The sequence below is a fragment of the Antechinus flavipes genome, chromosome 6 (assembly GCF_016432865.1).
Source record: "Antechinus flavipes isolate AdamAnt ecotype Samford, QLD, Australia chromosome 6, AdamAnt_v2, whole genome shotgun sequence".
Lineage (NCBI taxonomy): Eukaryota > Metazoa > Chordata > Mammalia > Dasyuromorphia > Dasyuridae > Antechinus > Antechinus flavipes.
This window is the reverse complement of record NC_067403.1, coordinates 245,980,230-246,052,318: the sequence shown is the minus strand read 5'-3', so window position 1 is coordinate 246,052,318 and position 72,089 is coordinate 245,980,230. Positions and strand designations below refer to the sequence as shown.

Below are 72,089 nucleotides of genomic sequence, written 5' to 3'. Positions count from 1 at the left end.
CTTAAAATAAATGTGATTCTGAAGTGTAACAGGTAGAAATCTGTATTCTATATCTGGATAAGAGGTGGGAGGACAACCTTAGCCTCCTCTCAAGAGAAGATCCTTCTGACTCAGTTTCTCAGTTGTGTCTCCTTGAATAAGAACCAACATTATTATTCCTGAGTCTATATATAATATGGAGCTGTTATAATTGATTATCAAGTTTAGTTAAGGATGCCTTACCCTGTAATGTATATGCTCCAAGGATGAGGCCTGAAGATCCAGATTTGATGGTATTATAATCATACCCCTGTATTTTCCTCCTATAGCAAATTTCTATAATCAGAGCAAATGGTCAATAGAAGCCATGAACACAATTCAATTATATTTAATTATATTAAAATTAATATAAAACTGAAATATTGACTTATGGTCCATGCATTAACCCTGGAATATATATATAGTGCCATGTGAAGACATCTGGTATTAGTGCAATGCTAGCTTAATTCTGATGCTAATACAATCCTAGCTTAATCCTGGCATTAATGTAGCTCTACCTTAAATAGTATATAAACTCTGGCTCTCAGATCAATAAATGGAGTCCGACATATACCACCTGGCTCATGCATCTTCATTTCATATCCATACTCATTCTATTCACTGCAGCTGGCCTCTTACAGGACACCAAAATATCTTGTGGAAGAGTATTAAGCATTAACATGCCATGGTGAAAAGTCACCTGACCTTGAAATCAGGAGACCTGAATTCCAACTTTTCCTCTGCCACTTCCTATCTATGTCAGTGAACTGTTGTTTTCAGTATCTTTATCCTATTAAAAATTATTGAAGATCTCTCCAAAGTGTTTTTGTTTATCTGGATTATATTTATAGACATTTACCATATTGGAAATAAAAACTATTTTTGAATTTGTAGACCTTCTAAAAGGGTTTCAAAGATCCCCAGGATTCTCTAGACCATACTTTGAGAACCACTGAATGTGATACTGTACAAGTCACTTCACCTTCTAAACCTTATTTTTCTTGCATTAAAAGGGAGGATAATAATGCTTACAGCAAACTTTCTTTCTCAGGTCACAGTAAGGAAAGATGAATGGATAGAAGTATCATAAATATCAGGATCTCTAGGGCTAATAAGGAAGAAAGGAACTAATGAAAAGAAAACAATTCTACTGATAACTGTTTTTCCCACAGAGAAGCATTTTAATTGTATCTTCTGGGTGTCTGAAAAATCCCCAGAGATCATGATATACTAGAACAAATTTTCCTATAAATAATTCCACATCTTTGTATTCCTTTGTTATATTTGGTTGGTCCTGGAATATCCCTTTCTGCAGGTAGGACAGTCAATGAGCATGGGCTTTTGAAATCCCTAGAATAAAGTTGTCACTTTGTTTTTCCATTTTCCCAAGTAGAAATGAGTGAGGTAATGGTGAGTAAATGCTGACTTGATGGAAATGGAAGTTGAAAATAAAGCTGTTCAGATACAATAATGGTGCTGCTGCTGCTATCTACCACAGAGGATATTAATTAATTTTGTGTAATATTTTAAATACAAGTACTTTACATGTATTATTCTATTTTATCCTTCCAACAACCTGTTAAGGTACATTCTTTCATTATCCTAATTTTGAAGACAAAGAAATCAAGGCTATATTGCTGAAAGGACAGATTTAGGTAACACAGAAAGTACATTTCGGAGTCCAAACCCGAGTGCAAGAATTTGTTTCTTGTGTGCCCCTTTACTATGCTGTCTGCCTTCTAGAGACTTGTATCTCATTTGAAAGATGAGGAATCTGGGACTTTGATACTCACAGACTAAATGAAATAACATTTCAGCTCAGGTCTTCTTGACTCCAAGTCTATTATTCTTTCTCTTAATGACAATAACTAGCATTTACATAGGACTTTAATTTTGTCTTCACAACAACCCTGGGAGATATGTTATTATTATCTTATCTTTTTGTTGTTGTTATTAAATTGTTTCAGTCATGACTGACTCTGCATGATCCCATTTGGCATTTTCTTTGCAAAGAAGTTGGCTATTTTCTTTTCCAGTTCATTTTACAGATGAAGAAACTGAGGCAAACTGGACTACATGACTTACCCGGGGTCACATAGCTAGAAAGTATCTGAGGCCAAATTTGAACTCACAAAGATAAGTTTTCCTGACTTTAGTCCCAACACTTTATCCACCGAGCCAGCTCGCTTTCCAGTAAAGTGACTTGCTCAAGGTTCCATAGGTAGCAGGCTATGAACCTGAAGCTGGATTTAAACTCAAATCTTCTTGCTCTCAAGTTAATACTCTATACTACATGTTTAGAGGTAAAAAGGAAATGAAAACACAAAACACAAAATGCTGGTTAGTTCAATTAAATTAAGCTTAATTCTATTAAAACAAAAACAACTATCATTATCTAAGGGATAGTCATAAATACCAAGAATTATCCCCCAAAAGAAATTTTTATAGATAGATAAATAGATATTGCATACACATGCATACATGCATATGTATATTGCACAATTTTTTGTTTCTGGTACCTTACAATCTACTGTGGAAGGTACAGCTTATTCACTATTTAACAAATAAAAGGCAAAATGTTATGGAGATAAGAGAAAAGCCCTAAGAAAATCTAAGAAAAGAAAATGATCATCTGTTGTTGGGTGGATTAGGAAGACTTCACAGGGGAGATGCCAGTTCACCTGAGCTCTCACAGAAGATAAATTATGTGAAAGGTAGAACAATAAGGAAGGAAATTATCCACATAGAGGATGTTTTGCATCACATCAAAGTGGTGGAAGATGACATGTTATATGTGTGGATAGCTAATATATAGTTTTGCTAATATTTATGATTTTATGTAGTAAGGGGAAATCTGTAAAGTAAAGCTAGAAAGATGAAGTATGGCCAGTTGAGAAAAAAATAAATAGAAAAGTGAGCAGGCTATATTTCATCATCTAAGCAGTATAAAGCTCCTCAAGTGTTTTGAGAAAGGGAGTGAGGTAAGAGTCAGAAGACTTGGATTTAAAATTGAAGTATGTAACTTGTGAAATTTGTAGCAAATCATTTATTTCTCTGAGCCTTTGTTCTCTCATCTATAAGATCAAGGTGTTTGACTAGATGACTTCTAAGGTCCTAGTTAGCTCTAAATCTAGGATCATTTGAAAGAATTAATTTTTTCAGAAGACATTAAAGCTGGGAAGATATTTATTTCACAACATCCCAGTGAATTAGGTATTATAACTTATTCAATTCCCAGTTTAGAGATGAGAAAAACAAGACTCTGTGAGGTGAGATGACCATTCTTGGTGTGCCAATGGTTTACTATTTGAAGAATGATTAAATGTATGACTCCTGACTTTAAATCCAATATTCATTCTACTATGCCACCTGGTCTCTTCAGAGGAAGGATGGTAGCTTTGAAATCTAGATGAAGGATGGTGAGGAGAGAGGAATGGTTGAAGTGATGGAAGTCCTATTAATAGTCTATGTGAGAGAAGGTGATTTGAAGAATTGCGGCCAAGTAAATAGAGAAGCAAACAAAATCCACAGATGCTGAGCAGATTAGATGGAGAACTTTTGCCAGAAAACTGTTTTTAAAAGTTTAGCAGTGAGTGGATAAGAGAGTTAATATCGTACCTGAATGGAACAAAAGGTAAGGGACAAGTGTTTTGAAGCTTGAGAAACATGTTTACAAAGAAATAAGAACACCAGGGGACAAGGAGAGAATGTAGATGTACAAATGGAGAGGGATGACTAAAAGAAAAGGTACTTGAGGGGTTGAAAGAGAATAGGATTGAAGGCAAAAGCACATGGTTTATCCTTTGGAAACAGTAAAAGGCATTCATCCTTCTATTGCCAAAAGCAAGGCAAAGAAATGATTGTTGCTAAGTTTTCAATCATGAAGTTAAAAGATTCAATTTATGTTGTATAGCCTCAAAATTCTCAGTGTCATTTGCACTTGTGTATTAGTGTCTTTAAATCTTGCATGTATATAATATTTTTAAAAAATTAGCTATTCAAATGTAGATATTTGCTGTCTTTTACAAATAGAAGCATAATTATAATGTTAAAATCAGAATTCATGCAAAAGGATATATACATGAAAATATATCATATATATAATAACATATGGTTAAAATTATACCTTTAAAATGGAATCATTATTAGTAGAACTTATAAGTTATTTAGAATAATAGAATTATAGATTTGGAAGATATTTTAAACATGTTTTCACTTTCCTTAAATCGCTTTCTAGACTATGGCTAAAAATAGATATTTTAATGTGAACATATTGCTTTTGCACCCTCATTCCTGCCTAGTAGAATACAAGCCCTTTAAAGGCAGTGGTGATTTTGTTTTTGTCTTTTTGTCCTGGGTGGCTAGCACTGTGTCTGGAACATAGTAGGTGCGAAATGTGTGTGTGTGTGTGTGTGTGTGTGTGTGTGTGTGTGTGTGTGTGTTTGTGTGTGATTTTAAAGAATCCCACATTTCCATATTAAAAGGAGGAAACCAAGAAGATCATTGTTCTTCTTAGAGCCTCGGAATTATAAATTCATTTTTATTAAGATCAGAAGACTCCAGATCTTCTGAATCAGTCTGCTGGAGGATATCTATATGCATGTGTGTATAGGGTGTTGGAGTGGGCATTGTGGGTAGATGATAATAGCTTTCATTTATATTAAAGCAAAGGATTATGTAAAATGGGAATCCGGCTTAGACTCAATTTAGTCCAGATGGTGCATATTTTGGTAAATGATTTCTTTCTACTAGGATCAAGTACTGGGCATAATCTCAGGGCTAACATAATACCTTTAGGTTCAGGGAAACTATAATGAATCCTGGTTGCTGAAATAAATGCCTTTAAGTTCTAAATCCTTTGATTCCATGATCTTTTTTTTTTTCCCTGATAGATTTCTTTGCATTTCATGAAGTGGACACGAAAATGAAGACGATTTTCAGGCAGAATAGCACTGAAGCTACTGAATTTATTCTTCTGGGACTAGTCAGTCGGCCAGAACTACAGCCAGTCCTTTTTGTGGTATTTCTGGTGATCTATCTGATCACCTTGACAGGGAACTTTGGAATGATCATACTAATTAGACTCACACCCCGACTTCAAACTCCTATGTATTTTTTCCTTACCCACTTGGCTCTTGTTGATCTTTTTTATTCTACTAATGTCTCTCCTCAGATGTTAATTAACTTCTTGTCAGAGAAAAAAACTATTTCCTATATTGGTTGTTTAACCCAGTGTTTCATTTTTGTCACCCTGCTCCTTACCGAGTATTACATGCTTGGTGCAATGGCTTATGATCGTTACATAGCCATATGCAAACCTTTGCATTACAGCACAAAGATGTCGAAGCCTGTTTGTATCTGCCTAGTCACTTTCCCTTACTTGTGGGGTTCTATGGTGGGTACAATGCAGGTCATTTTAACATCTCGCCTGTCTTTCTGTGGCCCTAATACCATCAATCACTTTTACTGTGCTGACCCACCCCTCTTAATGTTGACTTGCTCTGATACCTACATAAAACAAACTGCACTGTTCGTATCTGCAGGATTAAATCTCACAGGCTCTTTGCTCATTATCCTTACCTCCTACATCTTTATTTTTGCCACTATCCTGCGCATGCGTTCCACTGAGGGGCAGCGCAAGGCTTTTTCCACTTGCGGCTCCCACTTGATGGCTGTCACTATGTTCTATGGGTCCCTTTTCTGTATGTACTTAAGGCCAGCCACTGAGAGTTCTGTGGAACAAGGGAAAATTGTTGCTGTTTTCTGTATCTTTGTAAGTCCTATGTTAAACCCATTTATTTACAGCCTAAGAAACAAGGATGTGAAGGAGGCTTTGAGAAAGATGGCCAACAGAAATATTGGCAAAATGGGAAATCAATGAAATTAAAACCATTTCTCAATAAAAAAAATAGCCAAAAAGTTTATTATAATTCTTCTTAATGATTTATTGTGGTAACAGTAGCCATTGCTATCATTATTATTATTAACCCTTGTCTGGAAATCAGGCCTAATTCTGATCATGACAAACCATCTGACCTTAAGCAAGTCATTTTTTCTCTCTGGGCCCCAGTTTGCTTATCTGTAAAATGAACCAATAAGATTGAATAAGAACCAATAAGATTGAATAATATCACAATTTCCTCTAAGCTTTTTTCCCCTGCAAACTACATGAAATGTGTTTTTGTCTTTATAAATTAAGTGGTTACCACATATTTTGTGCTTAAATGCTCTTTGAATGAATGAAGAATGATTGAATGGACAAAGGAAGAAAGGAAGGAAAGAAGGAAGGAAGAGAAGGAAGGAAGGAAGGAAGGAAAAAAAAAGAAGGAAGGATGGATTGAATGGAATATTAGTTGTACTAATCACCTCACAAGTGTTTTTTGTACTTTAAAGCACAGAGCCACAATTTATGTATCCATGTGAATTATCACCATCACAAAAATGTCTGTCTTTGTAGACCCCACAGTACATTCATATTCACAGTACACATATTCATTCATATTATCTGTGCTTTTAGAGAAAGTCAGACATTATATTGAAAAGATTTCCTTGTCATTTGTATATAAATGTGATGTTACCAAATGACTATTAGTAGGCAATTTTAATTATTATTCCAATTCTAATCCATCATTAATATCACTCTATCTTCATGTTTTAACTTATATTTCTTCCTATGCCTTATTTCAGCTTCTTGCTTTTTCTTTCATAAAAAAAATATATATATTCACATGACTTTAATGTCAGATTTAGAGGTAGAGTCTAGTCAATGAAACCCATGAGTTAATGCACTCACTTTTGCAACTCCTACTCTAGGGATCTGCTGTCCTGATTGATGAGTGCTTGAAGATAATTACATATACTCATATATTACTGGCTGGCTCTAATTAGATTTGACATTTCCCATGAGTTAGGTTCTAGTCAATTATCCTGTTGGTATCTCTTTTTTCTGTTTATGTCTCTTATAACAATAATCAAAACTGACCTCAACCTCAGCTTAGAACAGATAAATAAAGTTTATCTCTGTCTTGTTGAGAATAAAACATAATGAAACAGAAAACAAAACTATGTCCCATGTTTTCTGGCTGTAGCCTCACAAAACTACTACCTATCCAGCAGATAGGTGAGATAAATAGGTGGAGATCAGAGAAAATGAGCATTCCAATTCACTGGTTATTCATTAGTACCTCAAAGGTTAGAAAATTCCTTCCCCTTATGGTTTTATTTCTGTTCTACATAATCACTGTGATGAAGGAATAAATCTCCCCCAACATCCTCTTCTTTTCACATCATTCTCAATCTTTTTTACTTCCCATATCATCTCTGCCTATCTCTTCTATAGTATCCTTTGAAATTTCAGTAATGTAATGAACCAAATTGCCTTCATTATGGACTTTTTATTTTCATACTCCATCCATCTATCTGTATTCACAAAGACTAGATTTCCTTTAGATGATACTTCATTCTTGGTTATCATCTCAGACCTGGGTATATCTTTTCTTAAAATCTATCCTCACATCACGATCCCTAGGAGGAGCCAGGAACTTCTTGCTCCACATTGTTACTTCCAGACTCATCCATTACCACTCTCACCCAATTGTCCCTTCTTCTTTGAACATCACTCTATTAATAACTTTTCATTCCTTTACAATCTCATCAGTACTTGATCTCAAACGTAATTTTTGTTTTTGGCATTTAGATATTTTTACTCTGTGGCATCTTCTTAAAATTTCAATCTATTGATATTCCACATCCTTCCACATACCCTATAATCTACTTATATTTGGTTACAGCTCATTGCTTGCTATTCAAATTCTATCTGTATTCTTTGCATGGGCTGCTCACCATACTCAGAACGTGCTCTCTCCTGATGTCCAACTTCAGCATCTGACTTTTTTTAAGACTTATCAAATAGTACTTCCTCCTGGAAGCTTTATTGTTTCCCTTCCACTGCAAACACTACCTTTTTTATAACTACTATTCAGCTAATCTTTATGTTCATATATATATATTATACAATATTCATATGGATATATTATATAATAGAATGAAATATTATAATATAGTTTTATATTATATATACATATAAATACATTAATTCATTTTGCAAACATACATACACAAACAGGTGTGTTTCTGTGTGTGTGTATGTGTGTGTGTGTGAGTGTGTGTGTATATATGCATTTTTCTGGATTTTTGGGTACCCTCATGTTTACCAAAAAATTTGGTAAATATAAAATGCTTAATGAATGCTTGTTGAGCAATTATTTAACTAATTGATTTCTCAAGGAGTTCAGTACCTAATTCATTTTCCTCCTCTCCTTTCCAACTTCTATTTTTACATTAGGGAACTTCAACATTGTTATTGATGTTCAATGAAATATATTAACCTCTAAGTTTTTTAGTGTTCTTATATCCCACTCTACTTCAATTCAGCCATGCCCAGGGAATAGTTACATCATGTAACACAACATAATCTCCTATCATTTTATCTCTCTAATGCTTCATCCCTCTTAAACATATTCTATGTTTTCTTTCTCAATCTTCAATCCCATTATCCATCATTACCTTGAGTAATTTGATTTCAATTTCTTTCAATTCCCAATATAACTGTCATATGTAATCAATACAACAATATACTATTTTCTGTTTTCATATAACAGGATAACCACTGCAACCATTTATATAATGCCAATTATGTTCTAGACACCATGTTAAATGTCTTACAAATATTATTTTATTCTCACAAAAACCATGGAAGTTAGTTTTTATCATTATTCCTAATTTTTAGAACCTCTGTTGCATCATCCAAGAAAAATTGACTCATTTATGGGCCACTGGTTAATAGCTAAACAAACAAACAAACAAACTACCATCAGAGTTTCTATTCATTAGGAAAATCAATGTTGTTTCCTCTTGTGAATATTAAGAACTAAGCAATCTCCCTGACATATCTTCATGGAGGAGAGGCTAATTGAGCCCCAGGGATTCAGTCACAAAGTTATTAGGGTGTCAAAAACATAAATCAGTTGCACTGTGTTTCTGTCTTCTTGGAGAGTTCTCTCTTCTTTCACAGGTAGGTTTGGAAATTTTGTGGGCTCTGAAATTCAGAGTAAATCACATACAGTTCTGTTTTCAGATTTCATTTGCTTTAGTTTCATATAAGAATTATAGAATATAAAGTGAGGAGGAAAATCTTGGTGATGTGGATGTATATAAAAAAAATTAATCAGTGTGTAATGGGAAGTGTCCTAGAAGAAGACTTGCATTTCAATTTCCATCAGTCCTATATTAGCTGTGTGTCTTTAGGATAGTTATTAAATGTATGAAATTTCATTTGCAAAGTACTGATTCTAATACTCTTGTTATTAATGATAGTCAAAAGTTATGGAGAAACCACTATAATAAGATTAAAGTGCTATAAACATGTGAATTACTATCCTATATTATTATTTTTTTTTACAAAATTCCATTTCAACCTAGAATAAAGGGGGTGAAAGGTTTGACTCTTAGCAGAAGAGCATTTTCAATATTTTTGTCACGAATTAGATATAGGATGCTTGATAATTCATTTCATAACTGTGGAAATTTGTCTTGTATGTAAAATGAGGTAGTTGAAATGAAGGCTAAGGTAAGCAACTTCAATTCAAAAAGCATTTACTGAAATATGACAATTTTCAGACTCTGTAGTAAAACAGAAATTGAACAATCCCAACTCTTAAGGAACATATATATTCTACTAGAAGACATCTTTCTGTCTGTCTGTCTATCTATCTATCTATATCTATTTATCTATTTATACATATATACAAAATATAGAGAAAGGTGAAACAAAGCAAATTTGTGGACACCAGGAGCAATTAGAACTAAGATCAGGAAAGATCCGTAGCAGGAATCTTTATTTTGAAGGCAGAAGTGATCAGGGAGACAAATCCAAGTGTGGAGATAATAAAAGTCAGGAAAGTGGCACTTAAGATAACAACAAATAATCTAACACTCAGTTATTATGTGCCAGGTACTATCTTAAACACTGGGGAAACAAACAAACAAAAAAAGACAGTTCTTCCCCTCAAGAAGTTCTCAAGCAGTTCTAATGGGGGATACAACCTGCAAACAACTATGAATGACAGATAAAAATAAATTGAAGGTAAACAGAGGGAAAGCATTAGCTTTAATTTCTAGGGCCTTTAGAATTGAAAATTTCCTTTAGATATAGATATAGATATATTCCTTCATATATAGAAGAAATGAAGACAGTGGTCATTCCAAACACAAAGCACAGGATGTAAAAATATGGGGAATCAAGATGCTGTGTCTTGGTCTAAGAAGAAGAAAACCAGTGCAGTTGCATTGCAAATTGTGTGGATAGATAGGGAGAAGAAGACTGGAAAGGTAAGAGAGGAATTGGTTATGAAGGGATTTGAATGCCAAAGAGAGGATTTTATATTTAGTTTTAGAGATAAAGGAAATTACTGAAATTTACTGAATGGGTTAGGAAGAGTGACAAAGCTGACCTGAATTTAAGAAGATGCATTTGACAGGTGAGTGGAAAATAAACTCTAGTGGGGAGAGACTTGAGACAACAAGATCAACCAGAGACCTATTGAACTAACCCATTGATGTGACAATGAAGATCTCCATCGGGGTGGCAGTGTCAGAATAGAAAAGAGAGCAAACATGAAAGATGTTACAGAGTTTAAATCAAGGGCAGTTGGCAACAGGTGACATGTAAGCTATAAGCCTAACTGACCTGCAGTATGGTGATATCCTCAATAGCATTAGGGAAGTTTGGTACATCAGAGTGTTTCAGAGGAAAGATAATAAGGTAAGTTTTAGACAAGTTGGGTTTAATATGATCAATCTGAAATGTCCAATACTCAGTTTGGAAATGCAGGAGTAACAGAAGAGAGGTTAGGAGTGGTTAAGTAGATTTGACAACAATTAGCATAAGGAATAACAATAGAATCCATGGGAATTTTATGATGTTACCAAATCAAATATAATTTGGAGAATAGAGACCAGGATAAAAGCCTTCAGAATACCCATAATGGCAAATATGGACCTGGACAAAATATAGCGATAATTAGAGAAGAAGGAGAACTGTGAAAGTGTAATGGCAAAGAATTCTCAAGAAAAATTCACAGAGAAGTTAAGGGAAATGAGGACAGAAAAAAGGTCTTTGGATTTACCAATTGAGTAATGATTGGCAACTATAGAGAGAACAAGTTTGGTTGAACTATATGCTTGGAAATCAGAATGTAGGGAGTGAAGAAGAGAGTGAAAAGAAAAGAAGTTGAAGAGAGAAGTGATATGAGATGAAAAACCTATGGCATATTGGTATAAATTAATTTTCAATAATTTATAGATAAAAGAATTTTCCTAACAAATACACATAAGTACACTTCTGAATACAGGAAATGCTTGCTTTTCCAATTCTCTATGGGCCATATCTAAGAAAGTACAGAGGAAGAACAAAGTATAGAGGTGATATGAATGGAAAATATGATATCTAATGCCAAAAGTTCATATTTATCTTCCCTTTTTATCTTCTTAGGCATCGAACAAAATGTCAGAGATAAATTATACCATGGTGACCGAATTCATTCTCCTGGGACTGACTGATCACCCAGAGTTGCAGCCTATTCTCTTTGTAATATTTTTAATTGTCTACCTTCTCATTGTATGTGGGAATGTGGGCATGATTTCATTGATCAGGACTGATCCCAAACTTCAAACTCCCATGTACTTTTTCCTCAGTCACTTGTCATTTGTGGATCTTTGCTATTCCACCAATGTCACACCTCAGATGTTGGTCAATTTTCTATCACAAAGAAAAACCATTTCCTATGTTGGTTGTCTCATACAGTTTCATTTTTTCATTGCCTTGGTGATAACAGATTATTATATGCTCACAGTTATGGCCTATGACCGTTATGTGGCTATCTGTAATCCACTGCTCTATAGTAGCAAAATGTCCAAGAACATCTGCATCTCCCTGGTCACAGCAACTTATATCTATGGCTTTGTCAATGGCCTGATACAAACCATCCTGATGCTCCGTCTATCCTTCTGTGGCCCCAATGAGATTAACCACTTTTACTGCGCTGACCCACCCCTTATGGTCCTCTCCTGCTCAGATACCTATATCAAAGAAAATGCCATGTTTATAGTTGCTGGTTTCAATCTCACCTGCTCTCTGGCAATCATTCTTATCTCTTACATGTTTATCTTCACAGCTATCCTACGCATCCGATCTACTGAGGGCCAGCGTAAAGCTTTCTCTACCTGTGGTTCTCATATGACAGCTGTCACTATCTTTTATGGGACTCTTTTTTGCATGCATCTAAGACCTCCCTCAGAAACATCTGTAGAACAAGGGAAAATTGTAGCAGTTTTCTATGTTTTTGTGAGTCCTATGTTAAATCCCTTGATTTATAGCCTGAGAAACAAAGATGTTAAGAATGCTCTGAAGAGAATAATCAAAAGTAAATTACAGACTAAATAATTCCCTGTTTCAATCACACCTGCGCTTCTCTTCACTGTTATACAGCTGTCTCTCAAAAAAAGGTTTATTTTTTAATTTAATCAGACCAAGTATTATTGAATGAGATTTTTTTGGTGTATATTCAAGAAGACAAAATGTAACAAGGACCTCTCAGGACCTCATCAACTTTGTTTTGTTAAGCAGAACTTCTTTTTCTGTCTCTGTTTTTGTCTCTCTCTGAGTCTTTCTATTTATTTGTGTGTGTCTCATGAGAACTTTTCTGACCAAAGCACACATTTCATCTTCAATTTTATTTTTTATATAAATTTACATATATCAACATTATTTAACCTCATTTTAACCCTGTGAACATTTTATAAATCTCTGCAATTTTATCATTAGCAGACTAAAGTTTTAGGAATTTTAGAGACTTGCACATAGTCATATAGCTTATAAAAGTCTGAAGCAGCATGTCTACTCAAATCTTCCCAATTCCTGGTCAATACCTTATCCTGTATACCACTAGAAAAAAAAAGACCTCTAATTGTATTGGCTTAAAGAACTCTTAATGAGGAAATTGTCATTGCAAATGATCATCAGGACATTTACCAATTAGTGTGGTAGAGAATTCCTTGGCATCAGTGAGATGTTAAGGGATGTATTTGTGAACACTCAATATATGTATGAAGAAAGACTAGAATGCAGGTTATTGTATACTGAACCAGCTATCTCTTTTTTCCTTATCCAACTCTCTTATACCATATTGTCTCATCAAACAAACAAACAAACAAAACCAAACTATTTTAGTACTGACTATTTTGGATTCCTTAAGATAGCATTACGTGGTGAATTATTATTTTTACATACTTGTATATTGAAAAGAAAGTTGAAATGTCATTCTTACAATAAAGTGCAGAGTTCTTTTTTTAATGAATAAGAAAGGACCCTTGAATCCTTGGGATATCACTGCTACTATTTCATTGCTGGAAGTTGAGGGAATAGGGGAAAAAAAAAAACTATATTCATTAAATGACCAGTTTGAGAAAAGGACAATACTAGATAGATCCTGGGAGATATAAAAAAATAGACAAAACATCTTCACTTCCCTCAAGAACATACTCTCTTTTTTGAATAGTCATCTCACAGAGCCAGGATTAAGAGTTGAGAGGAAACTAATTCGATTCACTGAGTTTAATGGGACAGGCATTTGCATCATTTGTTGTTCTCTTTTTATATTCTAGCTTCTATCACAAGCCTGATGCATGAGTATGTGTATTGATTCATTAAAGTAATAAAAAAAAAGATGAATACTTAGTTTTGAATATTATGGGAAAGTAGCCTTCAAGTATTCCAGATGCATTCTTATTTAGGGTGGGTCAAATCTCATTGCCTCAATTGAATTGCCTCTTTGAAACAAGTTAGATTTGCCCATAGAAATTTGAGATACATTAAACTATCTGCCCCTATTTATACGTTGAGTTTGCAGTGGGTGGTCAAGTTTGGAGTATGTGTATAGAGTAAATTGTAAGTGTGGAGTATCAATAATCCACTAATTTATATTTTGCAAAGTTCCAAGATGACTGCACTTTATCAGAAAGAAATGATCAAAATAGTCGAATTTAAGATTTATTATTTCATCAAGAAAAATGAATCTTGCTGCAGTTACACTGTTAAGAGGGCCATAGAACATTAAAGTTCTGCTAATACTAAAAGAATAAAATCTGTATGCAGCAACCAAAGAATTCAACAAAGAGATGGCAGGGTAGTTGAAACTTTAGGTCTTTCTCTAGACAGCATACCAGAAACATATAGAATCTTGCTTCATTACAAAAATCTTTTTGATCTCAGTTGTCCCTAAAAGATTAGCAGTTGATAGGAAATGTGTTTATCTAAATTTATCTAACACTATAAAGAAGTAGGAATAGAAAAAAGAAAAGAAAAGGGAAGGGCAGGATAGAATCGAGGGCAGAACCACTAGGGAAAAAGGTAAGTGAAAGAGTGGATGGTTGACAGAATAAAAGGTAGTGAGTGAAAAAATAAACACTACTAAGAAAAGGGTGGTTAAAAAACAATAAAAACAACAACACGTGACTAAGGACAGTGGAAAGAGAGAACAAAAATGTACACAGAGGAGAAAATAGGATGGGAAGAATTCCAAGCTGGTAAATATAACTATTAATGTGAATGGGATGAACTCTCCCTTAAAATGGAAACAAACAGCAGTGTGATTAAAAAACAGAATCCTATAACATGTTTTTTACAAGAAAAACATTTGACACAGAGAAACACATAGAGAATGAAGGTAAAAGGCTGGAAGATAATTTAGTATGTTTCAGCCAAAGTAAAAAAAAAAAGAAGAAGAAGAAGCAGGGGTAGCAATTTTGATTTCAGATAAAGCAAAAATAAAAATAGATCTTAACTAAAAGAAATAAGGAGGGAAAGTACATGTTGACAAAGGGTACCATAAATAGTGAAGTCATAACAATACTAAATGTGCATGCATGAAATGATAGAGGAGGCAAATTCCTAGAGAAGATTTTAAATCAGTTATAGGAAGAAATAGACAACACAACAATTTTAGTGGGGAATCTCAAACTTTCCCTCTCAGAATCAGACAAATCTAACCACAAAATATACAAGAAACTGGGAGATTAATAAGACCTTAGAAAATCCATGCTAGACCTCTGGAGAAAATTGAATAGATCAGAAAGGAATGCTTTATCTCAGCAGTACATGACACCTACATAAAAGTTAACCATGAATTAAGGCACAAAAACCTCACAATCAAATGCAAAAAGGCAGAAATAATATATAATAAAAGCTTCCTTTTCCGAACACAATGCAATAAAATTTTATTTAATAAAGAAAGACTAAAAATTAATTCAGAATCAAATAATCTAATTTTAAAGAATGAATGGGTCAAACAACAAATCATAGAAACAATAATCCATAATTTCATTCAAAAACATGACAATACTTACATAACATACCAAAACCTATGGCATGCAGCCAAAGCAGTTTTTAGGGGAATTTTTATATCTCTAAATAGCTACATAAATTAAATAGAGAAAAAAAGATCAAAAGAAATGTGACTAAAAAGCTAGAAAAAGAACAAATTAAAAACTCCCAATTGAATAGCAAATTAGAAATTTTGAAACTCAAAGGAGAGATTAATAGAATAGAAACTAAGAAAACTATTGAACTAATAAACAAAACTAAAAGTTGGTTTTATAAAACATCTAACAAAATAAACCATTGGGTAATTTGATCAGAAAAAGGAAAGAACAACACCAAAATCACCAGCAACAAAAATGAAAGCTATGGATTTAGTACCAATGGGAAAAAAATTAAAGTAATTATTAGGAGGCATTTTGCCTAATTCTATATCAGCAAGTCTGAAAGTCTAATTGAGATGCATGAATATTTTCAAAAGTATAAATTGTCTAGTTTAACAGAAAAGGAAAAAAATACTTAGTCTCATTTTAGAAAAAGAAATTGAATAAATCATTGATGAACTCTCTAAGAAAAAATCTCCAGAGCCAGACTGATTCACAAGTGAATTCTACCAAACATTTAAAGAACAATTAATTCAAATACTATGCAAACTATTTGGAAAAATTAGTAAAGAAGGAGTACTGCCAATTTTCTTCTATGACACAATTTTCTTCTATGGCACTGATATCTAAACCAGAAAGGACCAAAATAGAGAAAGAACATTCAGACCAATCTCCCTAATGAATATTGGGGCAAAAATTTTATATAAATTATTATCAAAGAGATTACAGCAACTTATCAGAAAGATAAGACACTATGACAAAGTAGGATTTATACCAGGAATGTAGCGCCTGTTCAATATCAGGAAAAATATTGACATAAAATATATCATATGATAATCTCAATAGATGCAGAAAAAACTTTTGAAAAAAAAAACAACACCAATTCCTATTAAAAACACTAAAGAACATAAGGATGAAGGGAGATGTTGTTAAAATAATAAGTAGTATCTATCTAAAACCTAAAGCAAATTTTGTTTGTAATGGAGAGAAACTGGATGCATTCTCAATAATATCAGGGATAAAACAAGGATGCCCATCATCACCACTATTATTCAGTATTGTACTAGAAATGTTTGCTTTAGCAGTAAGAAAATAAAAAGAAATTAGAATAGGCAATGAGGAAATCAACCTATCACTCTTTGTAGATGGTATGATGATATACTTAGAGAATCCTAGAAAACCATCCAAAACCCTACTGGAAACAATTCACAGCTTTAACAAAGTTGCAGTATATAAAATAAACTTATACAAATCATCAGCATTTGTATATATTACTAACAAAGTCCATCAAGAAGAGATAGAAAGAGAAATTCCATTTAAAATTATTGTAGATGAAATAAAATACTTGGGGTTCTACCTGCCAAGACAAACCAAAGAACTATATGAACACAATTACAAAATATTTCTCACACAAATAAAATCAGATCTAAATAATTGGAAAAATATCAATTATTTATGGCTAGGCCAAGCTAATATAATAAAAGTGATAAGTCTGCCTAAATTGCCATAGCAACCAAATTGCCAAAACATTATTTAATAGAAGTAGAAAAAATAAAAACAAACTTCATCTGGAACAACATTAATGAAATTAATGAAAAAATACAAAGGATAGTGGCTTATCAGTACCAAATCTAAATTATATTATAAAGTAGCAGTAATCAGAATGGTGGATCAATGGAATAGACTAAAATCATACAACACAATAGTCAAAGCAACTTAACATTTGATAAATCCCCAAACAGCAGTTTCTGGAATAAGAACTCACAAATTAACATAAAAAGGGATATTTTATCTATCAGATATTTAGAGAAGGGAGGAAGTTATGACCAAAGAAAAACTAGAGAATATTATGAAAGGCAAAATGAACAAATTTGATTACATTAAATTAAAAAGGTTTTGTGGAAACAAAACAAACAGAAACACAATTAAAAGGGAAATGTAAAGCTGGGGGAAAAATCTTTACAATCAGTATTTCTGATAAAGGTCACATTTCTAAAATATATAAAGAACTGTGTCAAATTCAAAAGAATGCGAGTCATTCTCCAATTGATAAATGATCAAAGGATATGAACAGACAATTTTCAGATAATGAAATTAAAGCCATTTATAGTCATATGAAAAAATTCTCTAAATCAGTATTGACTAGAGAAATGCAGATTAAAATAACTCTGAGGTACTACCTCACACCTTTCAGATCAGCTAAGGTGACAGAAAAGCATAGAAGTGGACAGGCCTTTCGTATCTATGTCAATGTCAATATTTGGTTCCTGGTTGTTCCTAACAAAGTTCTTCTGCAATGTAATTTCAAAATCTACAGTTTAAACAATGACATGGCTTTAAAATAAGAATGATGTGATTGTACAAGAACAAAGTTTTTAAACCAAGCCTCTGTGCCAAGTTTGGTTGTAATGCCAGCAATTCCCAAATCACAGATAATTTAGGGAAAATATACAAGTAGCTGATTCCTGATTCTGCCATATCTCCAGAGATTATGCAGCATGCAATAAATTCACGAGATTTCTTGGTACATTTGAGATATATTCTTCAGGGAGCAAATCCAATTTCTCAGATGCAGATATAAATGCTTCTATATTTTACAGGCTGGAAAGATTAAGAGTCAGTTTTCTTCTTTTTTTCAGGAAGGTGTGGACATTCAATGTTTCAAGGAATACATGGGCCTTCCTTCATTTCTTAATAAGAAGTACATTATGTGACTGATAAAGGATTAAGTTTGCTTTGGAAAAAGGTATCATTAATAGAGTAGCAGCTGCTTTTATCTATATACTATGAAATACTCTGTATAAAATTTTGAAAAGTTATAATTTATCCTTGGAAAACCTATTTCTAAAAATTTAAAATGAAAATTAACTTAAAAGATATAAAAAATCATTAAATATGACGTCAGGGACATTAGATTAGGATAATTGTCTGGAATGATTAGAAAAAGGAAAAAAAAGAGAGAAAAAATCAAGAGTGTTAATGCCTAACAAAGGAGATGATGAGATTTGATGACAAAACTGAGATTGCTACAATATTTGTTACTACATTTAGAGAGAGCAATGCAGTGTACTGACAATTAATTAATTATGTGACTTGAGGAATTTCTTCTTTTTGGAACTAATTCTGTATTATTATGTAAGTTTCAAGGCTCATTCCAATTCTATAATTTTGTGATTCTGTGAATGAACGTTAAATACTCTTGGGGTGTGTGTGTGTGTGGGGGGTATATCTCTGTGTGTGCATGTGAGAGAGACACACACAGAGAGACAGAGAGTGACAAAGGGACACAGAAAGGCAGACGGAAAGAGAGACAGAGACCTACTTCATAATAAATAAATTCTTGCTGAGTGACCATTTAATAATGTTGGAAAAGCAAGAAGGTATGACTAGAGCTGATTATCAATATTTTGTTTTGAATTTTTATAGAACTGAGGAAGGACTAGCCAAGGTAACCACTGGGTTGGTAAATACAGGATTATTTTAGAATATTCCATAAGAGAAAAAGAAACTGCTTATGTTGAGAGATAAGGCTGGAAATGATCTCATGAAATATTGTACATCCAGATAAATCCATCTATTACAGAGAACACAAAATTTGGGGTCAATGAATCTGGGTTTGGATTCTGGTTCTGTTGTAACCTGTTAAAATCTGTTTAATCTCAGGGAAATAACTTAAGTTCCCTGGGATTCACTTTTTACATCTATAAAATGAGAGGCTTGGATCATTTATGGTATATCTGCAATATAATTAGAATAAAATCTAGGGAATCATCCATTATTACTTAAGATCTCTAAGGTTGGTAATCAGGGGTGTTACTGAGAAAAATTTTAAAAATTATTGTGTATATATCCATCTAGGATTCCATTTCATCAATGGATCATAGGAGTTAGACTTCAGAAATCACTCTAACCTAGTTTCCTTTATTTTAAAGATGAGGAAAGAGGCTCAGAAAAGATAACTAATTTGCCTAGGAATATATAATGAGCTAATACAATTTAAATAAGGTCTCATCCTGCACATCTGGTACTCTTTCAATTCCTCTTGGCTGCCTTTATGGCAGATAAAGGAAGAAGGCAGGAATCTGCAAATCCTTTTTATAGAGATAAGGAGAAAGGTTCACAGAGGTACAGTATTTTATTGAATGTCAATGATTGACTTGGGATTTGAATCCAGATAATTTGATTCCAAATCCCAAGATCATTTCTCTGCATTACACAGGGAAAATCTGGTAGTAAGGATACTGATGAAACTATATCTTTTACTGAAAATGTAAGAAGCTATATAATGTCATAGACATTGAAATATAATTAACTGGAGTCTTTCCCTAAATTGACACTTTTCTGCTAAAAAGGGTAGATATTACAGGGAGATGTTCCTTTAAGAAACTCCCTCAATTGTGACTTTCTGGAGATGGTGGAATAACTTAGGAAAAGAAAACTAGTTTAAATATCTTACCAGCTGTAAAGATTTGATGAAGTGCTCTCATTTGCAGAGTCAAATATCTACTCTTCTAAAGCATTTCATATTCCTAAGCAACTTTATCCTGCTCCCATTTCTATAATACTAAAAGTATCTTCCTCCCCTATTCCCAACCTCATCAGAAGAGCATTCAAACAATGTTACACAACACTATCATTGCCGTTGTTTGTTCTTGTGATAACATATTAGAATGCTTTAGCACAATCCTACATAAGCCTAGTTCAAGTTTGAGGTCTAGTATCAGCTGTGTCCCAAGGACTACTGCACCCCTCCCCTTAAATATCCTAAAAGCTTGTGAATTTTAAAAATCATTTCACTAGTATAAAAGGAATTAAATAGAAACAGTATTAGAGAATTAGGGTTAGTTAGTAAAAAGTCACCCTTCCATATAGCAGTTTTTAATTAATTAAATATAATTCAGTCCTCCCAATAGAATATTATGGCCTCAATTTTTCTTTTCCTCAGTTAAATATTCTTTGCACTGAACTTCATATGACGAGGTAAATTTAGAATTTGGACTTCCATCCCCTTCCCAAAATATTACTCATGTAAATGAATGAAACATAGATGTGTCATGACCAGGTACAATTTCCTTCTCAGTCTTGGATGATATAAGTGTATTTGTATAGAAACTTATTTACATTTGATATTCTAACTGCCAAACAATGCTATTGATTAATAATAGAGTTTGTAGTCCCTTCTAACTTTTAAATCTTCAAATCACAGCTATCAAAACAATTTAGCATTTTGCTGCTTAAGATCAACATATTGTATTCATTTTTGGTTATCTTTTTGTGTGTTTATGTATAGATGTCTATGTATGTTTATAAGACTAGAACTTTATGAATAGAAAATGACAATTTAAAACACAAGAGAATTTTGCAAATTTCTTCCCAAAGAAATGCAGTGTGTTTTAATGATTCAACACTATGCAAGAGACCAAAAAAAAAAAAAAAACCCAAAAAACAAAACAAAACAAACAAACAAACGTACAAGACAAGCAATTCCATTTGCTTTACACTGTAATATTGGGCAGACCTTATTTTGCACATAAATCAGTGTATTTATTCTTCAGTAAAATCATCAGAGTAATACTCATTCTCTGTCTTGCTCAGTAATATCATGAAGAATGTGTTCTGTAAAATATAAAAGCTATATTTCATCATCTTTGATTTATTTTTTCTTTGTTTTCATTTATCTCAGAAGACTACAGAGATCCAGGGAAATGTCAAGTCAAAATGGCAGCACTAGATTTACTGAATTTATTCTCCTTGGACTCACAGATCGTCCTGAACTACAACATATACTGTTTGTGGGTTTTCTTGGAATCTACATTCTTACCCTGTTAGGAAACCTTGGGATGATTATCTTGATCAAACTTGAGCCTCGCCTTCACACACCCATGTACTTTTTTCTTACTAATTTGGCTTTTGTAGACTTGTGCTATTCCTGCAATGCAACCCCCAAGATGTTGGCAAATTTCTTATCTGAAAGAAAGACTATTTCCTTTGTTGGTTGCTTTGTGCAGTGTTACATTTTCATTGCTTTACTGCTTACTGAGTTTTATATGTTGGCTGCCATGGCTTATGATCGTTATGTAGCTATCTGCAGCCCACTACATTACAGTGTGAAGATGTCCAGGAGAGTCTGCATCTGCCTGGTCACCTTCCCCTATATCTATGGTTTTTCCGATGGTCTTTTCCAATCCATCCTGACGTTTCGCTTATCCTTCTGTAGATCCAATGTCATCAATCACTTCTACTGTGCTGATCCCCCTCTCATCAAGTTGTCTTGTTCTGACACCTATGTCAAAGAACATGCCATGTTCATCTCAGCTGGGTTCAACCTTTCCAACTCTCTTGCCATCATTCTCATCTCTTATGCCTTCATTCTGGCAGCCATCCTCCGCATTCGCTCTGCTGAGGGAAGGAGGAAGGCATTCTCTACCTGTGGCTCTCACATGATGGCTGTTACTTTGTTTTATGGGACTCTTTTCTGCATGTATGTAAGGCCTCCCACTGATAAAAATGTTGAGGAATCTAAAATTATAGCTGTGTTCTACACTTTTGTGAGTCCTGTGCTGAACCCACTTATCTATAGTCTGAGAAACAGAGATGTGAAAGTAGCTTTGAGGAATATACTCAGGAAAAATAGAATGAAAAAGATGGTTTCAGGAATGTCATAGACCCAACTTTTTTGAATCAATGGTTCTGTACTTAGAGACATTGAGTGATTAATGTGTTTAGCGTGCCAAAGTTTCGGTTTCTACATGATGGACAAGAATGGAAGAAGAATTAAAATTATGCCCAGATTCCAGATTTATTGTATATTTTAAGCAATTTTTATATAAGATTTTCCAAGTAGTAAGTGAGTAGTAAGGAAGCTGCCTTAAAACTAATCATCTCTGGTGGAAATCCTTCTTACATTCAAGTAGAGTCTTCTAATATTTCATACTAAATTATGAATATTCTCCCCATATGGGTTTGATCATAGCACTCCTCTATGAAATCACCTGTCACTTCATTCATTCAAGAATGAAATATGGAGCAGCTAGGTGGTGTAGTGGATAGAGCACCAGCCCTGAAGTCAGGACTTGAGTTCAATCTGGGCTTAGACACTTAATACTTCCTAGCTGTGTGATCCTGGACAAGCCACTTGACCCCAATTCCCTCAGCAAAAAAATTAAAAAAAAAGAATGAAATGCAATTTTTTTTAGTTTGAAAATTAAAGACTTTAACTACTTGTCTCCAAATTTTTCCAAATTTATTTTTTTTATCATATAACATAATATTATATTTCCTCTATAACTTCACCTTTGCATACAAAATGATCCAGCCAAATTAGTTTTCTGGCTTTTCTTCCCATGCTCTATTCTATGTCTTTTCTCCTTTCTTCAACCTCATGCCTGGGATATAATATCTATTTATCTCTACCTTCTACAATATCTTAATTTTCTTCAGAACTCCTCTAAAAAGTCTTTCTGATTCCCAAAGTTCTTCTTAGTATACTCAGAGTTTCATATAGCACTTATTAAATCCTAGTTTATTGGCTAGCTATACAAAAGAGTTAGATGATATATATTAAATAGCTTTGAAAGAAAGAACAATTATATTTTAAAGAATCAGAAATCTTAGTATAGGAATTCTGAGCTGGGAGAATTTTGTTCTGGATACTTTGGGAAACATCATATATGACATAAGTGGGAGTTAGTACTCAATATTTGATAGGTTCTATAGTCTTATATAAATAGATAGTCCTTCCAGCATTTCAAATTGACTCATTTGTAACTTCTTATCCTCTGTAATTCATGTTTTATAATAAATAAATTCAACTGTATTTAATTGATAAATATCAATTTAGTTCCTAATTTTGTGAGTCATTGTTAGGCAATAGGGATAGAAAAGAAGAAATGACATAGTCCCTGAATGTAAGGATTTTTTATTCCAGGAATCGCACAATGAGTGTGAAATCTTTTCTTGGCTTTTTGCCACCTCATAAATACAACTGGACCACTTAGTCCTTGCATATGGGACCTCAATGTTTTCTTTATATGATTGATTCATTCTCCTTTCTATTTACACATTTCTTGAATCATAGCACTTTGTTGCCCATAAGCCATCTTTTACAACATTCTATGGTCTATTTATAACAATCTTGCAATGTCCATGTGATCTGTCATGCCATTCACAATTTTTTTCATTAGAGAGTTTATTATTCAATTCATTATGACAAATATTTATTAGCTACCTATTGTAAGGTAGAAACCATGCTTGGCTAGTATACAAAAACAAAAATAAAATTGTCCCTGCCCTCAAATATCTATCCCCCAAACATTTATTTTACTGGGATATGGATGAAAGATGGACAGAGATATGAGCTGGTCTCTATTTCTTGGAAATGACCTTGGCTTTCTTAGAAGATTTTAAAAAGGATCTTAAAAGAGAGTTAGAAGAAAAATGGGGAAAGGAAATACAATTTTTGTCCGAGAGGATGGAAAAGGAAAAACAGAAATTATCTGAAGAAAATACCTTAAAAAAAGATTTGATAAAATAGGAAAAGCACATAACTCCATACAATATAGATAGGAAAAAGATACCAATTCTTTGAAAAATAGAATTTGTGAAATGGAAAAAAAAGTGCAACAACAAAACAATTCAATTGACCAAATGCAAAAGGAGATAAAAAAGGTAACTGAAGAAAATAATACACTAAAAATTAGAATTGAACAAATGGAAGTGAATGATCAATAAGACTTCAAGAATCAAACAGAACCCCCAAAATTTTTTTAATAAAGAAAATATAAAAAAACCTCTCAGGTAAAAAAAAACTAACATAGAAAATAGATCCAGGAGAGACAATCTAAGAATTATTGAACTTCCTGAAAGCCATGATGAAAAAACAAAAAACAAAAAACAAAAAAACCTAGACATTATCCAGAAGATCATAAAAGAAAACTGATGTCCTAGAATCTGAAGGCAAAATAGCCATTGAAAGAATCCACCAATCACCTCCTGAAAGAGACCACAATTTAAAACCCCCAAGAAATATTTTAGCTGAATTTCAGAACTAACAGACCAATGAAAAGATATTGCATGTATCCAGAAAGAAACAATTCAAATATTGAGGGGCCATAACCAGGATTACCCAGGACCTAGCAATTTTCACCTTAAAGAATTAAAGGGCCTGGAATCTGATATACCAAAAGGCAAAGAAACTTTGATTACAGACAAGAATAAGCTATTCTGTTAAAATGAACATTATCTTTCAGGGAAGAAGATGGACATTCAATGATACATGTGAATTTCATCTATTTCTAATGAACCTGAGCTGAACAAAAAAAGTTTATCTACAAATACAGAACACAACAGAAGCATAAAATGATAAAAAGGAAAGAACTCTTGAGAACTCTATTTCTGTTATGGGGATACTTGAATGTAATTTGATTTTATTATGATAATATGAAAAAGGAACTAGAGTAAAAAAAAAGAACTGTACTGAAAAAAAGGAAAATGGAGGTAAAATGAGGGAACTTATATCTCATAGAGGGCAAAGAAGACCTATTATAAATGAGGGAAAGAAGGGAGGAGATGAACATTGGGTGAATTTTACTCTCAGCAGTTTTGGCTCAAAGAGAGAATATCAGACATATTTCATTTCACAGAGAAACTTGTCTCACTTTATAAGGACGTGAGAAGGAAAAGTGGAAAAGAAAGGGAAAGGCTGATAAAAGGGAAAACAGAAAGGGGAAAGTCATAAGAAAGGGAGAAAGTAGAGGTTTGTGTGAAAGAGGTGGTGGTCAGAAACAAAATGCTGGGGAGGAGGGAAAGAAGAAAGAAAAGAGAAAAGCATAACTCAGGATAAATAAGATGGCAGGAAATAGAATTAGTCATTTAAAATGTGAATGTGAATGGAATGAACTCTCCCATAAAAGGGAGGCAGATAGCAGACTAGATTAAAAGCCAGAGTCCCGCAATATGTTGTTTACAAGAAACACATTTACTACAGAGTAAAGGTAAAAGCCTGGATCAGAATCTATTATGCTTCAGCTGAAGGTCAAAAAGCAGGGATAGTGATACTGATCTCTGATCAAGCAAAATATTTAATAATTATATCTAATCTAATAATTATAAAGTCTTTTGAATTCCATTTATCATTTTCCCATATACAAATACAAACATATAGAGTTTAACATTATTGAATTCCTTATAATTACTTTCTCATTCATGTTCCCCCTTTTTTATATTTCTCTTGAATCTTATGTTTGAATTTCAAATTTTCTATATAATTCTAGTCTTTTCATCAAAAATGCTTGACAATACTTTTTTCATTAAATATACAATATTTCCCTGAAAATTACACTCAGTATTGATGCATATTTTATGCTTAGTGGTAATCCTAATTTTTTTTGACTTGGAATATCATATCCCAAGCTCTCTACTCCTTTAATATGGAAGCTGCCAAATTTTATGTGAACTTGACCATGATACCATAATGTATAAATTGTCTTTCTGTCATATTCACTTGTACTGACAAGGACTAGTCCTACTCTTTGTTTTGGTACTGTGACCAGGGCCCCTACTTTCCTGTAACCAACAACTAACCCTCATCTCTACCTTGGAGAAATGATCCAGAACTGTATGAGCAATATAATTGCCAATTAGTGTCAAATATACCCAATGCCAGCAAATAGTCTCTTGTAATCTCTTTCTAATCAGTTATCTGACCTCCTTAACATGTTTGGGCTGAGAATACCCAAAACAAATGCTAAGGATAAACTGACTTTTGCCACCATCACATATGGGTATTGGACAATCCTCTACCCCAGTGCCACAGACTTCTTGTAATGACCTGTTAAGTTTTCTTAAGCTAGGAAAACTATATTTCACCCTGACATTTTGTGGGCTCTGCGGCTCTAAAATTTGACTTGACATTATTTTAAAGATTTTGTGGGGGGAGGTCACCTGGAAGGCTATCCCAATCCACTGTCTTGCATCCATCTGAAGTCTAGATTTTAATATTTTACAATTGAGTAAACCGCCTTGCCCCAAATTGTTGGAAACTAACTTACTTTTAATTCAAAACTAATGTGCATGGTCCCCATATTCCTATAAAATACAGAACAATATGGCATATATAAGGAAAATATGGAATTCAATAAATACAATGATAAAAAAAGGAATTGGAGATGTTTTGCCTGGAGAAGAAAAGATTTAGAGTTGGCATGCTTATCATATTGATATATGTGAAGGTTTTTCTATAAAAGATATATTGGATTTATTCTGGTTTATCCTTCAGGACAGAACTAGGAGAAAATTGTAGCAGATCCCAAAAGGCAGATTTGGACTCAACAAAAAGACTATGTTGTCTCAAAGATTATTTTTTCATCTAGCTCTCAATTAAGACATGAGCATATATCCCCTTGTATTTATACACTTTCAAAAAGCATGTAATTGATTCACATCTATAATAATTAACAAAAAAATTATTAAGACAAAGATTATAGCTGTACAGTGTCTTGTCTATACAGAGTTTCAATCTGGAAATTAATAAATAATGGGGGGTTGATTATATGCTCTTTAAAAAATTAAATGTGATTTTTTTTGGTAAATTTTTCCATATTCATCATGCTGCACAAGAAATCAGATGAAAAGGAAAAATACTTGCAAAGTACTCTATGTGTCTTGTTATTATTAAATAATTAACACCAGTTACTCAGAATCTTTATTTTTCTTCAAGGCTCAATTTAGGTAATCTATGAAGAATCTTGTAATCTCTCAAATGAATATTGTCTTCTACAAATAACCTTCCAGTTAGTAATCTCTGTTTATTTTTCATCTTTGCCTCTATTGAATTTAAAGTAATTTGTGGACTGAAGCAATTTTTTGGTATTCCTAGCCTCACATCATATATAACAGGCAGCTAATAAATATGTATTCCATTGAATAAAGTGACGTAGAATTGACTAATAAACTGTCTGATAAAGTGATATTATGATATGTTTGAAGCCATCTTCTTCAGTAGATTTCTTCTGAGCACATTCCTCAAAGCTGCTTTCACATCTCTGTTTCTCAGACTATAGATGAGTGGATTCAGCACAGGACTCACAAAAGTGTAGAACACAGCTATGATTTTGGATTCCTCAACACTTTTGTCAGTGGGAGGTCTCACATACATGCAGAAGAGAGTCCCATAAAATAAAGTAACAGCCATCATGTGAGAGCCACAGGTAGAGAATGCTTTCCTCCTTCCCTCAGCAGAGCGAATGCGGAGGATGGCTACCAGAATGAAGGCGTAGGAGATGAGAATGATGGCAAGTGAATTGGAAAGATTAAACCCAGCTGAGATGAACATAGCATGTTCTTTGACATAGGTGTCGGAACAAGACAATTTGATCAGAGGAGGATCAGCACAGTAGAAATGATTGATGACATTGGATCTACAGAAGGACAAGCGAAATGTCAGGATGGATTGGAGAAGACCATCAGAGAAACCATAGATATAGGGGAATGTGGCCAGACAGATGCAGACTCTTCTGGACATTTTCACCGTGTAGTGTAGGGGGCTGCAGATGGCAACATAGCGGTCATAGGCCATGGCAGCCAACATGTAATACTCAGTGAGTAGCAAAGCAATGAAAATGTAACATTGCACAAAGCAACCAGCAAAGGAAATGCTCTTCCTTTCAGATAAGAAATTTGCCAACATTTTGGGTGTTGCATTGGAAGAATAGCATAGATCTACAAAAGCCAAATTAGTAAGAAAAAAGTACATGGGAGTGTGAAGACGGGGCTCAACTTTGATCAACACAATCATGCCAAGGTTTCCTAACAGAGTAAGAATGTAGATTCCAAGGAAAACCACAAACAGGATATGCTGTAGTTCAGGACGATCTGTGAGTCCAAGGAGAATAAATTCGGTAACTGTCTTGCTGCCATTAAGGTTTTGCATGTCCCAGGGCATTTGTGGTCTTCTGACATTGAGGAAAACAAAGGGAAATGAATTTAAGATGATGTAATATAGCTCTTTGCATTTCCCAAACTATTTCCTTCTCCCTTAAGCAACAGAGAGAACTGCTCTTCGGGAAACTGAAACTCTTGAGATATACAAGACCTGGTCAGTAGGACAGAGTGAAAGTATCTGGAATTGTGTGTAAGACTTTTGGCTTCAAACATCATATTAATCTATTAAAGCATACTTTCTTATTGAAGAAATTTGGGAAATCCTTTTGTGTTTCGGATTGTCATTCTCTAATCCAACAGCTTTTTTCACCTAAACACAAAAATGCCTAAAAATGGCTAACTTCTTGGAAACATCTTCAAGTCTACAGAAAATTTAAAATAAAATATTAATAATCAATTCTAATCATTTCCCCCTTACTTTTGCCACATATCTAGATGATCAGTCAGACAATCAAGAAAAATTTATTACGTTTCTATGAGGTGAATTAACATTCAAACACCCACATACACATACAGAACCAGTAGCATTTAAAGTTTCCCCTTATTGGAATGAATTGGGTCCTGAGTTAGAGAGTATAACATCAATAGCAGGTTTCAAGGGAAAAAGTCAGATGGGTGAGTGTGCATTCCTGAGGCCAACATTTCAACATTTCATTTTTCTTTTGCCTATTCAAGTGACACTAAACATGATCTGAGTTCAAATTTGATTTTGGATGCTTACTAGCTATGTAATCCTCAACAAGTCAGTAGCATTTAAAGTTAATTAATAATATCACAGAATTATAGAACTAGAAGGTGTCTTGCGGCTTTTCTAAGGGCACAGAATTGAGTTTTTGGGGAAATGACTCCTTAAAATTCATGCAACTAACTAATCAATTTGTAATTAATCAATTAGCCAATCAATATAAAAGGAGGTTTGACATAATACAGAATGCTTTCCACCCTTTAGACATATTTGTATTTAAAGAGAGGATAATACGAGTAGAAAGACTATTGGATTTAAAGTCATGGCAGCCACTCATAAGTCTCAGTCTTCTCATTGGCACTCTTTCTAAAATGTAATTAATGAATGTTTGAAAGCATCAATTTACTCTTTAGATAATATTATTTTCACCATTTTCTATCTCTCTGTCTCTCCTTCTTTATCTTTGTCTTCCTTTCTTCACTATCTCTCTCTTACTTTATTTCTTTTATATAGATAAGATTATATGACTATCTGTAAATATAATAAAAATTGTAATTGTCTTATTTGCATATCAGTCCATCAACTCCTTTTTCAGAAGACATGAATTTCTTTTTTTTTTCTTTTTCTATTTTTTATACATTGTCCAATTATTCTATATAGTTATTTTAATGATGGCTTTGAAGTCATATTTAATTTTTTTCAATATTTAAGATTTGTTTTCATTTTAAATATTTATAAATAGGTACTCTACTAACTATACCCTCATTCCCAGATAAACCTTTTCTTTCACCAGTCACACAATGTCCTTCTAATCAATATAAGTCTAGGAGTGAAAGAGAAAGGTCTTCTTTCTGTAGACATTGAATGTCCACAACTCCTTACAAAGAAACAGAAAATTCTGTCTGAATGTATACAGTAAAGCATTTTTACTTGTATTTGAGATAGTTGGAGTTTTCCACTAGTATACTTGTGATGTTAGGGTAAAGCAATGATTCTTATAGTTTACTATGGATATTATGGGAAACACATTAGAAGACAAGAACAAGAACCCCACAGGATACATAGGCAAGGATCAGTCAGAATCTACATTATTATAGGAAAAATAATATTAATAAGGTTGCAAAAGTAATTTGTTTTTAATTTAAGTGGATAAACCAAAAGAGCAGTCATTTGCTCAATGTACATTTAGAAGATGGTATCTAATAAAGATCTCCAGTGAAATAACTTTGTCTTGGTCATTTTTAAAAATTACTTGGATAAAGGCAGTAATGATATTGTTATACAATTTTCAGACACTAGCTGTCAAGGATACCTAAACTAGTTCATTACAAAGTCAGAAGTCTAAAATAGACTAGAAAATTTATTTGAATGGAAAAAAGATTAAGTTTATAAGGAATAAATATAAAATCCTACATTTTGGCTAAACAACAAAACCCACAAAAATCCAAATTTCATAAAAATATATGCAATAACTACAAATGCACAAAATAGTGGAAATGGTAGTATGGTATTTTAATTTTAAAATAACTAAGTTTTATTAAAAATATGTCAACCTTGTGACATGATAGCCAGTAAAATAAGTGAATTATTATCTTAATATTTTTGTTATGAAGTACAATGTATCAGAAAAGAAAGGAAGAGTGGTTCTGTAATTTCCCAAGCTTTAAAAAAAAATTAAAAGAAACTTTTTGTTTTTTGCTTGCACTTTGCTTTTTTATCATTTTTTCCCTTTTTGATCTTATTTTTCTTATGTAGCAAGATAATTGTATAAATAAGTACACATATATTGGATTTAATATGAAATTTCAACATGTCTAACATATATTGGATTACTGGCCATCTAGGAAAGGGGCACAATTTAGAACACAAAGTTTTGCAAGGATCAATGTTGAAAAATTATCTAGGAATAAATTTCCAAAATAAAAATCTTCAATTAAAAAAAAAAAGAAAATCAAAAGAGGGTATTCAATTTTAGATACCATTTTTTCAAGAACATCATTGATTAGGTTCAAAGGAAGACAATCAAGAGAATGTAGAACCTTAAGTTCATGCCATGTTAAGAATGGTCAAAGGAACTTAAAATATTTTTTTTTGTGTAAAGGGAAGATTTCACACACAAAATGAGTGTTCTCTTTCACTGTTTGAAGGGCTTTATGTAGACAATAGAGTAGAATGATTTTGATTGCCCACAGAAGACAATCAAGAGAATATCTTATTTAAGTTTGATGTTAAGATATTTGTCCCCTTTAAAGATTACAGATATTCAAAGGCAAAATGAGCTGCTTCATTAAGCAACAGGCTCTATCATTTCTTTGATTATGTCAAATTGAGTCCAATGAATAAATTTGTGCTATAATTGATACCAGTAGGCTTGCTTAGAGGCAGTTATTTTAAGTTCTAATTGCCCTACTTCCATTAACTTGTGATAAAATTTTGGACCATTATTTGAAAACTTGTCAATTCCACATTTTTGCTATAGAAAAGAAATGATTTAGTCATTTTTCACAGATAATATTTATTCAAGTTTTAAAATGCTGTAGGATTCTGCTCAAATGCTTATCATCACTGATTTTACAAGAGAAATCCTGAGAACTAGAGAGAGAGATGTCATTTTCCTACATCAACCTCTCTCTCCTTACTCAGTGCATTTTAAATGGCTGCCTCCAATCCCAAATCTCTGCCTGTCATCTTGCCAAATTATCATTCAAGTTTCAAAAAAAAAAAAGCATTTGCATGAAGCTATTCCTCATCTTCCCTAATCTAAGCAAGTTCTGAGACTTCTCCTTTATATCTCCTATTTACTGTCATTCATACACAATCTGACATTAAACTGTTGAGTTTTTTTAAAAGCAGGTATGATTTAATTGGTTTGCTTTTTGGTTTGTGTCCACCTTTTCATTACTGCTCTTCATATGTTAACTGAAAAATGATGAGCACTTGTTTGTAGGCAAATCTTATTATATTTTAATATTTTTGGGGCAAAGATAATGGAGTGATTTGCCATTTACTTCTCTAGCTCATTTTACAAATGAGAAAACAGAGATAAATAGAGTTAAGTGATTTGCCCAGAGCCACATGATTTATGCGTATGAGATCACATTTCAACCCCAGAAAATGAGTCTTTCTGACCCTCAGAACTTCATCCACTGTACCACCAACTTGCTCCACACTGACCACTTTCATGCCCTGAACATCAGCACTGAGACTAGAGATTAAGAGATTGGTCCAAGATAACACAGATTATAAATATCTGAGGCTACTAAACAGTAGAATCCCTGTTAAATCATGCAAGGCAATTTCCCTCTCTTTTGGTGTTTGCATCTTTTCCTCTGAAGTGCCATAGGTATTCAATTCCATTGGCATCATGTTCCAACTTCTCTTGAGATATCACTCACTTACTCCTGTTACCACAACTGCTGCTTCAACTGAATGAAAACAGGCCAGAGAGCTGAAAAGTTAAAGTACATAATGCTCCAAATGGTCCAACGTACCTGAGCACTCTTCTTAGAGATTTCTGAGTTCTGGGTAAATCTGTGTGGATGACTTATAACTCTTTTGCAATTTGAGGACTTTCTCCCTGAAGAATTTCTCTAATATCTTCCAAGGAAACAAGAGTCACTTGGGTAAATTTCTCCAGAGAAAAATCTTAATTGCTGAAATCATATTCACAAATATGAGTTTGGATTGGGTGATGTCATCCCATTAACATCTTAATTTCATTTCAAGTGGGGTTGTGTAAATATTTTTGTGGTGTTTACCTGAGACCTAATATGTCAAAATGTCCCTTCAGATTTCATCACAGATAAAATTTTATTTCAAATATATCATCAACATGGAAAAAGTCAAAAGATTCATAGAACTATCAGATTTTAATAACAGAATACATTTTAAACATAATAGTTACTATTTCATAATAAGAATGAGAAATTTGAACAAGTTATTCAACAAAGATGACATTATTGGTTTGTGTTAGAGCAATAATTAGAACACACTAATTCTGATTCCTATGACATATATGTTTTACCTCTATTATAATTTGTGATATAATAAGCATGTCTCAATAATCCATGTGATTATTGCTCATTTTGTACATTATCTTATTCTCTTTATCTTGCTTTTATACCTTCTCATTAGAAACTTATATGTCTCTGTGTGTGTATACACACACACACACACACACACACATATATATATATAATATATATACTTACACACAAATACATAATTTCATAGATGATGGATCTCCCCAAATTGTAAGAATCTTCAATTTTCTCCTCCCTTTTTTCTTGAATTATAATTGTTGCTGTTGTTCAGTCATTCCATCATGTCCATGTGCCATAGTGTGCAAGGCCTTCCATCTTCCCTTACTTCCCAAGTGATGTACAAGTTGATGTTCCTTGCTTCTGTGCCACTATCTCTTTATCTTGTTCTCTGATTTCTCCTTTTTTTTGGCATTCTATGTTTCAGGGTCTTTTCCAATGAGTCCTGTTCTCTCAATATGGGTACAAAATATGCAGACTTCAGCTTTTGTACTTGGAATTTCAGTGAATAACTGAATTAAATTTTAAACTTTTGACTTAATCTCCCACATTGATTCTGCAAGGTTATTTCTTAGTCAAAGTCCAATTCTCTTAGCCATCATTAGTATTAGAAAAAAAAAAAAAACAAACAAACCCAACACTGCTTTATTAGATCGCAAGGTATGCAGGTGCTTATGTCCTAAGAGTCCGAATCCCAATGCCATAATCCTGACTCTGACACTAACCTACTGTGTCATCTTGGTACAGTAACTTCTATTTTCTTGGCTTCAGATTCTAATTATTACAATGCGATAGGCTCTGTGATATCTAAAATCTACTCTGTCTAAATTTGGATAGTTCTGTGTAGTGGGGACCTGTTCTATGATAATGATCTCTTTGGACTACAAGATGATTTGTGATGCATTATGAAGTGATATTTTAACATATGAAGTCCCAGACATACACCATAAAAATCATTTATAGAAACCTACTTAAAAAATTTAGTAAATACAACATTACACAATTCAAACCTGTGCTCACAACAAAGATGATTTTACCAATTATGATTTTTCTCTGGAGATATTTTCTCCAGTGACTTTTGCTTCAGGGAGAAGGGCCTCAAATTGTCATTAAGGTATAAGCATCCATCTTGATTCATCCAGAAAATGTTTCTAAGAAGAGTTTTCTTTTTCTCAAGTAGGTTGAGCTATTTGAAGCAGTGTGGACTTCCAAATAGAGCTCATCTTTTCAGCTAACTGGTGTATTTTCATTTTTTTGAGAAAGCAATTGGGTGGTGATGGGATGGATGCTTCAACTGAAGCTTGAAAGCTGTGCCAGTGAACATGAATTAGTGTGGCTGGCATCTCTAGGCAATTCAAAAGAAAAAGGCAGCAAACATTGAAATAGGGAAAATTGATCTGCATGACTCAATAGAAATGTGATAGTCTGTTGTAGGATTGTAATGCCATAAAACATACAAAAAGAAAATTATTATTATTATATCAGCTATTGAGTGCTTACAACCTTCATAATGTATTTTAAAATAGTACTGAATTATTTATTTGAAATAAATATGTTGTAATTTTTAGGTGAGAGTGTTTATTTCACTATGGGTATCTTTATATCTTCCTTCATTTTGTTCAATTTTTTTCTTGAATTATAATTGTTGTTTTTGTTGTTCAATTGTTCAATTATGTCCAATTCTTCATGACCTAATGGACCAAATCAAGTGGAGAACTTTTATCCTTCACTCTTTCAAAAAATCTGCCCAAGGGTATCTTTATAGCTTCCATGAAACTATCTTATTCTCTGCTGTCCCATTTCCTTTGACCTCCATTTTTCCCCCAAATCAGCCTCTTTTCCAACAAATCCTGTCTTCTTGTTATGTGACCAAAATTTTTGAGCTTTATCTTTAGTATCTGGATTTCCAGTTAACAATTAAGTATTGACTTATTTAATTGCCCTGATGTCCAAGGGATTCTGAAAAAGAAAAAAAAGAAAGAAAAGAAAAAAAAAAAAAAGAAAATTCTCCAGCACTACAATTCCAAAGCATGCATACTGTGATGTCAGCTATCCTTATTGTCCAACTCTTGGAATCATACATTGTTATTGGAAAAGCAATACAGATTCTATAGACCTTTGTCGACAAAGTGATATCTCTGTTTTATTGTTCAGATTTTCCATAAGTCTCCTCAAAAGAGCAAGTGTTTTTCATTTTGTGACTGCAGTTGCCATCTGAATTGACCTTTGAGCCCAAAAATATTTATATTTTTAGACACTGCTTCCATTTCTTCTATTTTCCAGGAAATAGACCAGTTGCCAAAATATGAGTATTTTCTTTTTTTTTAATATTAAACTTCAAGTCCAGTTTTTCACTCCCCCATTAAAAGACTTCTTAATTCATGAAGAGTGACATCCTTTATATATCTTAGATTGTTGATATTTCTTCCAGAAACTTTAATTACAACTTTTGATTGTCTCAAACTGGCAGTTTGTGTGATGTACTTTTGATATGAATTAAGTCAAATAAAGTAACAATAATTAGTTAAATAATTATTCTTTTATTATTGGAATAACCTACAATTCTTTTTTCCCAATTTTTTAACATAAAGCTATATAAATTGGTAAATAAAAGTTAAGAATATTTTCATTTCTATAAAACAGAGTAATATGTTTTTCATATAGGAAAGGGAAATCATTGCATAGAATGTTGGAAAAGGATCTTACGAGAAGGAATTGGAGATGTTTAGCCCAGAGAGGAGAAGACATTGTTTGTCTTCAAGTATCTTCAAGTTTTCTCTTGGATTTATTCTGTTTTGCCCTTGATCAAAGAACTACAAGTAAATTTTGGTGTATCCAAAAAAAGCAGATTTGGGATAAGCAGAAAGAAGTAAGAACCTTATTATCCATCGTGTTAATATATTTGCCCCAAGGATGTTTCCAAGCAGCCAACAGAACATGAGCATATCTACCAATACAATATGGTATCAACAAGCAGTTAATTGATTCATAGAAATGAATGCATAGAAATTAAGAGAAAGTATAAAATAGCAGGATAGTGACTTGTCCATGGACAATTTCAGCCTGGAAATATTTTTAAGTGGCATTGTCAAAATACTATTAAGTGTGCAATGGATATTTATGAATTCCTTGAATTTATATATAGCTTCAGATACTCTATCCACTTAATGCTTAGCTGCATCTGGCAACAAGCCTTTCTTAATTTCTTAAGATACAATTCTCGATGACATGAGAATCTATTCTTATAATACCATTATAGCTCTGTGAAATCACTTCTGTTTCTGAGATCATTGAATGATATCCTAATCTCTAAATCTAATGATTTTTTTTAAGTCCACTGTAGTTCTCTCTGAAATGCCTTTTTGTAGAGATTGATTCTTCCCACCATTTGTAATCCCATTCTTATTTTTCTTCTGGCTACTCTTGCTTATTGTTCTTTATTTAATCTTCATATATAATTTCTTGGCCTCCCTTGTCCTCAGTTCTCTCATTTGCAAAATAAAGAAAAAGAAAAGTACCCACTTCATAGAACTATTTTATCAAATGAGATAATATATGCAAATTTTTGCAAATATTTATTTAATTCCATATATGTGTTAATATATTTTATCATTAATAAACTTTTATCTACTCCCTCAGAATTTTTATTTTTCTTTAAGTCTCAACTTAGGTGATTTATGAAGCCTTTTTAGATATCTTTTAAAAATGTATCCAGTATTTTATTTTTCCCAGTTATGTATATGAACAAATTTAACATCCATTTTTAAAACTTTGATTTCTGAATTCTTTCTCAACCTCCAGTTCACATCATTGAGAAGGTCAGCAGTTCAATATGGATTATGCATGTATATTCCATAATAGTCATGCTGTGAAAGAAAACATAAACCCTCTTCTTCCTGTCCTCCCAATAAACCATCAAGAAAAATAAAGTAAAAAACACCTGTATTCAGAAACCATAACTTTTTTCTCTGGGTATGGAAAAGCATTTTGGAGCATTGCATTGCTGAATGGATAAGTCATTCACAGCTGATCATCTTACAATATTGTTCAGTACATTACACTTTGAATCAGCTCTTAGACTTTTTTTCAGGTTTTTTTGAGAGTTTCCTATTCATCATTTAATATAGTACAATAGTATTCAAGGGGCTAGAGCCAAGATGGTAAGAATAGACACTTCTTGTGTTGACCTCCTTCTACCTTCTCTCAGTCCAACTGCAGATTAAGCTTCTAAACTGGTTTTGCAGTGGCACAACCCATAAACCCACATTTCCAGAAGAAGATACTTTGGAAGAACTTTCAAACAGATCTTTTCAATCAGGAAGGGGACAATCTGCTGAGCCCAGAGTGCAGCATAGAGAGTCTGGGACTAGGAGCTGCATGGGGCAGGAAGCCAGAGCATTTTGGCTTCCACACAGCAGGGTATCTTCTGTGAGGTTCTATCTATCTAAATGAAAGAAACAAAAAAAAAAAAAAGAGAGAAGGTGATGAAAGGGAGAAAGAAAGGGGGAGACAGAGAGAGATAGAGAGGGGAGAAAAGAACATTATCATAAGAGAAAACTAATACTTTCAGACATTCATTGATCCCATTTAGGAAATGACAGACTTCCAATCATCCTCTCTATTAATATAAGTGTACACGAAATGTAGAAAGCATTCTGTATTATAAGTCAAGTGACCTATACTTAAGGCCTCCCATTTATTATTGACAAACTGATTAATTATGAATTGATTAGTTTGTTACATGACTTACTTCTCCACAGAACTCAATTCTGTGCTTTTAGATAAACTGTAAAGCACCTTCCAATTCTATAATTCTGTGATTCTATGACTGAACTTTAATGTGTGTTTGTGTGTTACAATAACCACATAGACTGACAGGACATCTAGTTGGATGGGCAAAGGAAGAAGGGAGATGACTAGAACTAATTATTTATATTTTATTTTCAATCTTCTATAGATTTGAGGAAGGTGTATCCAACAAATTAGTCATAGGATTAGAGAATGACAATCTGAAACACAAAAGCCTTTCCCAAATTTCTTCAATAAGAAAGTGAGTGTGCTTTAATAGATTAATATGATGCTTGGAGCCAAAAGTCCAACAAACAATTCCAGAGGTTCTTAGGCTACTCTGTTCTGTTTACAAGCCAGTGGTTCACCAGATTATCTGTGAGACACCCTAAGCAAATAGCCTTTGAACTCCACAAAAACATGGGATTTGGCTCACATCTATGCAACACTGGAAGTCAGTCAGAAGCATTGGTCCTAGGACAAACTAAAGCAGCTGTCACCTCTTTGCCTTAAGGGCAGACCTTAACCTTTAAAAAATGAGCAAAAAAAACTCTGAACATAAATAGGTTTTATGGATAAAAATAAGAACAGACCTCAGACCCTGAGAATTGTAAAGGCAAATCATCTCCAGATAAAGCCCCAGAGGGTTTTATGAGTTGGTCCCCATTTAACAAGGAATTTTTGAAAGAATTCAAAAAGCATCTTAAGAAAGAGTTAGAAGAAAAATTGGTAAAGGCAATGAGATCTTTGCAAGAGGGTTGGAAAAGGAAAAACAAATTATCTGAAGAAAACTCCTTTAAAAATGGATTTGACAAAATGGAAAAAAAAACCCATAAATCCTTACTAAATAGATATGAAAAAGACACCAATTCAATGAAAAACAGAAACTTTGAAATGGAAAAAAATTCAGTGAACAAAACACCACATTTAAAAGTTCAATTAGCTAAATGCAGAAAGGGATAAAAAGCTAAAAGCTAAAAGATGAGATAAAAGAAAAAAAAAGAGATAAAAAGATAAAGAAAATAATTCACTAAAAATTACAATTGAACAAATGGAAGTGAATGACTCAATGAGACTTCAAGAATCAGTTGAACAAAACCAAAAAAAGGAAAAAAAATAGACCCTCTTCAGGAAATCATCAAGGAAAACTGACTAGATGTCCTAGAACCAGAGAGTAAAATAGCCATTGAAAGAATTCACTGGTCATCTTCTGAAAGAATTCACCAGTCACATCATGAAAGAAACCCCAAAATGAAAGCTCCAAGAAGTATAGTAGCAAAATTTCAGAATTACTGGATCAAGATAAATATATTTCCAGCAGCCGGAAGGAAACAATCAAATACGAGGAGCCAAAATCAAAATTACCCAGTATCCAGTAGTTTCTACTTTAAAGGATCAAAGAGCATGATATCTGAAATTACGAAAGGAAAAGGGGTTTGAATTGCATTCAAGAATCAACTATTCAGCAAAATTGAGCATTATCTTTCAGGGAAGAAGATTGACATACAGGTGAATTTCATTTGTTTTTTATAAAAAGTCCAGAATAGACTGAAAGCATAAAAAGGTAAGAAGGAAGGAAAAAATTAATATTTTAAAAGTTAAAAAGCTTATATTCCTATAAGGGAAGATGATATGTGTAATTCTTGAGCTCTGTATCTCTGTTATGGGTATACTTAGAGGATGCAGGTATAATTTGATTTTGTTTGATGATATAAAAAAGAAACTAGAGGAGCAAAGGTGGTTCTATTGGAAAATAAGGAGTTAAAATGGGGTAAATTACATTTTACAAGGGGGTAAAAAGGATCTATTACAATTGAGAGAAGGAAGACAGAGGAATGAACATTGTGTGAATCTTAGTCTCATTAGATTTGGTTCAAAGAAAGAATACCAGAAACTTTTATGTTCACAGAAAAGCTTGACTCACATTACAGGGAAGTGGGAGGGGAAAGCGGAAAGGGGAAAGTTAAGGGTGGGTGGGTGTTGGTAATAGAAGGGAGAACAGAAGTAGAAGGGGAAAGGGGAAGAAAGAGGAAGAAGATTCAAAAGGGGAGGTCTGTTTAAAGGAGGGTGTGGTCAGTAGCAAAAACTGGGAAGGAGGGAAAAGGAAAAAGGGAAGATAAAAGTATAACTGGGGGCCAATTCAAAATGGCTGGAAATAGAGTTAGTAATTTTATCTGGGAATGTGAATGGGATGAACTCTCCCATATAATGGAAGTGGATAGCAGATTTGATTAAAAGCCAGAAATCCTACAATTTGTTGTTTAAAGAAACACATTTAAAGCAGAGTGATACATTCAGAGTAAAAATAAAAGGCTGGAGCAAAATTTATTATGTTTCAGCAGATATAAAAAGCAGGGCTAACAATACTGATCTCAGATCAAGCAAAAGAAAAATAAATCTAATTAAAAGAGATAAGGAAGGAAACTTCATTCTATTTAAATATACCCTAGATAATGAAGTAATATCAATATTAAACATATATGCACCGAGTAATATAGCATCATAATTCCAAAAGGAGAAGTTAAGAGAACTGCAAGAAGATTTAGGTAGCAAAACTATATAAGTGGTGGATCTCAATATTGCTCTCTCAGAACTAGCTAAATAGAAATACAAAATAAATAAGAAAGAAATTAAGCAGGTAAATGGAATCCTAGAAAAGTTAGATCAACTTTTAGAAAAAAAAATTGAATGGAGACATAAAAGGAATATGCTTTTTTCTCAGCAATATATAGAACCTATTAAAAAACTGACTATGTATTAGGACACAAAAACTTCAGAATCAAACGCAGAATAAAAAAAATAGTAAATGCATTTTTTTTCAGATCCTGATGCAATAAAAATTACATGCCATAAAAGGACAAGGGAAAATGACCAAAAATTAATTGGAAACTAAATAATTTAATCCTAAAAAATGAGTGAGTGAAAAACAAATCATAGTCTCAATGGATAATTAATTCAAGAGAATGACAATAATGAGACAACATACCAAAATTTGTGAAATACAACCAAAGCAACTGCTTTAGAAAATTTTATATCTCTTTAAATAGAGATATAAAACAGAGAAAGAAAAGATCAATGAGTTGGTCTTGCAACTATAAAAGCTAGAAAAAGAAAAAGAAAAATAAAACCCCCCAATCAAATACCAAATTGGAAATTCTGAAAATAAAAGGGAAGATTAGTGAAATTAAAAGTAAGAAAATATTTAATTAATAAATAATAAGAGATGATTTTATGAAAAAAACAACAAAATAGATAAATCTTTAGTTAATTTGATTAGAAAAGGGAAAGAATATATTCAAATTTTTAGTCTCAAGAATGGAAAGTAAAAACTTTCCATCAATGAAGAGGAAATTAAAGCAATTTAGGAGTTCTTTTGCCCAACTTTATGTCAATAAATCTGATAATCTAAGTGAATTAGAGGAATACCTTAAAATATAGATAGATAGATAGATAGATAGATAGATAGATAGATAGAACATCCAGATTAATAGAACAGGAAATAAATTACTTAAATGTTCCAATTTTTAAAAATAATAGAGCAAGCTATTAATTAATTCTCTATGAAAAAATCTCCCAGATGGCTTTACATGTGAATTCTATCAAACATTTAAAGAACAATGAATTCCAATAGTATGCAAACTATTTGAAAAAATAGGGAAAGAAGGAATCCTACCAAATACCTTTTATGACATAGATATGGTGCTGATACCTAAAACAGGTAGGAAAAAGCAGAGAATGAAAATTATAGACCAATTTCCTAATGAATATTGATGCAAAAATCTTGAATAAAATATTAGCAAAGAGATCACACCAAGTCATCTCCAGTATAATACACCATGTCCAAGTAGGATTTATACCAGGAATGCAGGGCTAGTTCAAAATTAGGAAAACTATTAGCATAAATGACCATCTAAATAACCAAACTAACAAAAACCATATGTTTATCTCAATACATGTAGAAAAACTTTTAATAAAATTCAACATCCATTACTATTAAAAGACTAGAGAATATAGGAATAAATGGAGTTTTCCTTAAAATGATCAGTAACATCTATTTAAAATCATCAGCAAGCATTATATGTAATGGGGATAAAATGGAACCATTCCCAATCAGATCAGGGTGGAACAAGTTTGCCCACTATCACAAATACTATTCAATATTGTAATAGAAATGTTAGCTTTGGCAATAAAAGAAGAAAAAGAGATTAAAGAAACTAGAGGAGGAAATGAGGGAACCAAATTATCACTCTTTGCAGATGATACCATGGTATATTTAGAGAACCCTAGAGAATCAACTAAAAAGTACTAAAAACAATTCATAACTTTAGCAAAGATACAATATACAAAGTAAATCTACAGAAATCATCAGCATTTTTATATATTACCAACAAAGCCCAGCAGCAAGAGATACAAAGAGACACATTTTAAATTACCATCTATAATTTAAAATATTTTGGAGTCTATCTGCCAAGGGAAAGTAAGGACCTATATAAACACAACTACAAAACACTTTCCACTCAAATAAAATCATATATAATCAATTAGAAAAATATCAAGTGCTCATGGGTAGGCTGAGTGAATATAATAAAATTAACAATACTACCTAAATTAATCTACTTACGTAGTGCCATACCAATCAAACTCCCAGAAATTATTTTATAGCTCTAGAAAAAAAAATAATAACAAAGTTCATCTAGAAGAACAAAAGGTCAAGAATTTCAAGGGAGTTAATGAAAAAAATGCAAATGAAGGTGGCCTAGCTTTGCTAGACCTAAAACTATAATATAAAGCAATCATCATTAAAACCATTTGCTACTGCCTAAAAAATCGAGTAATCGACCAGTGGAATAGGTTAGGTTCACATGACAAAATAGTCAATGATTGTAGTAATCCAGTGTTTGACAAATTCAAAGACCCCAGCTTTGGAGATAAAAACTCATTTTTTACAAAAAATACTGAGAAAATTGGAAATTAGTGTGGCAGAAACTAAGCACTGACCCACAACTAACACCTTAAACCAAAATAAAGTTGAAATAGGTTTATCATCTAGAAATAAAGAATGATATTATAAATAAATTAGAAGAACATAGGATAGTTTACCTCTCAGATCTGTGGAAGAAGAATGAATTTGTGGCCAAAGAAGAACTGGAGTATATTATTAAACACAAAATAAATAATTTTGATAATATCAAGTTTAAAAGTTTTTAATGAAGACAAGATTAGAAGGGAAGCAATAAATTGGGAAAGCATTTTTATATTTAAGAGTTCTGATATATAGAGAATTGATTCAAATTTATAAGAATTCAAGCCATTTTTCAATTGATAAGTCATATCCTCAAAGAACTTACATTTCAAAGTAGAAAACTAGCAAATAAAAGGAAGTTGAAAAGGGAACTGAGTCATGATGGGCTTGGATAGATTTCCACTGAGGGTGAAGCCACAGGAGTAGAGGATATTTCAATATGTATATGCTAGATCTGAGTGAAATTTCAGAATGAAGGGCAGGGGAATTATAGGGGAAGTTTGGAATGCAGGATACATGGGTAATATACACATACATGAATGCATGTATGCACATACATATATGCATGTAGATATTGATGTATTATATATAAATAATATATATCTGTTTAAATAGAACTAAGTAAATCCATAAATATATAGATCAATAAACCTAGTCACATATATATACAAATATATGGTCACTCATAAATATATATATTTATATGTATATATATATATATATATATGCATATATCTGCATGCATTTCATGTTCTCCCCCTCACACAATAAAATGTAAGATCATTGAAGAGATAGACAGTTTCATTTCTGTATTTGTAGTACTAAATATAGTGCTTAATAAATTTTGAATAACTGTTTTAGAATATGATGATTCCAACTGAAACATAACAAAATATTTCAAATAAAATTACTTAAAATTAAATAAGTATTTAAACAATACATGAAACAAAATTCATGTTACAAATCAAATTCAATGTTTCTAGTAAAAAGGATTCTATCAATTATTGTTTCTCCCTGAAGATATTTGCATAAATGCCTTTTTAATTCTTTGAAATGGATTAGTAAATATTTCAAGGAGAATGGTGTCAAGTTGCCAGGAAGGAGTAACGTTATTCAATGAGACTCACTGAGCATTACCTTGTGTATCAGTGTAGAAGTTACCTTTGCTCAAATCAATCCATTGTACAGTTTTCCTTCTCTATGGCCTGTTTTTATCCCATTTAGGAAATAGCATGTAATGGAAGCTTAGAGGTTATGCTTAAGATAATCAATAAGTGGTAGCATCTCCAAAAAATATTACAAACACTAAACAAATTTAGAAACTGTGGGCTAGGAGAATTCTGTTCCGGACATTTAAAAAAATTCTACAATACTTACACATCTGTTGGGGCAACCAAGAAAACATTTGGAATATTTCAAGCATTACAAAAACAGGAGTTAATATTCCTTTTGTAACATAAAATGTCCTTATATTTCATTGAATCCATGTTTTTCAATCATGTCTGACTCTTCATGACCCTGTTTCAGATTTATTATTATTATTATTATTTTTTGGCAAAGATATTAGAGTGGTGTGCCATTTTCTTTCCCAGATGATTTTACATATGTGGAAACTAAAAGAAACAGAGTTAAATAACTTGCCAAGATTTAAACAATTAATAAACCATATTTGAACTAAGGAAGAAAAATTTTCTATACTCCTGACCCTGTATTCTATCCCACTTGACTACTTAGCTGCCTTGCAAATTTGGAACACATTACTTTGGTCTTCTCTCTCCAAGAATTAAGTTCTAGTTTGGTTGATTTAAATTAATGTCAAAAAGATAGAAAATAAATGTTATTCTAGTATTAGATGACAATGCAGTTAAGTAGACTTATTATAATCTTAATTATTTAACTTATATGCAGATTACTTAATCAAAATGTCAGCCTAGATGAATCAAAAGCTGGAATTAAGGTTTCTAGGAAAATATCAATAATCTTCAATATACAGATTTTGATGGCAGAAATTGAAGAGGAATTAAGAAGTCTTTTGATGAGAGTGAAAGAGAAGACTGTACAAGTTGACTTGAAGCTTAACATTTAAAAAATATGCACTAAGATATAGGCAAATGGTCCCTGGCAAATTAAAGAAAAAGAATTAGGTATAACTGAATAACTGAACAACAAAAACAATTGTAATTTAAGAAAACATGAACAAAGTGAAGGGAGATATAAAGATATCTACAATGAAAGAAATACTCTCACCTATGAAATTAAAAACAAACACAAAAAAACACAAAAAACAACTTTGTAAGTGAAATGGGAGGCTTATTACATACATAGAATGCATAGGAGAGCTGTACATAGTTAAAAGGAACAAAAGAAGATTAAAGGCATCAGATAATTTACAAAATGAACAATAATTTAATGAATTTTTGAGTGTTGCCTATTAGATTACAAATTGGTGTAGAGGTGTAGAGATGCTTATCTCCTGGGCGTCAGAATCCTAGTGTCATAATTCTGACTCTGACACTAACCTACTGTGTCACCTTGGTACAGTAATTTCTATTTTCTTGGCCTCAGATTCTCATTATTGCTATGAGATAGGCTCTGTGAGGTCTAAAATCTACTTTGTGTCTAAAATCGGATACTTCTGTGTAGGTGGGGATCTATTCCATGATAATGATCTCTTTGGGATACAAGAGGATTTATGATGCATTATGAAGTGATGTTTTAACATATGAAGTCCCAGACATATACCATAAAAATCCTTTATAGAAACCTACTTGAAAAAACTTAGTAAATACAACATCATACAATTCAAACCTGTGCTCACAACAAAGATGATTTCACCAATTATGATTTTTCTCTGGAGATATTTACCCCAGTGACTTTTGCTTCAGGGAGAAGGGCCTCAAATTGCCATAAAGATATAAGCATCTATCTTGGTTCATCCAGAAAGTGTTTCTAAGAAGAGTTTTTTCTTGCTCAGGTAGGTTGGGCCATTTGAAGCATCATGGACTTCCAAATAGTGTTCAACTTTTCAGCTAAGGGCCTGTTTCCATTTTTTTTTTGAGAAAGCAGTTGTGTGATGATGGGATGGATGCTTCAACAGAAGCTTGAAGGCTTTTCCAGTGATTCCAGTGAACATGAATCAGAGTGGCTGGCATCTCCAGGCAATTCAAAAGAAAAAGGCAGCAAACACTGAAATGGGGAAAACTGGTCTGCATGATTCAATAGGATTTTTATAGTCTATTGTAGGATTGTAATGCCATAATCCATATAGCTAGAAAATTATTATTGTTGTAACAGCTATTCAATGCTTACAACCTTCATAATGTATTTAAAAATAGTATTGAATTCTTCCAATTTAGGATACAAAGACACATTATTCTCAAAAATGTAGCTTACTTCCCAAACAATTTAATATAATTTAACATGAAATAAAATAATTTATTAGAGGATAATTTGGATTATGAGGGATTTATATTTAGAATATAAAATATTAAATGTCAGAATTGATTAGACCATAAAATGGACTAGAATGTCAACAAGTAGAAAGAACCTAGAATATAAAATGCCAGAGCTGAAGGAACCAAGAAAAATAGGCCCATAAATGTAGAAGTTATGAGAAAGCATAAAATATGTAATTTGACAGAGAAACTCCAAATGGTCCAAAGTAAAAGAGAAGATGTACTACAAGACCAATAATCATAAATTTAGAACTAGAAAGATTTTAGCAGGATATATAGTTCATTTTACAGATGAAGAAAAAATGAATATTCAAAGATGTTGCTCATTGCCCCATGTTACATAGGGAGCAAATGAAAAGAGAAGGGATCAAATATGTATGTTCTTATTTTAACCCCCCATTCTCTTTATTGCACTTTGCTGTTGATAGTAGGACTTATTGTAAAATTGAAGAACACAGGGAACCTTTGTTTCTGCCTAGTTCAGGATTGGGCCAAGTGTTTAAAACCAAGGACTCCATATATTAGTGTTGGGCTAGGCAATTCAGGAAAGGGCTTGTAATCTCTATTGTGTTTAGGAGTGTTGCTTTCTGGATTATATCATATTACTTCTCCCATTCTTGTGTGCCTTCTTGTTAATAGTGGGAAAGAAGTGAAAACAAGCAGACAGACTAATTAAGCAATAAATCCCTTTTAGGCCTATAAAATGGTGGACAACTTGTAACTCTCATTGACGACTATTGTATAGTGCAGAATAAGTATAGTATTCTAGGAAGGAATTTTGGAGAGAGAAGGAATTTACTGAGTAAATCTGAAAGCAGCTAATTATCTTGGTAAAGCATTGAGTTGTGTGACCCTGGTTAAGTCTTTCCATTTACTTCATTTTTTTTTTCCAACTGTAAGATGGGGATAATAACAGCCAGATATAAAGTTTATATTTTTGAAACTAAATTTATTGGGATTATATTTCTGTATCTAAGTTTAATGAAAATGTGTAAAAATATAGGTAATGATTGGGAGTCCTGAGGACTTCCAGCCAATTCATCTTTTTACTAGGCTGGAATTTATGGGATTCTGGCTTGTGGCCGATTCACTGATACCATCGATAATTGTCAGCTTCTAGAGGCAGGCTTGTAAAGAAAATAGTAAATCTGGGGTGGTGTCTTCTGAATTCTCCTTATGTATAGGACACGGCCAAGATCCCCAACAACACATATACTTTTGAAAGTATTCCACCCCCAATTTTTGATCTTGTTTTAGACTTCCCAACATTTTAATTGGTTTGTAGACAAAAGGGTTATCAATTTCTTCTCATTCCATTTCAAGAGTTTAGAATCTTTGTATATTAGAGAGTGAAAAAAAAGTGAAAAACTTTGTGGGGGAAAAAGATACTCAAAGGATAAAGGAAAGAATATTTTGGATCTTCCCATAAGAGAATAGTCTCAAATCAGTAATACATTCTTGTTTCAAGAACCAACAGGATAATCTTCTTAAACAAAGTAACTGTAAGTATGGGTCAGTGAGAGCATGGAAAAGAGGTCTCCTTTCTCAGTAAGAGAAGGATAGTAAGTAAATTTTGAAAGAAGTCTACACATTCTTGGTTCTCTGCTGTTTAGCATTTTTACCGGGGGCTTAACTAAAAGATGAAATGACATACATGTATAATTTATATATATATAATTGGAAGGATTAGACAACAAAATCAGTACAAAAAAATTCTTGGAAGAATTAGAACTTTAACAGCAGCAAGTGTAATTTCATGAATAGGCTCAAATTATCTGTTTCTGAAATACAAGAGTAAGCTCAGTGGTGCTGAGGTTTGGGGGGAAGAGTCCTGTAGCAGCCAAAATTGAACATTTGGTCTCCTCTTGTTATTCCTGCACTGCCCCAGATCTTTAGCTTGTCAGCAGTTCTCTAGGATTTGAACTAGCTTTGCTACTCAAAGTAGAGGACTGATGAGGAGAAGTTGTTTTCCCCATCCTCTGTATTCTGACCTCTCATGCAACTTTATTCCAATATTATGCTCACAACCAAGGTATAAACTCCATAACTATTGTTTTATTTGTGTTTTGTGTAACATACTTTTAGATATGCTTGAGTTTAGTATAATAGAAAGAACATTATTGAATCTAGAAGATATCAATCCAAAAACTAGATGTATCACTCATTATGTTCTATCAGGGCTCTGTCTTTAGAGTTAGAAAAAATGGATTCAAATGCTGCCCCTGATGCTACCTGCCAATTTAACTTTGGCTAAATCATTTCAACTCCCAATTATCTCATCTGTGGAATGAAGTGGTTAGACAAATGATCTGCCAGTCCCTTTTAGCTTTAAATATATTTCCTATTATATACTGTTTTCTGGGCTTCAATTTTTCCTTTTATAAAACAGAAGAACTGGATGAAATGATGTCTAAAGTAGTTCTATAATATTAGAATAACCTAATGATGGCTTTATTCTAATATTTATATTTAACATATAATCCAGATTTCCATCAAGCTCAGTCCAAAACATTTCCTATCTCAAAGAGATAAAAAGAAGACTGGGTAAAATCTCCTGCTGTGGAGGAGAAACATTCTCCATTCCTTTTAGAGAAACTTAGGGTTCCAGATTCTACAAGACTAACTCTTAGGAAGGAATGGTGAAATTTTAGCTCCTAATCTGGTACTCATTTCACTATTTCTATTAAGTTACAAAGATTTAGGGTAGAGGCAAAGGACTGATTATCATTAAGAATAGAGAGACAAATCTGGTTAATTTTATCTCCACCTGCCCATCACTCCATATTCTCCTCTGAAGTCTAAGATAAGTTGTGACTAAATAACTATCAATAGTAGACTTTTAAAGAATTGCTGAATCCCATGTGATCTAAGAGAACTGTAATGGCTTGGTTGTAATTTTATAGTAGTGTCATTGCTCTACTATTGCCTTTTTAGAGAGCTTCCAAGCCCATGTCTTCCCAACCAATTGACCAAGTGTTATACGGATAATAGTGGATAAAACTTATGCATGTGCAAATCAAAGAAAATATGTTATAAAACAATTCAGAAAGGAAGTGTTCCATAGAAGATAGATACAGGAAGTCTCAGAGATTAAAACATCAGAATTCAAGTAAACATCTATCATAGATGAATTATGAGATGATGAGCAAATTGTTTAATCCCTCAAGGATCCAAATAGCTCCTAAAACCATAATAGTTAGAGTTGCGAATATGCATCTGTAGGGAAAGTTTCAATTGTGAAGTATATCAGTCACCTAGTGCCTTATCTTTCATTTGACCCTAATTACATATATAAGGTAAGGAAAGGAGTAAAATTATTATTCACTCATTTTATGATTTAACTGATGGTCACCCTTCCAAAGTCACACAATGGATAAGTAAAAAATAATAATAATAATACATACATACAAAAAATCACCACCACCACCACCACCACCAATAATAACAAAAACAAAACAACCAATATTTTCCCTTGTGTCTTCAGACCTGAATTTTCTTCCACCTTCCTGTATGACCTCTGACAAATCATATTGACCTGATGAAACTCATTTTTCTCTTTTCAATAATTCCTAAGGTCCTTTTCTGAAATAAATTTAAAATTCTATCAAGGTGTGGTAAATCAGCAAACATAAAACCAGGTCAGGGAATGAATTTGCACTACAAATACAGTCATAGAATATCAGATCTGAAAAAGATTTAGGAAGATGTCTAGTCTCACCTTTAATTAAAAAAAAAGTTCTCCTTTACAAACAAATGATAATTGAGTTTTGGATGTAAGACCTTTACTGAAGAAAAAAACCTATCACCTCTTGTGGAAGTCTTTCAAATATTTTGAAAATTGTAAGTTTTCCTTTCCCCCCCTTATATCTATTATTCCTTTTACATTGTTCTGGGGCAAAATAAGATAATTAGGCTTAGTAGCATTACTATTCCACATAGCAGTCTTTTAAGAAATTGAAGACATCTATCATGCTCTGAATGTTTTTCTTCCCTAGTCTAATAATCTTTGAATGGATCTTTGCAGTATGATGTTATTTAGAATTCTGGTTGTCCTCCTCTTTCTAAAATATGTAGAAATGAACATAATATTCCAGAGGAGTCATGATTAGGTTTACTCTCCTTCTTAGTGTAGGATACTTTGGATGTTTTTCTATAGTTTCTTGATTGCTATACCATGTTATTGATTTGTAGTAGTATATTTTTAATTCCTGATAATTCTTAAATTTGCAATCAGAATTCTCAAAACCATTTAAGAGTTTGCTACTTAAGAGCATAATTTTATGATTCATCATTTTGTGTATATTTTAATGTATGAAAATGTGTAGGAGTATGTTTGTGTGTGTGTGTGTGTGTGTGTGTGTTTGTGTGTGTGCTTAGAAAAGAAAATCTGCAGGAATTCAGATTGACAAATTGAAAGAAAAGAATAATCTCCAGTTTTCAATTAAAAACAGAAAGTAAAATAATGGTTAAATAAGATATTTAGAGGCAAAAACCATACATGGAATTCCAGATGTTTTTATTATGTTATATTGAGCAGGTCATTTATTTCTCATAGGTCTCAATTTCCTTCTTGTTAAAATTGTCACACTAACACTCTGTTTCTTTGGAGTTTTATGAAGGAAATGTAATTTAAAATGCAAAGAACCATATTACATATTTTTAATTCATTTTTCTCTTGTTTCTATTGATGTCAGAAGACCACAGAGACTCAGGCAAATGTCAAGCCAAAATGACAGCTCTAGAATTACTGAATTCATTCTCCTTGGACTCACAAATCGTCCTGAGCTACAATATATACTATTTGTGATTTTCCTTGTAATCTACATTTTTACCCTGTTAGGAAACCTTGGCATGATTGTATTGATCAAACTTGAGCCTCGTCTTCACACTCCCATGTACTTTTTTCTTATTAATTTGGCTTTTGTAGACTTGTGCTATTCTTGCAATGCAACCCCCAAGATGTTGGCAAATTTCTTATCTGAAAGGAAGAGCATTTCCTTTGCTGGTTGCTTTGTGCAGTGTTACATTTTCATTGCTTTGCTGCTCACGGAGTTTTACATGTTGGCTGCCATGGCCTATGACCGCTATGTTGCCATCTGCAGCCCACTACACTACACGGTGAAAATGTCCAGGAAAGTCTGCATCTGCCTGGTCACCTTTCCCTATATTTATGGTTTCTCTGACGGTCTTCTCCAATCCATCCTGACATTTCGCATGTCCTTCTGTAGATCCAACATCATCAATCACTTCTACTGTGCTGATCCCCCTCTCATCAAATTGTCTTGTTCTGATACCTATGTCAAAGAATATGCCATGTCCATCTCAGCTACATTCAACCTCTCTAACTCACTTGCCATCATTCTCATCTCCTATGCCTTAATCTTGGTATCCATTTTCCGTATGCACTCTACTGAGGGAAGGTGGAAGGCCTTTTCTACCTGTGGCTCTCACATAATGGCTGTTATTTTGTTTTATGGAACTCTCTTTTGCATGTATGTGAGGCCACCCACTGATAAAAGTGTTGAGGAATCCAAAATCATAGCTGTGTTCTACACTTTTGTGAGTCCTGTTCTGAACCCACTCATCTATAGCTTAAGAAATAGAGATGTGAAAGCAGCTTTGAGAAATGTACTTAGGAGGAACCTACTGAAGAAGTCAGTTTCAAACATATCATAAACTCTGCTTATTTGAATCAAATAGTCCTATACTTGGAGACATTGGATAAGTAATGTTTTTACTGTGCCAAAGTCTCAATTTCTTACATAATGGATGGGAACTGAAATTATACAAAAACTCCTCCTTTGATGAATATTATTTCATGTTACATTTTTTATAATTAATAAAGGATAAATGATTTTGGTGAAATTCCTAGAAGAGAAAAAGCCATCTGCAAATAGAAACTTTTCATACTTTTTTAGTGTATTAGGAATATTCCCCAAATAATGAAATCCTTCTCTATGAAATCCTGTTGTACCTCATTCATTCAAGAATAAAACACAAAATTCTGTATTTGGAAATTAAAGTCTTAACTACTTTTCCAAATTGGCTATTTTATTTTTTAAAATTTTATTATTTTACTTACTAATTTTATTATATACCATTATATTTAATTATATAATATGTAACTATGTAATTCCCTTCTGCAGACTCAATGGTCTAAGCAAATACATCCTGATTCTTCCTTTCTTCCTTTGTTGCATTTCCTCACTCCTTTTAAAAATAATTTTAATGTACTTTCAATTCATGAAAAAAAGAAGCATTTCCATAGCATAATTAAATTTAGAAAGAGATGATTACACATGAAATAGCAAATTTAATGTGTACCACTTGTTGTTCCTTTTAAATATACAATGAAATCATCATGTAGATTTATTTTCCCCTCCTTCCTGCCCTAGATATGGACATCATTAGGCACAAATTAATATGTAAATATATACTTATGTGTATATACATATATACACATATATATGTATGTGTGTAAAATTATTCTATACTTCCTTTTATTATGCATACTATTCACCTCTACCTTTTAGAATACCATAGCTCCCATCAAATCTCAGTATAGGTACTGAATCCTCCAGAAGCCCTTTCTGATTCTCCAAATGCAATTTTCTTTCCTCCAGAATCATTTATTGTTTACTCCAAATCTATTTTGCAAAGTTCATCAATATGTCAAAACAGTTCACCAGGATTTAATAAATTCTATATGATAATTCAAATATAAATGGAAAGAAGTTCTGAGAATACATGAATAAGTAGAAAGCAATGCAGTCCATGCCTCAAAAAACTTACATTTAAATGTAGAAAAACAATAATTAAAAGAAAGTTGAAAAGAGGATTGAGACGTGACTGGCTTCCACAGTTTTCCAATGGGAGAAAGGGCATAGGAATGGAGGCTATTTCAATATGTGTATTCTAGAGAAGGATGAAGTTTCAGAATGAAGAGCAAGGGCATTGTAGAGGAAATCTGGAATGTAGGATACAAGGTAAACATATGCATGCATTCATGCATGCATATACATACATATGCATGCATATATCAGTGTATTTATATGTATATAAACAATTCATATATAGCCATGTAAATGGACCTATATAAATCCATAAATATATAGAACAAAAATATTTATATGTGTGTGTATTCATTCATAAATCATTACACATATTTGCATGCATTTTCAGATTGTTTTCTCCCATAATAAAATATAAGCTCCTTGAAGGGATGGACTATTTAATTTCTGTATTCCTAGCACTCAAAATAATGATTAATAAATGTTGATTTTAATTGAATTGTAGCTTGAAAGTTCTTTCCACATTTGAAATTTCATTGTTTTATGTATTTGAGGACTTGTTTTTAATATTTATCTTTTTGGTCTAAAGGATGATCCATGATATAACTTGAAGGAGTAGTTCAGAACATAATGACTCCAACTGAAACAGAACAAATTACTTCAAATATAACTACTTCAAATTTTATAAGTAATTAAATAATGTAGAAAATAAAAAAAATTATTGTCACAAATCTAATTCAATGGTTTTGATAAAAAGGATTCCATCAATTATTGTTTCTCCCGAAGATATTTGCCCAAATGACTTTTTAATTCTTTGAAAAGGACTAGAAAATATTTCAAGGAGAATGGTGTCAAGTTGCCAGGAAGGAGTAACATTACTCAGTGAGACTCAATGAGCATTCCTTGTGTATCAGAGTAAAGCTTGCCTTTGCTCAAATGTAAGTCTGTCCATTGTGCAGTTTTCCTTCTCTATGGGCCATTTTTATGTCATTTAGGAGGAATTATATAATGGAAGCTTAGAAGTTATGCTCAAGGAAATCAATGTAACATCTCCAGGAAAATGTTACAAATACAAAAGAGATTTTGAATCTATGAGAGAATTCTGTTTTGGACACTTAAAAAATTCTGCAATACTCACATGGCTGTTGGGGCAAGAAAGAGGTAGTATTCTTTATTAACAGAAAGTTTTCTTATATTTCACTGAATCCACTGTTCAGTTGTTTTTCAATCACTTCTGAATCTTCATAATCCTGTTTTGCATTTTTTAAAAAAGATATTTGAGGGGTGTACCATTTTCTTCTCCAGATGATTTAACAAATAAGGAAACTGAGGGAAACAGTGTTAAGTGACTTACCCAATTTATACACTTAGTAAGTGTTCATTGCCATACTTGAACTCATGAAATAGGTTCCTCCTTATGAAAGGCCAGTATTCTGTTCACTTGACCACCTAGCTGCAGAATATACATCACAAATTGGGAATACTGATCTCTCCTAGATTTGAACTCTGTTTTGGTTGATTTAAATTAATAATAAAAAGTTAGAAAATAAATGAAAATTATTATAATAATAAAGGACAAATCAGTTAACTAAGTTTATTGTCATCTTAGTTATTTATCTTACATGCAGAATACCTTAATCAAAATGCCAAATTGGATGAATCAAAAAGTGGAATTAAGATTTCCAAGAAAAATATCAATAATCTTTGATATCCAGATGGTACCAATTTGATGGGAGAAATTGAAGAGAAATTAATGTCTTTTGATGGGGGTGAAAGAAAAGAATGTAAAACCTGGCTTGAAGCTAACTTTTAAAAATATGCACTAAGATATAGACAAATTAGCCATAGAAAATGGAGCAAGAAAAAATGGAAGCAATATCAGATTTTATATTCTTGGACTCAAAGATCATTGCAGATAATGATTGCAGCTTTGACATGAAAACACACACAGAGAGACACACAAACACATGCACACAAACACCTGGTCTTTGGAATTAAAGCTATGGAAAATATGAACAGCATACTAAAGAGCAGAGACATCATGTTGCCAATAAAGGCCTGTGTAGTCAAACCAGTGTTTTTTTCCCAATAGCAATGTATGGCTAAGAAAATTAGACTTTGAGTAAGGATGAACCCTGAAGAATCAATGCAGTAAATTAAATGTCAATAGTTTAAAAACTTAATTCAGATTATTCACTGGAAGTTCAAGCACTAAAGCTGAAGCTTTCATATTTTGGACCCATATGAGAAGATAGGGCTCATTGGAAAAGAACCTGATGTTGGAAAAAAAAATTAAATGTCAATAAAAAGAGAGAGAGCAGAAGATGACATGAAGAGATAGTGACACAGAAGTGAGGAACACCAATATGTACTTCATGTTGTACACAGGAGAAGATGGAAAGGCCAAATGTTATGAGTTCAAATGTTGGAGTTCTTGTTCTTCTCAAAACACAGCCGGTTTAGCTTAGAGCCCTCCGGATGTCTCCAAATCCAAAGGTTCTGTCCCTCAGCCTCTGCCTCTGCTTTCTTCAGCCTCTGACCAACACAGAGATGGAATGAATCTCTTGTCTCCTTCACTTGGGGCTCGGCTAGCTTTCTGGTGAGTCTTTCAGACCAGCTTGGTCTCAGTGGGAGGTGTGCAGGAGCCCAGCCACCAGCTACAGTGGCATGAGATGAAGATGAATCTGGTTGTCCACTGGACTCTCCACTCGTAGCTTTATCCTCTGAAAACTCTTCATCTGCCACCAGCCAGCCAAGTGGAACATGGGATCACAAAGATTTGGACATGAGAGAATGACTGAACAACAACAAGAATTGTAACTCAAGATGAAAAAGGTGGAGAATTGAAGATCTTTGCAATTTGAGGGAACCCTCATCTATGAAATCAAACAATTTTGCAAGTGTGATGGAAGTTGACATACACAGAGAATATCTAATATATGAACTTCTGTTTATGTATATATGTATACACATACACATATACAGATACATACACATATATAGTGAGAAGAGACAAAAGAAAAAGGGAATAAGATAATGTACAAAATGAGCAATAGTCACATGATTATTGAGACATGTTTTTAATTATAAATTATAGAACAGGGGAAACACATTTGTCCTGGGAATCAGAATTAATGTGTTTTAATCATAGCTCTAACACTAACCCAGTTACCTTCATTGAGGAACTTCTTGTTCAGATGCCTCATTCTTATTATGAGATAAGGCTCTATGAAATTTAAAATGTACTCTGTTTTTTAAAAATCTAATAGTTCTGTATATCTTTTGACTTGTTCCATATCAATGATATATTTGAGATAAAAGATTATCCATGATGCAATCTGAAGAAATATTTTGACATACTACGTCCTATTTAAACACTACATATTTACATAATGCCAATCAAACTATAAGAATTATAAAGTAAATGGAATTGCATCACCCAAACCAAACTCATATTTGTAAATGTAATTTCACCAATTATGGTAATTCTCTGGAGACATTTACCCAAGTGATTCTTGCTTCCTTGGAAGGTATTAGAGAAATACTTCAGGGAGAAAGTCCTCAAATTGCCAGAGAGTTATAAGTCACCCGCACAGATTTACCCAGAAGAACTCAGATGTCTCTAAGAAGAGTACTCAGGTACGTTGTATCATTTGGAGCATTATATACTTTGACTTTTCAGCTCTTTGGCCTGTCTTCATTCAATTGAAGCAGCAGTTGTGTGGCAAAAGGGTAAGTGAGTGATATCTCAGCAGAAGTTGGAAGGACGTGACAATGGAATTAAATACCTATGGCACTTCAGAGGAAAAGATGCAAATACCAAATTAAGGGGGAAATTGTCTTGAGTGATTCAACAGGAATTCTACTGTCTAGTGGCCTCAGATACTTAAAGTCTGTTTGATCTTGAGCCAATCTCTTAACTCTTTGAGCCTCAGTGCTGTTGTTCAGGGTATGAAAGTGGTCAGGGTGGGGCAAGTTGGTGGTACAGTAGATGAAGTTCTGGGGGTCAGGAAGAATCATCTTCTGGGGTTGAAATGTGACCTCACACACATATAAGTCATGTGGCTCTGCATAAATCACTTAACCCTATTTATCTCTGTTTCTTCATTTATAAAATTAGCTGGAGAAGTAAATGGCAAATAACTCCATTATCTTTGCTCAGATTATATTAAATTATATTATATTAAAATATAATAAGATTAGCCTCAAAGGTAAGTTTACTATACAAACAAAAGCTCATCATTTTTCAGTTAATATGTGAAGAGCTGTAAATATAAAGAAGGGCACAAACCAAACAAGCAAACCAATTAAATCATACCTGTTTTCAAGAAATTCACAGTTTAATGTCAGATTGTATATGAATGATAGTAAATAGAAAAAATAAAGGAGCAGTCTCAGAGAAAACTTGATTATATAAGGGAAGATGAATATCTTCAGGCAAAAGCTACAATTTTGAAACTTGAAGCATAATTTGGCAAGATAACAGTCAGAGAGGAGGTTGAAGAGATTTGGGATTGGAGGTAGCCACTCAAAATGCACAGAGTAAGGAGAGGGAGGTAGATGTAGGAAACTACACCTCTCTCTCTAGTTCCCAGGATTTCTCTTGTAAAAGCAGTGATGGTAAGCATTTGAGCAGAATCCTACAGCATTTTACAACTCGAATAAATATTATCTGTGAAAAATGACCAAATCCTTTCTTTTCTATAGCAAAAATGTAGAATTGACAAGTTTTCAAGTAATGGTCCAAAATTTTATCACAGGTTAATGGAAGTACTACCATTAGAACTTAAAATAACTGACTCGAATCAAGTCTACTGGTATCTGAAATATAGCACAAATTTATCCATTGAACTCAATTTGACATAATCAAAGAAATGGTAGAACCTGTTATGTAGTGAAGCAGTTCTTAAAGGGGACAAATATATTAACAACAAACTTAAATAAGATTCCTCTTATTGTGTCTTCTGTGGCCAATCAAAATCATTCTACTTTGTTGTCCACATGAAAGTCCTTCAGATAGTGAAAGAGAACACTCATTTTTTAAAGGAAATCTCCCCTTTATACAAAAAATATTTTAAGTTCCTTTGACCATTCCTAACATGGCATAAACTTAAAGCTTTACACACTCTTGATTGTCCTCTTTGAACTTATCACTGACCTTCTTGAAAAATGGTGTTCAAAATTGAATATCCTCTTTTGATTTTCTTTCTTTTAATTAAAGATTTTTATTTTCAAAATTATTAGTAGATAATTTTTCAACATTGACCCTTGCAAAACTTTGTGTTCCAAATTCCCCCCTTTCCCCCCACCCTTCTCCTAAATGGCCAGTAATCCAATATGTTAGACGTTTTACAATTTTGTATTAAATTCATTATATGTATACTTATTTATACAATTATCTTGCTGCACAAGAAAAATAAGATCAAAAACAGAAAAATGAGAAAGAAAAGAAAATTCAAGCAAACAACAAAAACCCTCTTTTAATTTTTTTAAAGCTTGGGAAATTACAAAAGCATTCTTCCTTCTTTTTTTGATACATTGTACTTCATAAAAAATAATAATAAGATAACAATTCACTTATTTTACTATCATGTCACAAGGTTGACATATTTTTTATAAAGCATGCTCAGATAGTTTAAAATTAAAATACCATATTACCATTTCCACTTTTTTGTGCATTTGTAGTTATTACATATATTTTTTATGAAATTTGGATCTTTTGTGGGTTTTATTGTTTAGCCAAAAATGTAGGATTTTATATTTATTCCTTAAAAACTTAATCTTATTCCATTCAAATAAATTTTCTAGTCCTTTTCGGACTTCTGACTTTATAATGTAATAGTTTAGGTATCCTTGACAGCTAGTGTCTGAAAATTGTATAAGAATATCATGACTGCATTTATCCAAGTAATTTTTTTAAAATGCCCAAGACAAAGTTATTTCACTGAGGATCTTTACTAGATACCATCTTCTAAATGTACATTGAGCAAATGACTGCTTTTTTGGTTTAGCCACTTAAAAACAAATAACTACTTTTGTAATCTTATTAATATTATTTTTCCTATAATAACGTAGATTCTAACTGATCTTTATCTATGTATCCTGTGGGGTTCTTGTTCTTGTCCTCTAATGTATTTCCCATAATATCCATAGTAAGCTATACGAATCATCACTTTACCCTAATATCACAAGTGTACCAGTAGAAAACTCCAACCATCTCAAAGACAAGTATAAGTGCTCTGCTGGGCAAATTCAGATGGAATGTTCTATTTCTTTGTAAGAAATTGTGGACGTTTAATGTCTACAGGAACCTGAACCCATTCTTCAGTCCTAGACTTATATTGATGAAAAGGACATTGTATGACTGGTAAAGGAAAAGATTTTCCTGGGAATGAGGCACAGTTAGTAGTAGAGTATCTATTTATAAATATTTAAAATGAAAACATATATTAAAGATTGAAAAAATATGCCTACCAAGCCATTGCATAGTATGATTGGACAGTGTATAAATATGGAAAAAGAAAAGAAAATCATGTCTTTACTTTTGAAAAAAGGAGTTGATGGACTGATATACAAGTGAGATAATTCAATTTTTTTTTATTATATTTACAGATAGTTATGCAATCTATCTAAATAAAAGAAACAAAGAAAGAGAAAGGGTGAGGAAAAGGAAGACAAAGAGAGTGACAAAGAGGGAGAGACAGAGAGTGGTAAAAATAATATTATTTAAAGAGAAAATTGATATTTTTAGATATTCATTAATTCCATTTTTGAAACAGTGCCAATGAGAACACTGAGACTTATGAGTGGCTGCCATGACTTTAAATGTAATGCTTTTTCTACTCTTATCACCTTCTCATTAAGTGCAAGTATGTCTAAAGTGTGGAAAGCATTCTATATTATGTCAGGCCTCTTTTATTATTGATTGGCTAATTGATTAGTTACAAATTGATTAGCTAGTTGCATGAACTTTGAGGAGTCACTTCTCCCCAAAACTCAATGTTGTGCCATTAGAAAAACTCCAAGCAAACTTCCAGTTCTACAGTTCTGTGATTCTATGAATGAAATTTAAATGCTACTGGGTGTTTGTGTGTTGTCACCTCATAAAAAACATAATAAATTATTCTTGATTGTCTGAATGATCATCTAGATATGTTGGCAAGGGAAGGGGATACTGATTAGAATTGATTATTAGTATATTATTTTAAATATGCTGTAAACTTGAGGAAAGTGTGTCCAAGAAGTTATACATTTTTAAGTATTTTTTTACATATTTCTATGTTTAGGTGAAAAAAGCTGTTGGATTAGAGAATGACAATCTAAAACACAAAATAATTTCCCAAATTTCTTCAATAAGAAAGCCAGTATGCTTTAATAAATTAATATGATGTTTGAAGCCCAAAACCTTAAAAAACAATTCCAGATACTTTTACTCTGTCCTACTGAGCAAGTCTTATATATCTCAAAATTTTCAGTTTCCTTTTCCATAAAGTAATCAAAATAATTCTCTTTGTTGCTTAGGGGAAAAGGAGATAGTTTATGAAATGCAAATAGCTATATTACATGACCTTTAATTTATTTCTCTTTTGTTTCCCTTGATGTCAGAAGACCACAAAGGCCCAGAAACATGCAAAACCTTAATGGCAGCATTGCAGTTACTGAATTTATTTTTGCTGGACTCACAGATCGTCCTGAAGTACAATATATACTATTTGTGGTTTTCCTTGTAATCTACATTTTTACCCTATTAGGAAACCTTGGCATAATTCTGTTGATCAAACTTGAGCCCCGTCTTCACACTCCCATGTACTTTTTTCTTACTAATTTGGCTTTTGTAGACTTGTGCTATTCCTCCAATGCAACGCCCAAAATGCTGGCAAATTTCTTATCTGAAAGGAAGACCATTTCCTTTGTTGGTTGCTTTCTGCAGTGTTACTTTCTCATTGCTTTCCTGCTCACTGAGTATTACATGTTGGCTGCCATGGCCTATGACCGCTATGTTGCCATCTGCAGCCCCCTACACTACACTGTGAAAATGTCCAGAAGAGTCTGCATCTGCCTGGCCACATTTCCCTATATCTATGGTTTTTCTGAAAGTCTTTTCCAATCCATCCTGACATTTCGCTTGTCCTTCTGTAGAACCAATGTCATCAATCATTTCTACTGTACTGATCCCGCTCTCATCAAATTGTCTTGTTCTGACACTTATCTCAAAGAACATGCCATGCTCATCTCAGCTGGGTTCAATCTTTCCAATTCACTTATCATTATTCTCATCTCCTATACCTTCATTCTGGCAACCATCCTCCGCATTCGCTCTGCTGAGGGTAGGAGAAAGGCATTCTCTACCTGTGGCTCTCACCTAATGGCTATTATTTTATTTTATGGGACTCTCTTCTGCACAATTGTGAGACCTCCCACTGACAAAAGTGTTGAGGAATCCAAAATCATAGCTGTGTTCTACACTTTTGTGAGTCCTGTGCTGAACCCACTCATCTATAGTCTGAGAAACAGAGATGTGAAAGCAGCTTTGAGGAATGTGCTCAGGAGAAATCTACTGAAGAGGATGGCTTCAAACATATCATAATATCACTTTATTAGACAATTTATTAGTCAATTCTACTTCACTTTTTTCAATGGAATACATATTTATTATCTATCTGTTACAAATGCAAGGGTATAAAAAAATTGCCCCAGTCCACAAACTATTTTAAACTCTACAGGGATAAAGATGAAGAATAAACAGAGATTACTAACTGGAAGATAATTTTAAGGAGAAAATATTAACTAGAGAAATTTTAGAAAAATCTTCACGGATTAACAAAATTGAGCCTTGAAGAAAAATAAAGATTTTGAGGGATTGGTGTTAATTAGTTAATATAGCACCTTACAATTTCTTTCCTCTTTTGATCTGATTTCTTGTGCAGCATGATGAATATAGAAATATGTTTATAAGGTTACAATGCTCAACTTAAAAAGAGCATATAATCAATTCCCAATTACTAAATAATTTCCAGATTGAAACTCTGCCGAGACAAACCATTACCCAGCTATTAATTTTGTCTTAATTTTCTGTGCTGGATGTGAATCAATTACACGCTTTTTGAAAGTATATAAACATAATAGGTCATATACTCATGTTCTAATTGATTTCTAGTTGAAAAAAACCTTTTACACAGCTTATTCTTTTTGTTGAGTCCAAATCTGCCTTTGGGGATCTGGTACAATTTTCTCCTAGTTCTGTCCTGAAGGGCAAACCAGAATAAATCCAAGACATCTTTTATAGAAAAAAACCTTCATATACATAAATATGATGAACCTGCCAACTCCAAATCATTTCTTCTCCAAGCCAAAAAATCTCCAATTCTTTCTTTAGCATTGTATATAGTGAATTCCATATTTTCATTATAAATAGCATATTATTCTATACTCTATAGGAATATGGGTACCATGACATTTGTTTTGAATTAAAAGTAAGTTAGTTTCCAACAGTTTGGGGCAAGACAGTTTATTCAATTGTAAAATGTTAAAATCTAGTATCCAGATGGATGCAAGATAGTGTATTGGAATAGTCATCCAGTATAGAGGGCCAGAACTCTGAAAAGGTGTACTTGAATCAAGGACAGCATGGCACTTATAGTTAAACACCTACTCAGTGTGAGATAATGGTTCTCTATAGGGTGATATAATGGCTCTCCTAATAGATGGTGCATGCTGAGTGTGCTGTAGTGATGCAATTATACTGAGGTATTTAAGGGAGTCTCAGACACAGAAGACTCTCTGAGCCACAGATAAAGAAGCTTCTCAGTCACAAACACAAGAGAAGAAGCTAGACTCCAGATTCCAGAATCTGGACTTTACCTTTTGATGGCTAAACATGAGGCCCTAGAAACTCAGGGCCTTGCAAAGCATGGCACAAAGCAGCTCCTCCTTAGCTCAGTGGAGAAGTCCCTGTGATCTGGAAATAGGGTGAATATAAAAATAGACAAGCAGGAAACTTTGGTAAGGGCTAAACTAATCACTTCCATTTTTTTTAGGTGAAATGGGGCAAATACTAAGAAAAGAATCTCCCCCACCCCAAGGGAAGCATGCAAAATGCATAATTAGTTTAATAAAGAAGCAAGGTTTGTTGATAACATGAAAGAAGATCAATGGACTCTTAAATATATTAGAGTTCACGTCTTCTTGACTATCTAAGGGAGAAAAATTAGAGCCAGATATGTGGGACCTAGTGGGAGAGCATCTAACTGAATATTATGAGGCAAAAGGTATTGATTCAATTCCTGAAGAAACATTCTCATTCTCTCTCTCTCTCTCTCTCTCTCTCTCTCTCTCTCTTTCTCTTTACACACACACACACACACACACACACACACACACACGTGTGTATATATATATATATATATACATATATATACATACATATATATATATATATATATATATAATTTGCCTTTGTGGGTGGAAGGAGGAGGAAGAGTGGGAGGGGAAGTGACACCATTAGTACTACCCATGCTTGTACACCCCTGTGAAACAATTACAAAAGGCATTAATTAAAGCTAATGAGAAAGGGCAGGATATATCTGATTTGAGAATAGAAAAATACTCTGAGTTAAAACTCTTCAATCAAGAAAAAAAGAAGATATACTCCTTTTAATCTGGAAATTTTCAAAGATCTGAAAAAGGCTTTCACTCTTTATGAGTCTACATTGTGTTACATTAAGATGTTATTAGAGAATTTGGCTTTTGAAAATTTAACCCATAATAATTGGAAATCTCTAGCAAAGACGTGTTTGGAACCTGGACAAAACTTGTCGTGGCTTTCTGAATATAGTAAACTCTGTAGGATACAAGCCCAGTGAAATAGGCAACCTGGAGTTAATATACCAGTAACCTTTGACCAACTAGCAGGTGCAGGTCTTTATGTAGACACTTTAGTCCAGATTAATTATCCCATAGCAGTATATAAATAAATTGCTTCAGCTGCTATCAAAGCATGGGACACCCTCCCAGGAAGGCTAGATAGAGGGGAAACCTTCACAAAAATAGAGCAAGGTCCAAATGAACCTTTTGCTGATTTCATGGGTCATCGGCAGACAGCTGTCATATGAACTATTGGTGAAAATGCAGCAACAGAAATTATGATAAGATAACTTGCTAAAGAAAATGTTAATGAGGTTTGTAGAAGAATTATACTAGGACTACACAAGGATGCTCCTTTGGAGGAGATCATAAGATGCTGTGCCACAGTGGGCACAAATATCTTTTATATCCAGGCTATGATGCAGGCTTCTCAAGATCCGAATATGGGAAGCCAGAGTCCCTTTTGGCAAAGGACTTCCAGAGACACTCATCAACGTTTTTAATGTGGTAAAGTAGGACATCTGAAAGGTCAATGTTGGCAGAAAAGATTGGGAGAACAAGACCCCAAACCCTATGTCCAAAATGCCACTGAGGCTTCCTTTGGGCATCAGAAAGTAGATTGACTTAGGGAAATAGGAAGCAGGGTTCAGCCCCAAGGCCCCAAGCAAAAAACACTTGGAGCATGATGGCAGATGATGTTACAACCAGAGAGTCTCTAGAAGTTCGGCACTCTGACATGATCAATCAGCTGAGAAACAACCTGATGGGAAAAGGGATTATAATTGGGGAGAATAGAGTTGTATGCAACTAGGACTACTAAGATTCCCCTGGAGAGGTGAAATCTGTTCCTGTCCAGACTATAGATCCTTTGCCTCCAGGCAGAGTAGGCTTGACCATTTCACCTCCAGAGAGTGCTTACAAAATAGTGTCCATCCATACACTAATTTGGAAAACTGGGGAATGTGTAGCTAATATCCCAGTCACTAATACAGGTAGACAATGTGACTTATCACCCAGGAGAAGTAGTAACATCAGGTTTACTGATACAGACTCCTAATAGGCAATCTGGTAATATTTGCCCAGATTATGACTCCCAACAACAGAATCCAGGAATATTCTAGACTGCAACTGTTACACTGACCATCTCATGCTTACTATCTATGTAAATGGCATACTGTTGAAAGGGTTGGTAGACACAGGTGCAATTTTTGATAAAGATGCACTGGCTCTGGCAGACAGGTTTTATAACCCCCCAGAAGGGCAGTGTCCAGTGCCAGCAGCTCCACTATCTTTAGAGAATCTGCAAGTGATGTGCAGAGATCCAGAAAGTAATGAATAGAAGGGACCAGATAGGTTAACTGCTTGGGGGAGAGAGTTTACTTGTATCTCTACAGATGGAGAAGGAATCAGAAGGGCACCAACAAGCCATATTCACCTTGTCCATTGGAGAGAGATGAAGCAGACCCTTGAAACAAAGGAGAAGACCCAAGAAAACATTGGGTGGTTTCATCGCTGACTGGGTGCACCACTGAAAGAGCATGGCAGTGATGGCTATTGACTCGTGGACAACAAAAATTGTCAACAAGACTGCTGCAGGACTTTAAAACCAACAGGAATCATTGGATTTCCTGAGACATGATGAGGCTGTTGTAGCACTTCAAAATCTACAAGAATCATTGGATTCCCTGACACATGAAGTAATGGAAAATAGATTGGTTTTGGATTATCTTTTGGCGGCTAAAGGAGGTGTATGTGTGATTGTTATTTATATACCCTCCTTCTAGGACTTATGGACATGTATATTTGTATTTTTTGTTATATCACTATGTTGATTCATGTTGTTATATCACTACTAGCCTGAGTTATTATTATTATGTGCTTGTATAATAACTCCCATGCTGATGGATTTGTGTATACCTGTTTGAATTTCAGCCCAAAGGAAACCTGATAACAATATCTGGTTTGACTCCTCATTTCCCTTTGGTGTTTTCATCTCTCTTCTAAAAAGTCAGAAAGGGTGAGATCACCTCCTTCTTGGGATTCTCACCTTCCTTCCTGAGAAGTCATCAAGGGCATGTACTTGAATGAAGGACAGCATGGCGCTTACAGTTAAGCAAGCACTCAGTGTGAGATAATGGTTCTCTTTATGGTGATGTAATGGCTCTCCTAACAGTTGGTGCGTGCTCAGTGAATAAGGTGTCTTGGATTTGATTTATCTACTTCTTAAACCAAAGGAAGGAAAAACACTTGAGAATATGACATTCATTAGACCTAGAAAGACACATAATTGGCCTTATTCACCTATAAATATATATAGACACTCTTGTGTCTATAAATAGACACTCTTGACTCCCCTCATCTCCTGCTGACCTTGTCAGAAATGTCAAATACTGGAAAGGATAATGAAAAATATGTATATTGATGAATTGTTGGTAAAGTAGTGAATTGGCCCAAACATTCTGGAAAACAATTTGGAACTGGCCCTAAAGGGCTATAAAGCTGTGACCTATCAATACCATTACCTAGTATGAATTCCAAAGAAATCAAAAACAAAACAAAACAAAACAAAACAAACAAAAAAAAGTAAAGGGACCTTTATGTAAAAAAAATCTTTATAGCAGCACTTTTTGTGGTAGCAAAGAATTGGAACTTGAGGGGATGCTTAGAATTTGGGGAATGGCTAAATAAACTGAGGCATATAAATTATAATGCAATACTATTGTTCTATGTAACAATAAGAAGCGATGAGGAGATAGTTCCAGAGGGAAAAAAAAGATTTTTCAAATCCTAAATGAATTAATAATAATAATAATAAGAGAAATGAGAAGAATCTGGAGATTATTGTATACAGTAATGGCACTATCGTAATAATGAGGAAAAGTGATGGTCAATATAGCGATCCAAGAAAATTCTAAAGAACTCATGATGAAAAAATGCTATATACCTCCAGAGAAAGAACTGATTAACTCTGAATACAAAGTGAAGTATAGTTTTCTCATTTTCTATATTTTTGTTATTTTTATTTGAAATGTGACTAATAAAGAAAAATATTTTGAATGATTTCATATGTATAAGTAATTTAATATGGCTTGCCTTCTCAGTGTGTGTGGGAAGATGTGGAAGAAAGGGACAAAATTTGGAACTCAACATTTAAAAATCAAAGAATGTTAAAATAATTAACTAATTAAAAGGTTAAAAAAAAAAGGCAGGGTGAACTACATTATCAAGATGCTTAAGTATGAATTTCAGCCAGCAGGAGATGAGAGGAGTCAAGAGTGTCTATAAATAGTAGTTAGATTAACAAATCCTAATTTAAGTTTTTCTGTCAAAGTATGCTTGTGAGTTTTTGTTTAGCATTTCTTTTTTGTAGGAAAACAACAAACTGTTCTAAAGCTGAAAAATGAAACTAAATAAAATAAAAGTAGAATACCTTCACTGAGAATTATTACAAGTTTCAAGTGAGATAGAAAATGGGGAGTGTTTTGTTAGCTATCACAATGTGATGATGTATTTAGGCTTCCATTGGTGAATAAGGCCAATTATATGTCTTTCTAGGTCTAATGAATGTCATATTCTCAAGTGTTTTTCCTTTCTTTGGTTTAAGAAGTAGATAAATCAAATCCAAGACACCTTATACTACTGCAGTAATATTGGATCCAGGAAGGCCATGCCTGACAGGCACAAGTTCTCATTATCAAATTGGGAAAGTTTTCTGAATGGATCAGTTGAGATACTTTGAATTCTGCCAAACGAAGTTTGGAGATACTTAAAACTAAAAAGTAACTTATCAGGGCATGCATTTTGTTTAAAGGAAAACAAAAAGTAACAAAAGAAGGAGGGCTACAGATCCCTACAGTGTAGTAAACAACCCAACCTCACCTAAGAAATAAATTTTAAAAACAAAACAACTTTGCAAGTGTAATAGGCAATTGACGTACATATACAGAAGGCCTAGGAAAGATATCACAGTGAGAAGGAACAAAAAAGGATGATGGAAAAGTGCTAATGAACCAAATAATTAATAATCTGGTGAAAAGAATCTGATGTTGCAAACAAAATCAAAAGCCAATGAAAAGGGGAACAGCAGTGGATGACATGAAGAAATAGTGACACAGAAGGGAGGAACATCAATGTGTACATCACTTGGAAAATGGGGGAAGATGGAAGGGCCTTGCACACTCTGGCACATGGGACCACGAAGATTTAGAAATGATAGAATGACTGAACAACAACAACAATTGTAATTCAAGAAGAAAAGGGAGGATGATTGAAGATCTTACAATTTGGGGGAACCTTCATCCATGAAACCAAACAATTTTGCAGGTCTAATGGAAGTTGACACATGCACACAGAATATCTAATATATGAACTTGTGTGTATGTATATACATATACAATATATACATAGATACATATGCATACATAGTGAGAATATATAAAAGAAAGATAAAGGGAATAAAATAATGTACAAAATGAGCAATAATCACGTGATTATTGAGACTTTTTTTTATAATATCACAAATTATAGTACAGGAGAAACATATATGTCTGAGTCAGAATTAGTGCGTTCTAATCATAGCTCTAACACTAACCCATAACGTCACCTTTGTTGAGTAACTTCTTGGTCAGATGCCTCATTCTAATTATGAGATAGGCTCTATGAAGTGTAAAATGTATTCTGTTTTAAAAATCTAATAGTTCTGTATATCTTTTGACTTGTTCCATATCAATGATATATTTGAGATAAAAGATTATCCATGATGCAACTGGGAGGGATATTTTGACATATTGGATTCCATTTAAACACCATAAAAAAAGTTTACACAATCCCCCTTAATATAAAATTTAAAAGTAAATGGAATCATATCACCCAAAACAAACTCATGTTTGTGAATATGATTTCACCAATTATGATTATTCTCTGGAGACATTTACCCAAGTGATTCTTGTTTCCTTGGAAGGTATTAGAGAAATACTTAGGGGAAACAGTCCTCAAATTGCCAGAGAGTTATAAGTCATCCACACGTTTACCCAGAAGTCAGATGTCTCTGAGAAGAGTGCTCAGATATGGTTGGATCCTTTGGACCATTATGTACCCTGATTTTTCAGCTCTTTAGCCTGTTTTCATTCACTTGAAGTAGCAGCTGTGTGATAACAGGGGTAAGTGTGTGATATCTCCGCAAAAGGTGGTACAATAGATGAAGTTCTGGGGGTCAGAAAGAATCTTCTGAGACTGAAATGTGGCCTCCTACACATATAAATCATGTGGCTCTCGGCAAGTCACTTAACCTTATTTGCCTCTGTTTCCTCATTTCTAAAATGAGCCGGAGAAGTAAATGGCAAATCACTCCAGTATCTTTGCTCAGATTATATTAAATTATATTATATTAAAATATAATAAAATTGGCCTCAAAGGTAAGCTTACTATACAAACAAGTGCTCATCATTTTTTAGTTATTATGGGAAGAGCTGTAAATATAAAGCTGTAAATATAAAGACCAACCAAGACAACCAATTAAATCATATCTGCTTTCAAGAAACTCACAGTTTAATATTAGATTGTATATGAATGATAGTAAATAGGAGATATAAAGGAGAAGTCTCAGAGAGAACTTGCTTAGATTAGTGAAGATGAGAAATAGCTTCCTGCAAAAGCTATGATTTTGAAACTTGGAGGATAATTTGGCAAGATCACAGGCAGAGATGAGGCTGAAGAGATTTGGGATTGGAGGCAGCCACTCAAAATGCACTGAGTAAGGAGAGGGAGCTAGATGAAGAAAAATGACATCTCTCTCTCTCTAGTTCCCAGGATTTCTTTTGTAAAATCAGTGATGGTAAGCATTTGAGCAGAATCCTATGGCATTTTAGAACGATTATTAATATTTTATTTTCAATCTTCTGTAGACTTGAGGAAGGTGTGTTGAAGAAGTTAGCCATTTTAAAATATTTTTACATATTTCTGTGTTTAGGTAAAAAAAAAAAAAAGCTGTGGATTAGAGAATGACAATCTGAAACACAAAAGACAGTGTGCTTTAATAGATTAATTCCTTTTCCATAAAGTAACCACAATAGTTCTCTCTGTTGCTTAAGGGAGAAGGAAATAGTTTGTGAAATGCAAAGAGCTATATTATATCATCTTTAATTCATTTCTCTTTTGTTTCCCTTGATGTCAGAAGACCACAAAGACCCAGGGACATGCAAAACTTTAATGGCAGCATTACAGTTACAGAATTTATTTTCCTTGGACTCACAGATCTTCCAGAACTACAATATATACTATTTGTGGTTTTCCTTGCAATCTACATTCTTACCCTATTAGGAAACTTTGGAATGATTGTGTTGATCATACTTGAACCCCGCCTTCACACTCCCATGTACTTTTTTCTTATTAATTTGGCTTTTGTAGACTTGTGCTATTCCTCCAATGCAACGCCCCAAATGCTGGCAAATTTGTTATCTGAAAGAAAGACCATTTCCTTTGTTGGTTGCTTTCTGCAGTGTTACTTTCTCATTGCTTTTCTGCTCGCTGAGTATTACATGTTGGCTGCCATGGCCTATGACCGCTATGTTGCCATCTGCAGCCCCCTACACTACACGGTGAAAATGTCCAGAAGAGTCTGCATCTGCCTGGCCACATTTCCCTATATCTATGGTTTCTCTGAAGGTCTTCTCCAATCCATCCTGACATTTCGCTTGTCCTTCTGTAGATCCAATGTCATCAATCACTTCTACTGTGCTGATCCCCCTCTCATCAAGTTGTCTTGTTCTGACACCTATCTCAAAGAACATGCCATGCTCATCTCAGCTGGGTTCAATCTTTCCAATTCGCTTGCTATCATTCTCATCTCCTACGCCTTCATTCTGGTAGCCATCCTCCGCATTCGCTCTGTTGAGGGAAGGAGGAAGGCATTCTCTACCTGTGGCTCTCACATGATGGCTGTTACTTTATTTTATGGGACTCTCTTCTGCACGTTTGTGAGACCTCCCACTGACAAAAGTGTTGAGGAATCCAAAATTATAGCTGTATTCTATACTTTTGTGAGTCCTGTGCTGAACCCACTCATTTATAGTCTGAGAAATAGAGATGTGAAAGCAGCTTTGAGGAATGTGCTCAGGAGAAATCTACTGAAGAAGATGGCTTCAAACATATCATAATATCACCCTAATCAGACAGTTTAATCTTCAATTATACTTCACTTTATTCAATGGAATACATATTTATTGGCTGTCTGTTACAAATGATTCAAGGCTATACCAAAAAAAAAATTGCCTCAGTCCAAAAACTATTTTAAATTCTATAGGGGTAAAGATGAAGAATAAACAGAGATTATTAATTGGAAGGTAATTTGTAGGAGAAAATATTAACTAGGAAAAAAAAGCTGTTGGATTAGAGAATGATAATCTGAAACTAAAAATCTAAAAAAAAAATTCTACTTGTATTACCTAAATTGAGCCTTGAAGAAAAATCAATATTTTGAGGCATTGATGTTAATTAATTAATATAGTACTTTGCAATTTTTTTTCTTTTGATCTGATTTCTTGTGCAGCATGATGAATGTAGAAATGTGTTAACAAGAATTGCACATGCTCAACTTAAAAAGAGCATATAATCAATCACCCATTATCTAATAATTACCACATTGAAACTCTGCAGGGACAAGACTATCCAGCTATAAATTTCATCTTTATTTTCTGTGCATTATTACAGATGTGAATAAATTACATCCTTTTTGAAAGTGTATAAACATAATGCATGCTTATGTTCTCATTGGTGTCTAGTTGAAAAAAATCTTTTAGAAAACACATTCTTTTTGCTGAATCCAAATCTGCCTTTTGGGATCTGCCACATTTTTTTCCTAGTTCTGTCCTCAAGGGCAAACAGAATAAATCCAAGACGTCTTTTATAGAAAAACCTTCATATATATAAATATGATGACCTGCCAACTCTAAA

The 72,089-nt window shown here is 33.3% G+C and overlaps 7 protein-coding genes across 9 annotated transcripts; 6 read left to right on the top strand and 1 right to left on the bottom strand.

The window, feature by feature from the left end:
* Positions 1 to 4,942: 4,942 nt before the first annotated feature.
* On the top strand, positions 4,943 to 5,899 carry LOC127541583 (olfactory receptor 1030-like). Its single transcript, XM_051966807.1, has one exon. The coding sequence runs from the start codon at positions 4,943 to 4,945 to the stop codon at positions 5,897 to 5,899; it is 957 nt and encodes a 318-aa protein (XP_051822767.1).
* A 5,682-nt stretch (positions 5,900 to 11,581) lies between these two features.
* Positions 11,582 to 12,520, top strand: LOC127540725 (olfactory receptor 1030-like). The gene has a single exon (XM_051965551.1). It carries the CDS (start codon positions 11,582 to 11,584, stop codon positions 12,518 to 12,520), a length of 939 nt encoding a protein of 312 aa, XP_051821511.1.
* Positions 12,521 to 21,260: 8,740 nt separating this feature from the next.
* LOC127540134 (olfactory receptor 5M11-like) lies at positions 21,261 to 22,220 on the top strand. Its single transcript, XM_051964708.1, has one exon. The coding sequence runs from the start codon at positions 21,261 to 21,263 to the stop codon at positions 22,218 to 22,220; it is 960 nt and encodes a 319-aa protein (XP_051820668.1).
* Positions 22,221 to 27,523: 5,303 nt separating this feature from the next.
* Positions 27,524 to 34,160, bottom strand: LOC127540130 (olfactory receptor 5M11-like). 2 transcript variants are annotated; one of them, XM_051964706.1, is made up of 2 exons: positions 34,143 to 34,160; positions 27,524 to 28,459 (listed from the first exon to the last, which is right to left on the bottom strand). In XM_051964706.1, exons 1-2 carry the CDS (start codon positions 34,158 to 34,160, stop codon positions 27,524 to 27,526), a joined length of 954 nt encoding a protein of 317 aa, XP_051820666.1. The 2 variants fall into 2 exon arrangements, with proteins under 2 accessions (XP_051820666.1, XP_051820665.1); XM_051964705.1 differs by lacking the exon at positions 34,143 to 34,160 and having other exon boundaries at positions 27,524 to 28,483.
* A 17,041-nt stretch (positions 34,161 to 51,201) lies between these two features.
* Positions 51,202 to 52,161, top strand: LOC127540135 (olfactory receptor 5M11-like). Its single transcript, XM_051964709.1, has one exon. It carries the CDS (start codon positions 51,202 to 51,204, stop codon positions 52,159 to 52,161), a length of 960 nt encoding a protein of 319 aa, XP_051820669.1.
* A 5,853-nt stretch (positions 52,162 to 58,014) lies between these two features.
* LOC127540128 (olfactory receptor 5M11-like) lies at positions 58,015 to 61,863 on the top strand. Of its 2 annotated transcripts, XM_051964702.1 has the most exons (2): positions 58,015 to 58,036; positions 60,932 to 61,863. In XM_051964702.1, the coding sequence occupies exons 1-2, from the start codon at positions 58,015 to 58,017 to the stop codon at positions 61,861 to 61,863; spliced, it is 954 nt and encodes a 317-aa protein (XP_051820662.1). The 2 variants fall into 2 exon arrangements, with proteins under 2 accessions (XP_051820662.1, XP_051820661.1); XM_051964701.1 differs by lacking the exon at positions 58,015 to 58,036 and having other exon boundaries at positions 60,904 to 61,863.
* Positions 61,864 to 70,333: 8,470 nt separating this feature from the next.
* Positions 70,334 to 71,293, top strand: LOC127540131 (olfactory receptor 5M11-like). The gene has a single exon (XM_051964707.1). It carries the CDS (start codon positions 70,334 to 70,336, stop codon positions 71,291 to 71,293), a length of 960 nt encoding a protein of 319 aa, XP_051820667.1.
* Positions 71,294 to 72,089: the final 796 nt, after the last annotated feature.

Coding starts and splice junctions, on each gene's coding strand:
- LOC127541583 (XM_051966807.1), top strand. CDS start 4,943: ATGAAGACGATTTTCAGGCAGAATAGCACTGAAGCTACTGAATTTATT.
- LOC127540725 (XM_051965551.1), top strand. CDS start 11,582: ATGTCAGAGATAAATTATACCATGGTGACCGAATTCATTCTCCTGGGA.
- LOC127540134 (XM_051964708.1), top strand. CDS start 21,261: ATGTCAAGTCAAAATGGCAGCACTAGATTTACTGAATTTATTCTCCTT.
- LOC127540130 (XM_051964705.1), bottom strand. CDS start 28,483: ATGCAAAACCTTAATGGCAGCAAGACAGTTACCGAATTTATTCTCCTT.
- LOC127540135 (XM_051964709.1), top strand. CDS start 51,202: ATGTCAAGCCAAAATGACAGCTCTAGAATTACTGAATTCATTCTCCTT.
- LOC127540128 (XM_051964701.1), top strand. CDS start 60,904: ATGCAAAACCTTAATGGCAGCATTGCAGTTACTGAATTTATTTTTGCT.
- LOC127540131 (XM_051964707.1), top strand. CDS start 70,334: ATGCAAAACTTTAATGGCAGCATTACAGTTACAGAATTTATTTTCCTT.